Genomic DNA, 72,089 nt, shown 5'->3' on the forward strand with positions numbered 1-72,089 from the left:
CTGCGCCCCTGCCAGGGCGTCCCGGTCGCCTCTGTATTTTCAAGAACACACTATCCACATCGATTTGAATAACTTCTAGAGCATTTACCGCGGCAATATTAAACAACTGATCAAAATTTTCCTTCAATTCCATATCATTCTTCAGCTGTCGCGTAGGTCACCGTCAAAAATTGGTCTTGAATTTTAACAGCTCACTGCACAGTGGCTCTTTACGTATTCCACGTATACGTATATTCCACGTATTTCTTGAATAATTTGAATTCTCGACATAATAGTCCGGAATGGGACCACGGACCTCATCGTCAGTCTCGTATTTGCACACACTCCTCGTTTCAGGGTTAAGTAGTGGTGATAGAACACCTGCAACACTTCGCGAATCAAAGGCAGCTTATTTTTCGCGAAACAAGTGGCTATATTTCCTGGGACGTCGATTAGGAATACTTCACTAGACTTGCGCGCGATGTACGTCATTGTTTTTTCAATAGCGTCTCGACTCCAAAAATTTACTCGACGCCCTTCGAAATCCGACTGCGATAGTGTTTAAAGGAGGTGTGAAACACGCAAACATTGGTAAGAAAACATACACATAGTTGTCTCTAAACGTCGTTATTAATGGTTTCATCCATTATGCTTAACCTTTTAAGGTTCATAAAGATTGCATTACAAAACCGCTAATGCGTAATTTGTGATTGGATTCCAAAAACGTGAAAGCGATATCTCTAATAGTTTCCGATATACAGTCTGGGACAATAAATAATACCAATTCTCGCTCCCTCATGGTCCATTGGGACATTTGTGTCCCATGACATATAAACACTTATCATGTGAAAATTAAAGCACAAATACGGAGTTTTTTGTACTCATTCCACAGGCTAGGTACTCATTGAGGATAAAGCAAAAGTCCTGTTATAATTGACCATCTCATTCATTTGTTATAAAATATCAAATATCCACTTCGCAAACAGAATATCAAGTGAAAGTTCATAACAATGAGGAAACAACGATAGCTAAAGTATATCACAGAAAGAATTTAAAACTATTGGCCTATTCTTCAATAGAACCATTTCTTATAATCATACATCTTATCGTTTATTTCTGAGAGAATTTAAAAAATACGGGACACATATGTCCGTTGGAGCTTAGAGGGTGAAGAGCAAAGAAACATTCTCCTGAATTTAAAACAATGTAGAACAATGATTAAGTTCTTGAATAACCCCTCCCTTCTTCCGCCGACTCTCTCAAGGGAAGGCACGGGGGGGGGGGGGGATGACAGGGAGGGGCGCAGGACCCACCGTGAATGCGGCCTCCGAGCGACCGACGCGACGTCACTGACCAGACGGGCCGGCCATGTCCTACTCTTTAGATCCATAGATACAGTAGATGGCGCTTTCCCCTAGCCCCTTACGGCCGGAGCGCGTAGCCAACATACCGCCCCCCCTTTCGCTCTCGGAGTCACGTGGTTCGGGTCAAAATTAATGGCGGCGTTTGAATTCTCTGCTGTGAATATCGTTCCCGTTCCGGTAAAAGACATGTTACTTTTACTTACAGCGCTAGAGAAGAACGTGTCTATTTTGCTATTTATTTTTATTTACGTTTTGCTGTATTATATGTGAACCTGATAGCAAAATAGAGTTCATTTCAATTCAGTTTTAGGAAGAACTATAGTAAAACTGAATTAATTTCCCCAATTATGCGCAACTGAAGCATCCTTCAGGAATACATGTTTGGTTTCGTTTGTGTCCTTTACAGAGGAACACCTGCGTCCAAAGGCTACGTTTTTATACGTAAATAAAGTTAGCAATAACACAAAGGTAGATTACATGGTTTGAGAAATATGTATACACAACCATAGACTATGAATTTCAACCACCAATCCAGTACATTAATAAGTAATCTTTCAAAAATGATAGGTACTATCTTTTTTTCAATAATACGCCATTAATAGAATGTCATCGTTAAAGGAAAGACACTTCCAATGTTGCATGACTTTCAAAGCCAGAGAAGAACATTAGGAGCTGTAACCAACTGATTATTCCTCCTATCTGGTAATTATCTTTCGTTGCTCGGGGAAAATTGATGAAAATATAATTTAAGATTCCTCAGAATGTTAATTAACAAAAGTACCCACAATAGTCACAGTGTTGCAGCCAGCATTGATTTTATGAAATTGTATACGTGAACATCTCTCGTACGTAATTCAGTTCGCATAAAATGATTAAATATCCTTCAACATGCACTAGTAATAAATCCTTGTTTATTAAAGAAACCTTTAACAATATACTTCCACTGGAGGTGTGATGAAAACATCGCAGATAATAAAGATGTTTTGCCGACAATGGAAAACAAGGTTTAAATACAAAAGTGAAGCTCAATTTTCACTCCATCAAAGAAGACTATAAATTTTACATTCTAAATGACTACAGTGTGTATGTCCATATATTTGGTAGAAAATAGGGGAACCCGGTGCGCAACAGGGTGGCGGGGCGGAACGGGGTAAGCGATTTTTAATTGCGAAATAAAGCAGGAGTAAATATAACTAGTCAAAATTGTTGTTTTTAACATATAAGCAACACCAATCTGGGCTAGATATAGTTATTCCCGCTTGCGCAGAACCTTTTTTCGCGTTAAAAAAAACCGCTTACCTCGTTGCGCCCCGTGTTCCCCCATATATCAATTTCATAGAATTCCAAAATGAGGATAGAGAGCATCCATCAAACAGAATCTACAAGAAAAAAAGGGTTAAGAAATAACATAATAGTAATTAGAAACCATACAGCCTAAACGAGATTCAGTTGGCATAAGGCAATAGAAAAAAAGAGAAACCTGAAGAACTGATTAAGGGCTCAGCCTCAGCTCACACTCAAATAGACATAATGTAGCCTAAAAATAGTCTTTACAGTTACATGCATGGAATTGGATTCCGTAAAATACATTTTGTTCAGGTAGCCGAGTGAGTTGAAAATAGATTGAAAATAAATCTTACTTGATCTCAATCTTGATTGATAAATTAGGTGCTCGAATATTATTTCACGAACTAAGTTATTTGTCTGATTTTCTTCAAAATCTTGCTCCAGAATATGGTCCCTTAAATGTAGAAATAGGGAAGTAATAGCTGTGAATACTTCCATCGTCAATACAAGGAAAATATCCTTGTTCCATAACTTGCCGGATGCCTGAGCTACCCTTTTGATTTGAAAATACTTTTATTTTCTTATTAAATAGCGCATGCATTGCATTACACGTATCGTTACTCAGTAATAAATACATCCATGGCTAAAACGGCTTTAATTTTAGCAGGGAAAAACTTAGCAGTGAAAAGAAAGACAAATTCCTTTCAGGAATCTATCATCGCAACCGAAGGCACTACGCGTATTCACCATAACGCACGCGTATTCACCATAACGCTGACCCGAGTCACGTGATACACGACCACGCTTATGTTGACCACGCTTGCGTGACGTCATGCGCCATCTACCTATATGAAAGATCTATGTTTAGATCAGTGTTTCCCAAACTTTTTCGAGCCACCGCCCCCTTGGATCCATAAACCTATACTCAACGCCCTCCCAATCAGTATCTTTCAAATAATAATCAGAATCATATAGGTACTAATTAACCAAATGAGGAACATTGTCATAATTAAATTAAAAACAATTACTAATTAAATGACTAATAACTAATTAAGTTGTCTGTGTCGTTAAGTTGTACCAACGATAGACCAAATGAAACTAAACCCCTTCAAACGTTTCCCTTGTGCAAGAAAGGCTTGGAAATATTTTTCAACAGTTCTTACTTTAAAATGTAAGAAAACACATGGTTTAAATTACTTCCATATGCGGGAACAAAGTAAACTTTAGAAGTGAAGCTTAAAAACGAAGACTAAATGAAGGTAACGGAACCTTCGCATTTGTCACATTGTCAGGACCCTCCGGCGCCCCCTTTGCACTTTTCGCCCCCGTAGACTACAGCAACGCCCCCCAGGGGCGGTAGCGCCCGCTTTGGGAACCACTGCTTTAGATGTTCGTCCGATGTCCGGGCGGAATGTTTTAGCATCGGAAAACGTCCTCCTTTCTGACCACTGTGATTATAATACGCATGCGTCGTCGTAACTCTGTCGATAGCCATTCAGAACTTCTCAACATTTCCGAATATTTCGTCAGCAGAGCAGGTAACAAAGCAAATGAAGGAAGGGGACTTCCTCTGAGCTTCATCTCAGTGGACTGATGAAGGAAAAAATTATACATTGCCTCAGTAAAGGGACTCATAATTGTCAATTACAATTTCAAAAGTATTCTTTTATGGAATTATATAGTTTTCAGTTACAAGTGCAAATATTGCTTGAAAAAATTATATCCACGGATAAATATCTCAAAGCATAGAGCTAATGAAGTTTCATCGTCCTTAATTATGAAATTGTCGTTATTTTACGAGTGTGCCACTTTCCCCCCTCTGTCATCCTCCTTCATCTCTAATTGTAACCCTAGTTGATCATGGTCGGTAATTTGAAATAATATGAGACAATGTACTCCAAAATTCAGAGGAACGCAAGCTTTTAGAATAGGAAGCAGAGACCGTGCGGTTCGAGGAAGTAGGAGTCGCAGTGATACTAGATAAGAGTGCGTGATCAGGACTACAAGGGTACCCACCTGGAGATGCGAGTGCCCTAACACACGAGATATATATTTGAGATAAGAGCACATCTTAGACAGATTGCAGTTGATCATACTGATGAAAAGGGGTTTTCAGCCCATATGCCCAGAAAAATGTGTGCAAATAAATTTGCTCGCTGCATCAAATGGGATTGAGGGCTAGGAAAACTTATGCTCCACAAAACCTACATCAATAAGGCTATTTGCGGTTAGTATCAATTTTTGTATTTTCATCGAAAATAGAAACTTTCAACTTATTGGTGTTATTTTTTCTTTTGTTCATAGTCGCACAGTGGAAGATTTTCCCACAGGGTAAACTAATTAAGACGAAGGCAAAGATTCAGCAGTGGTTCAACAAAATTGTTCAATTGACTGCAATAGGGTGGTTTCCTATTATTTTTTATTGCCAAGATCGAAAGATTATTACTCCTGTAGTATGCATTTAACACTTTTAGAATTTTAAATGACGATATCTATTTTTCACGATTAAATGAAAGGTGAAAATTTTCAAGCGCGCGAAAACAGAACGGCTAAGTATGAATGCTGGGAAAAGTCCATGTGACGTCATTCTGGTTCCCGCTGCCGCCGTGTGAGGCCACCTTGGTGAGAGGCTATGAGAGCCGCAGCGATGCATGCTGCTAGCAGGTAGCAGAGTACCCTGCTAGCTGGTAGCGCTTGGCTTAAATAAGGATTATTTATACCTTATCATACGAAGAAAACTTTCCGACGTTAGCCAGTTTTAATAGGTGATTATTAAGAAATGATTCCCTGAGCCTTGTGCCGCATGCATGCATTGGTAATCTCAGACGATGTAAAACTCCTATCTACTCTGATAGAAACTAGGTCCCTGTGACGTCACGTGGAGTGGCATCGCATGGGCGCCAATCTGGCCTTTTTCAAATGCGGTTAAAATTGACCATTGCCATTCGTATAAACTGGGATTTCTAAAACCAAATAATTTGTATATTATGAATACATTAATGGTGGGTAACGAATCGCAATCAATGCCTTTCGTTTTCTTTGACGAAGGAAACTACCCTATTGCTTAAGCAACTAAAGGCAACTGGAAGGGAAAGGAAATGCATCAGAATCAACTGAAACGGCCGATGTAGATATTTTTCTCGATTTGTATTTGAAGAAGAAGAAAAGGAACATGAAGAAGTGGATAAGTAAAAAAAAATACTGAGGATTTTCTTCCTGTAAAATTTACCTGTTTTTTGTCGCATTAAATCATAATGAAGGTTGGGTTTCATATCTGAGGTGTTTGATTTATCCCTAAATGGCATTCTAAGTACAGAAATTATGGTATGAATATTCATTAGAAGGACAACTAGGGTTGGTTACAAATAGTCCAAGTGAGGTCAAAATGATAGGTAGTCATTTAAGGTCATATTGACATCATCATGAGTCACGAAGGATGTAAAAATGATTTTTCATTCCCCCTTGGGGGTGAAGTGGAGCAACAATAGGCATCGCGGAACTGAGTGCAAGTTCTAGGACACATACCAAGCGGAAATCATGGTAAACAATTAAAAAGGTATGCTACTTTTTCACAAAATTTATTTAAGACGACCGATTTCGTCGCAGAGGCGACATCTTCAAGAACATAGACTGGACGTTCGTTCCGAGTAAGAACGGAGGAACACAGAAGGCATTTAGGAAACGGGGGAGATAGGAAAATCGCATTTCGCGAAGCACCTGTGTGAGAGTGACCACAGGAGCGATTTCGTCCCGGAAATTCTCCACCTTGAGAAAAAGGGAAGAAGGATGGACTGCTTGGAGGAGTTGGAGATAAGAAAGCACATTAGGAATGGAAATTTATCTAATGAGAATCCTTTTGTCAACCATTCCCCCCTCTTGGTAATTCCCCTGAAGTTGAGTAACGCTCCAACCCCAACGCAACCCTCCCCGAACCAACGCGTAATAGCAACCAAATAAACAAAAAAATAACTATAAAAATAACAAAAATAAAATTTGAAACCCCTAAAAATCTGAAAAGTAATATAATATATAAAATTTCAAGCCTCGATTGTAACACTTGCTATATACGACAAACATCACAATATTTAAAAAAATGTTTAAAAAATTTATTTCACAACACAAGTCATCAGTAAAAGGTGGTATAACACCGTGTGCTCTTGCTAGCCACAGCATAAGCAATGGCCATGGGTGCATCCAGGCTAGCGCTGAGCTAGCGATGCGAACAGCGCTGATGTATTAGCGCTGATGAGGTTAAGGATAGCGCTGATGTATTAGCGCTATGTGAACGCCGTGCTGTTGCCAAGGGAACGACATAACACCGCGCGTATGTTTGAAAACAGTTTCAGGGGTAAAATTGGATAAGATACCAAAATGGATATTGTGCTGAACATTTTATTTAATGAGTTGGACGACGATAATGACGACATTTTAAATGGCATAGTACCGGCAATACGTCAATTAAATGATGCCGCGAATGCTGTAAACATTCTTGAGGTAAGAAGAGGGAATACCGGTCCGGAATGTGAATTATTATGAAACTGTCATTCCCAGATATCCACCTAAAGATTTTTTTGAACATTTTCGAGTGTCGAGAAATACCATGCAGGTATTTAACAATTTTCATGTATATATTTTATTAATCGGGTAAAAATATGGGTTTATTTCACATAGCTTAGATTTGATTGACGCTATTATTTGGCGTTCAAATTTTCAATTTTATAAATTTTTATATAGTAGACCCTCATGAATGGGTTTTTCATCAATGTTTATTATATTTTTCAGATTCTGATCGATGAAATAGGAAATTGAATGGAGAAGCAATCGGTAATACCGGTTGAAAAAAAAGTTCTATTTTCCGTTTGGATGTTGTCAAAACCGGAATCTTTTCTTGCATGCTGTGACCGATTCAATTTAGCCAAGAGTACAGGCCACCAAATATATGTCGATGTGTGCAAAATTTTAAAAATAATGATAAATGATTACATAAAGTGGCCAAATGTAAATGAATCGTATTTAATCGCCGAACACTTCGAACAAAGAACTGGTTTTCCTGGAATAATAGGAGCAATAGACGGGTGCCATGTTCCTATAAAGTATCCTCGAAATAATGCAATTGATTACTTCAATCGAAATCATTTTATTCAATTGTAGATGAATAGATGCAATCAAGCAGTGTGTGATGATAGACTTAAGTTTTTAGATGCTTTTATAGGTATGCCAGGCCGTGTGCATGATGCTCGAGTGTTTCGAGTGAGCCCTTTATACGAGCACATAAATCGTGAGGATAACGCCATGATTTCTCCGCAATAGGGTGGTTTCCTATTATTTTTTTATTGCCTTAATCGAAAGATTATTACTCCTGGAGTACGTATTTCACGCTTTTAGATTTTTAAATGACGATATCTATTTTTCGCGATTAAATGAAAAGTGAAAAATTTCAAGCGCGCGAAAACGCGACGCGTTAGTAGGAATGATGGGAAATCTCTCCGTACGTCGTATTTCTGGTTCCCCCTCCGCCCGGTGAGGTGACCTTGAGGCGAGGCTTAGCGCTGATACGTCGCAGGCTGCCAGCGGGTAGCCTAGTGCCCTGCCGCCTGGTAGCGCTTGGCTTAAATAAGGATTATTAATACCTTATCAAACGAGGAAAACTTTCCGACCTTAGCCAGTTTTAATAAGTGATTATTAAGACATGTTTCCCTGAGCTCTGCGCCTCATGCATGCATTGGTAACCTCAGACGATGTATAACTCCTATCTTCTCCTATAGAAACTAGGTCCCTGTGACGTCACGTGGAGTGGCATCGCATGGGCGCCAATCTGGCCCTTTTCAAATGAGGATAAAAATGGACCATTGCCATTCGTCTAAACCGGCATTTATAAAACGAAATAATTTGTATATTATGAACACACTAATGGTGGGTAACGAATCGCAATTATTGCCTTTTGTTTTCTTTGATGAAGGAAACTACCCTATTCCATCTGATCGGTGGCAGTGCCTATCCTCTCATGATGAATCTCCTTGTGCCATTTAAAGACAATGGACATTTGACAGATGAACTAACATATTTTAACTCTGTTCTCAGTGGAGCCAGGAGCAAAATTGAACAGGCGTTCGGGAGGCAGAAAGGGAAGTTTAGGCGTTTGAAATACCTTGACATGAATCTGGAATATGCTATTTTGACAGTATCGGCAGCATGTGTTTTGCACAATTTTTTGGTTCAACATGAAGTTGATCAAAATTATGAAAACCCACCATCAGGAGGCGAAGAAAACATTGACGATGCTGTACATAGAAATTTAGCGGAGCCCCTGATGAGAAATGCGCCAACTGCAGCCGAAAAGAGTAACAGAATAATGAGGGATGTTTTTTAACGTGCACCCTAATATAATGTTGAATATATTAAATGTTAAATGCTATTGAGAATAGGCAAGAGTTTTAAATACACGGAAAATAAATATGATACTTAAAAATTTAATCAATAAAGTATGTTATTAAATGAAATTTGGCTCCACTCTGGTTAATACGTGTAATGTATTTAAAATATTCTGCAACCAATCATAAATGAATAAGAAAACAGGAAAAAATTAAATATACATTGAAATATTCGTCAACGATTAGCAATGTTATTTTTAAATTCCTTCAGTATTTCCCTGAGCAAATTATTCCTTTCTTCTTGCGGGTGAACACTCTTTTTGTACGTTTCATTCAAATTAACAAGTTCATTAGAAATTTTCTCCTGAACGCCAAGGAATCTTTTTCTAAAGTTTGTCAACTCTGACATTTTTCGACGTTTCACATCACCAATAACTTCCCTCGTATCACTGTTTTGGCTATTGTTAATAGGATCGGTTAATTCACTGGGTGTGGATGGTTTTGACTGTGGAGCACTGGTTGTTTCTGCAGGCTGAACGGGAGGTTGGTTGGAAGGGAAAGAGGAAATGAGGTGTTGTGGGTGGATAGTAGCATCTAGGGAAAATTTTCATCCATCGCTGTAAAATATGGCCAGCTGACTCTTGCACGCCCTGTTTTGTTAGCATTGTCCTTCACTGATTTGTATGTAACTTTTAAATTTATAAGTTTTCGGCCGCAGACTTCTGGGGTGGTTTTGTGGCCAAACAAGTTTATTTCCTTTATTTCCGATATTTTTTGCCAAATATGATTTTTTTAATTTTTGGATCACGAAATTTTGATGCTTATTTGATGTACTTAGAAATTAAGAGTTTGGAGCTGCTATCGTCCCATTTGAATGATAAATCCTCTGCTGAAGTGCTGGTTGTTTCCTGTTCGTTTTTCTTTCATTCCTCTCTTTCTCGCCATCCGAAGATGCTTTCATAATTTGCGTTGAAACGCTATTTCTGAACGAATCGTCTAAAATGATAAAATTAAATAGGGTTTAAAAATAAAATTCAAGATTAATAATACATAAAACCTGGTCCATCCGAGAGCTTCGCCGTAAAACGATAGAGCGAACAGTTAAAATTGATGATTACCGGATTCCATCAATGGAGGCAACGCCGAAGATATTTTGGAATGGTAGGTCTTTCCACCCTGGGTAAATTCAAGAGTTATCACCTCCTCTTCGGCCATATTATTTTTAAAAAGTGTGTCGTTTCCCTTTCAACAACAAAATCCTCAAATCACCTCGTTCGAATAACCTCGTCTGCAGTAAACACGCTATAGTAACCAATCAGGGATCACCGCGAGCATAGGAAAATTTCGCTGTTGAAAATGGCGTCCGCTGGAGGTAGCGAACTCCTCAGCGGAGCGTTCCGAGAAGCGCTGTTCGCTAGCTCAGCGCTAGCCTGGATGAACGCACCCCATGTTTTTGATTTTGACAACGCCGAAATTTTAGATCATGAGGTTAATTTGAGGAGAAGACTTTTCATAAAAATGGTACATATATCTAAATCAATTAATAGTTGTAATAAAAAAACAGACGTGACTACGTAGGTTTCCGCGGTGTTCAGGTTCCAATTTCTCCATGTTTTCAGATGATGACTTATTTCCACCGCGGAAACCTACGTAGTCACATTGTAAGCCTCTACGGGGAGGATGTGGACAGCCTGATCAGAAGACTTGAGAAATTGAGGGGGAAGAAAGAAAGGCTTCTGTCTTCCTTAGCCTTTCTTCTTCGCTGCCGGGACACGGACACGATTCCTGTACGTGTGGAAATAAGTCATCATCTGAAAACGAGTTCTGCCAAAAGGATCTTGCTTCGAGCCAGCAAGGCCCTGCTTAGGGAACGCGTGCATCATACTCGCCTCTCACTCCACCGCTGCTCCGAAGAACTATACAAGATTCACTCACAGTTGAGCAGCTCATTGAATGCAACCGATTGGGACAAGATTGAGAAGATAACTTATTTCACATCTCAAAACGTGGAAATAACTGCCCGGAAGACGCAGATAAAGAAGTTCGACAAGTTACACAACATGCAACACCCTTCAGATCAACATCTACGGGATCGATCTGTGGTTAACCTGACCGAGAGAGTACTAGACGACGCTACCACGTCAGTGCTATCTAAAGGACATAACTTCGCCATAGCTCCCAAGAATTTACCTATGGAGAGGATCATCACGGAAGTTGAGTCTGCCATTAGGAAGCTCCCAAAAGATGACGCCGCTGAAATAAGAGAGGATGTCTCTCACATTCTCCGCACTGCTAGACCACCCAAGCAAAACTTATCCGCTGCAGAGAGGGAAGCTCTGTCAAAACTCAAGAGCGATGAGAGTCTCATCATACTGAGAGCGGATAAAGGCAACAACGCAACCGTTCTCATGACCAGAAAGGACTACAACGAAAGAATCTCCCAACTCCTGGACGATCCTGCATATCAGCAGCTGAAATCGAACCCTACCATCAGGATAGAGCGACAAGTGAAGAAACTCATCAAGAGGTCATCCATCCCTCAGGAGACGCAGCGGAACCTCATACCACGTGCCGCAAAACCACCAAGATTATATAGTTTACCGAAGATCCACAAGGAAGGAGTTCCACTGCGACCTATAGTGAGTCAAATCGGTGCCCCCACTTACCTCTTATCGAAGTATCTCTCTCAATCATTGCAACAGTTTGTGGGGAAGACTGAGTCCCTTGTGAAGAATTCTGTCCATTTCATTGAGATCCTAAACAGCACCACCATTACTAAGAACGACCTCTTAGTCAGTTTTGACGTCGTTTCGCTGTTAACCCGTGTCCCCGTTAAAGACTCAGTAGATATTATCAAAGAACTCACAAAAGTTGGAGTGCCTAAAGATTTCCCGTCATTAGTGCAACACTGTCTTGAGAATTCGAATTTTTTCTGTGGAACAATAATTACTACGAGCAGATATAAGGCGCAGCAATGGGTTTGCCTTTGTCACCAGTGATAGCGAACCTTTGTTTCATTGGAATGACCGCGCCGTAGGCGCGAACTTGTCAGCTGTGCCGGTGAGATATTTCTCACCCTAACCAGCCAGTTAACAAATGAAGACAGTAAATGGCGTGCGTGTATCGTTGTCGGTGTAGTGATTTGTTCGCGAGAAAGAGAAACTTAAAATTAGACTAAATATTGGCGATTACACTATAATCTAAACAATAATATTTGACATGGCATTACATTGAGAAAGCGATGAGCACAATGTTTACATGGATTTTCTTTTTCTTTTCCTGCAGTGGTTTAATTCTTTTATATATATATTTTTAAAGTTTTTTTTATAACTATATATATTTTTTTTACGATTTTTTATAGTACAATATGTACTATCTTTTGTCATTTTTTTTGATTGGATATAATTTTTTATTTATATTGTTAGTTTTTTTAAAATGTTTTTTTGTATAATAGTTTATATATTTTTTTTCAGGATTATTTTTTTACCACTGCGGTATATATATATTTTTTTTTGGACATATGCATACTAGAGTTTTATGAGGAGAGCCAGTTATGGACAGTTGGCTGTGGAACAAATAGATTTAAATGCAGTTACGGAATAAGGTCATAATTAATTAAAGTACTTAAAAGTTAGTAATAGATGTCGGACTAAAGTTATAAGATTTGCAAGAAGATAGGAAAGACTCATAGAAGAGTGATTTGGTGAGGCAGTGTGTACTTTGTCGGGATACTTGGGTCGTAATCCCATATGTCTGTAAGTAGTGTGTTATTCGTGCCCTTCAGCCTGGACTTGAAATTATTTACAAGGGCGGAAATGAAGTCGTTCATAGTGGGAATGTTGTGAGCGGAGAGGACGTCGGACATACGAGTGAGTCGACTGATACGGAGAAGGTGCCGGAGAGACTTATTTTGGAAAGTTTCCAGTTTCTGACGGATGCTCTTATTTTTCGCATAGATCTCGCACGCGTATAGTACAATTGGGCGAACAATTGATTTATACAATCTGGCTATTGACTGATGGGAAAGGGGAGAGGTGGGGGAGCAGAGGCAAGAGATTGCCTGTCGGACTCCGATGGCTTTGGAGATAACGGATCGTAGGTGGTGGGTAAAGGTGAGCTTGCCGTCAAGAATGACGCCGAGAAATTTGTGCGTGGTAGCTCTTGGAATCGTCAGCTTGTTGATGTGTAGTGTGGTTTGCGGGAAGTGTTTTCGTCGACGTGAGAAGTGTAGATGAGTGCTTTTTGTTGCGTTTATGGTGATTTTCCAGGTTTTTGTCCAAGTATGAATAAGGTTTAAGTGTCTGTTATATGGAGCAATTTGAGAGAAAGGCACTGGCCTCTGCGAAGCACAAACCATCCCTTTGGATTCGATATGTGGATGATACCTTTATCATCTGGCCCCACGGCAAGGAAAATCTACAGGAATTCCTACTGCACCCGAATTCCCCACACAAGGATATACAATTCACCATGGAGTTAGAGAAAGACGGCCAGCTACCTTTTTTGGACGTTTTGGTAAAGAAAAGGAGTGACGGTCACCTCGGGCACTCTGTATATCGGAAAGCCACGCATACGGACCGGTATCTAGACTATGCCTCGCACCACCATCCTGTGCAAAAGGCGTCCTTGATAAATACACTTTTTCACCGGGCCCACCGCGTTTCGGATGCTGAGTCGCTGGCAGAAGAAGAGAAACATCTAATTGCAGCATTGAAAAAGAATGGCAACCCGGATTCGGCCCTGAAAAGGACCATTATAAGAAAAGCACTTTCAAGTGAAAAAACGGAAAACGAAAGAGCTTGGGCCGTCATTCCCTACGTCGCAGGGACCACCGAAAGGATTGCGAGGGCCCTGAAAAAGCACGGCGTCACCACCAGGTTTAACTGTATGGAAAAGCATACATCGGTGAGACTTGCCGTTCACTCAAGACGGATGCAAGAGCACCGAAGGGCAACGAAAAACAGGCAATTCCAGCTGTCTGCCATATCGGAGCACGCCTGGACCCCGGGACATAACATTAAGGGCCTTTGCACACTAGGCCACCAAAGTAGCGCCACCATGGAAGCGCCACCACGAAAGGCATTGAGTTAAATGTACAACAGCACACTGGGCCACTCTGGTGGCTTGGTCGCGCTCCTGGAAGCGCGGCCAAAAATGCGGTGGCCCGAGCCCCCGACTTTGCTCGCCACCACGGACGCGCCACCAGCCGAAAAACATTGAATCATATGGAGCACTGCACACTAGAGCTACTTTGTGGTGACACCAGTAGTTTTATGTTTTGTTTTCTCCAGTGTAACTTGTGATCATGGCCAAACTTGACGTGGAACGTTTTATCCTAGAAGTGCAAACCATGCCAGCGTTGTTGAACATGGGTAGTGAAGTGTACTCGGACAGAGATGAAAAGCGAAAGGGTTGGTTGGAGTTGGTAGAATTATTTATAGAGAAGGAGAATTCTACGGAGGAAGAAAAAAATGAATATTGTAGGTGCATTCTAAACATTACATGAATTAATAAAACGCGTGGCACTTTCAATACAATAATAGTTTATTCGGGATTGCAAAAATTTAAAAATACATTACATATATGTGCTATTTTCAATGTTAACCATCGTTTCATATTATACATATATTATACATTAACTGTGCTTTGAAATATTAATTTTTTAAACTATTATCTGTAGACTTAACCTCAAGGCTAGGACAGTATTTCTAGATCACCCGGTATTGCCATTCCAAACTGCCATCTGGACTATCAAAGTATTCAGCAAACTTATCTCGAATACTTAGAGCTTCTTTTGTGCTTTTACTCTCATTGTCAACATTTAGATTTTGAAAGCCAACTGCATTCAAGGTTTCCTCAAACTTAAAACCATCTCTACTTCGCACAAAATTGTGAAGTATGTTGCAAGCTTTCACAATATTTTCCGCAAGCAATACATCTACATTCAGTGCGCGATGAAATATTTGCCACTTATTGCTTAACAGCCCAAAAGAAAATTCTATGAGTCTACGCGCTCGTGAATGGCGGTAATTATAAACTTTTTTCGATTTGTGAGTGATTTCTTTGGGTAAGGACGCATTACATGACTTGACAGGGCAAATGCCTCATCGGCAACAATCAGGTATCGTAACGGTGAAGTAGTATCACCAATTGGTCTTGCTACAGGTAAACTTAACGTATTGCTGTTCAAAGCTGCGTTCAAGGTACTATCTTTGAAAATAGTGCTGTCGCTTTCTTTTCCAAAGCTCCCGACATCGATGAAAGTAAACAAGTAGTTTGCATCGCACAATGCAAGCAGCACAATTGAACAATAATGTTTATAGTTATAGTATCTACATCGAGCCACTATTCCACGGTTTTGTAAGTCGTATATGTTTTCCGTCAAGTGTACCTACACAGTTTGGAAAATTTGTAATTGAGTGAAAGTCTTCTGCAGTACACTTCCACTTTTCGGTACTTATATCAGGAATACATTCGTTCTTCATTGTTGCCCATATTTCTCTTGTCACTTCTCTTACGATTTTTCCCACCGTTGTTTGTCCCAAGCGATAGTAAATATGTAGTTGAGTTATTGTGATCCCACTTCCCAAGTAACTGAAAAAGAATCAAAGAATTAAAATTTAAATTGTTTGACGTATATACATAATTTAACCGTCGAGTGGGCGCGCGTGTTATTTTTACACGACCGGGCGCGTGGCGTACTTTGTCCACAATATATGCATTTATATGATAACACTCGATTTTTGTTGAAATTTATCTTTATTTGTGGAAATTAGTCCAAGCTTGTGCATTTATAGGCGATACAGATATAAAGGCACACAGGTGGATCATGACCAGTCGCGCGGCGTAAATTATACGCCACGGGTTTCTGATTCCTCTTGCCGATTTTGAAAATTTTGCTACAATGCTTTGTGCTTTAAAAAATCACGCTATGGACAGTCAAAATGATATATAATAATATACTAGGCCATTCAAGAAAAGCAAAGCGCGAGGTACACGGCCGGTCGCACGGCGTACTTTGTACGCCACGGGTGTCGGTTGAAACGTTTGCCAGCAACAATTAGCGGCAAGTCCTTCAGGACTGCAGCAAACAACTTCTCAGAGGTTCCAGCCACTTCAGAACCAAATGGACCAGCAAAGAAGTGTACTTTCACCTCAATCAAAAAGTGATTTTTCAAATGAATCAACTTATGAATTTACCACTTTGTATTAAAAATATACCACTGTTAATACCCATATTTCTGATACATTTTATTAAACTATGATTATTTTGATTGTGTATTTTTGTTTTGTTTTTACTTACCTCAACGTTACAAGCAACTTTTGTTCTGGCGGTATACAATCTCGGAATCTGGTTGTGGTTCCTGTAATCTTTTCTTTCAACCTTCTGAATAGTTCGTCATAGCTACCAACAGTCATTCTCGCATATGTGTAAAATTTATCCGGGTTGTTTCTGAGGTCCACATAATGAGTAAAAAACACTCATCTTGAACTTCGTTCGCGTAAAAACGGGTGTATCCAGTATTTTCTCCTGCATTTTTTCCTTTTATTCCGTAAGTAAAAAAACATAAAAGCGAACCCAAAAGCTTCTTCCACATCCATAACGGTCAATAGGAAACCATGAACTGAGTACCTAAGCGTGGTGGCTGATGCAGTGGCTCGCCACTCGAGGTAACTCGCCACCAAACGCGCTTCCAAAGTAGCGCTTCCATGGTGGCGCCACTTTGGTGGCCTAGTGTGCAAAGGCCCTAAGTTTGACGATGCCAAGATAATAGTGAAAGAAGGCAGATATTTTCCCAGACTCATCCGCGAATCCATTGAGATAGAGACCTATAGCCCGGACGGACAATTTTAACAGAGACGACGGCTACCATCTGGATGCCCATTGGAGGAGGCTCATTAGGCGGACCAATAAGAGAGCGGCAGCCACAACTGGCGAGACTGACCCCCTATATAAGGAGGACGAAAATCGTGGACCGGCATCATCTTCGACCTGAAGACGCTGGCAGCAGTGCCAGCGAAACTGTTGTCATCACCAACAAACCCACGCGGTTGCACCGGAAACATGGAGAAATTAAAAAAACAGACATTGAAAACCTTAGTAATATTTATTTTTATTTAATTAATCAAAATTAATGGTAACTAGGTTTGGTAATAGATTGGTAACGTAATATCAATAAATATGCACAAAGCTAAGGTATGTCAAAAATTTGTGTGTATTCTGTTCTTAAATATATAGTTATATAAACTACTTCATTCATTCACACGACGCCTTAAGCGCAAACATACGTATAAATTCATAGGTAAGGAAAGAAAGAGAAAGGAACATGTAATAGAAAAAGGACGAGGACAATGATGCTGTGGTAGATGGAAAAAGCCAGAAAATCAGAGGGTAAAAATGCGGCCTGACTGGGACTCGAACCCAGAACCTCCTGGTTGCCGGCCGTTGTGGGTTGTTATTTTTTTTAAATTGTATTATTGTAAATAAAACTCTATCGTAACATTTATTTATGTTAAAATATTGTATTCATTGTATTTTATATTAATACTAAAACGTTATTGTACTTTTCCACACGCCAGTAACAATCGAGTTTATTGTATTTTATATCGTTCTCATGTTTTCTTTCATAGCCCTGATGATAGTTTAAAATAAACACAAACGTTGGCTGAAACTTTTTTGCATCACATACATTGACCTATACTCCGAGAACTATTTTACCATGTATAAAACTAACGATTTCTGTACCTGAAGATGTCGCCTCAGCGACGAACCCGGTCGTCTTAAATAAATTATGTGAAAAAGTACCATACCTTTTTAATTGTTTACAATGGATTTTCACAAAGTTAAGGCTGAAAAAATCGAGTTCATGGAAATCATGGTGCTCAAGTTATGGAAGAGTGACGATCCATTGTATTCGTTGTTGGAAATTATTGTCAAGATGTGACTACCAGTTAAGAATCTTCGAGTTTAAATTTGATAAATGAATAAATTGGCTTCATTTCTTAATTGTTTTGATGATAAAAAAAAACGTTCGGCGATAACCGATAAGTACCTAAGTCAATACAATTCGATTTCAAGAGAACAGAATTTACCTTTAAATAGGCTGTAAACATTTCTCATCTCCGAAAGTCAAGGATTCGAAGATTCGTCTGATGTAGCTCTCCCCAATCCGCTAGCCTCATCATAGCGACGTTTTTCTTCTCTTTTACATCCTGAATAAATGGTCGACTGAGAATCATTCGGGGCTGTCCTTCGCATTTTTTCCCGTCCAAGTGACCCCTGAAGATTGTCTAAAATGGGTCATCACGTTTCATGAGGAGGCCAATCAAATATATCCGTTTTCTCCTCAGGGTTTTTAGACTTATCGTTTCCCCCACTCTTCTAAGGACCGTCTCCTTACTTACTCGGTCGATCCATTTTTTATCTTCATCATTTCGTCCTTGCAGAATGCTTGTTATTCAACCAAAGGCTTGTTATCAGAGCGAGTGTATTCACTCTGTTGATATAAACCTATAAAAATAGTATGAAATTGTGAAAAATAGGCATTAATATAATTGGATTAGGTACACGAAAACAGAATTTACCATAATTAGGTTAAAATTTACGATAAAATGACTATGAAACATTTTGAAGCATAGAAATGAAATCAAAATAGCCGCTCCAGAAGAAGAGATACATTATACGCTTGTCATTTGTCAGAAAATTGTCACCTCTCAACAGGTGGCGCTGAAATTTTTTTCAAAATGTGTGGAATGCCATCAGTTAATTAATTTCATGTATTGTTATTTTTTTCGTTTACTGGTATATTCGCCGGATTTAGTCTAGGTATTTAACAAGGTATTGTGACTTGTAGATTTACATTATTTCCAAAATTATTTTCTGCTTGAGTTAATTGCCGAAGTTGATTAATTGTGGAAACCCGTGCTTCGAAAGCTAATTCCCTTTCGAGCGTACGAAGATAACTGCTGTGGCCTGCAGTTAGTTCATTAATTAGTTCAAGTTTCACATATTCTTGTAAGGGTTACCGCCATGCGAGTAATACATTTAGTAATATGTGCAGCTCAATTTATGCTGGCTAGTGGTTACATTTTATTGACAGCTTTGAATGAAAACGATATTGGTTTCATCTCAGAAGCTGCGAATTATATTGCAGCAAGAGGCTTAGAATGTTCCGTTTTAATTCCGCTGACAGCCAAAGATTTGATGGACCCTAACGATAAGGTGACTGTCATTACGTTCAAAAATGAAGTCGATCTCTCTGAGTTTTCAGAGGAAGATTACAGTGCACCAGTGCCTCAAACCGAAGTCGAAATGCTTCTGAAAAGCTGCGAAAACTTGGTCAAAGAAAAGTCTGTCGTGGAACTTCTGCTGAAAAATCCACCTACCACGGCCATTTTTCCTTCATTTCTTCAAGACGCTTGCGTTCTCCCCCTCGTTGCTTACTTGAACTCGAGGTTAACGAAGACGACCAACGAGAAAAAAATCACCACTTTCGTTTGGTCCTCCAACTACCTATCCGATTCGTGGGTGTATTATCACTTAACGTCGTCGATAATTCCCGAGAACGAAATGGAGTCTGGCACTTACTCTCGCTTCAAGAGTTTCGTCAATTGGTGGCTTTTCGTGAGAGAAATACACGGGAATTACGTGGATCCCGCCACTAGGATTGTGGAGTCCAACTTGGAGAACTTTGACTCGTACTTGGGTTACGCCCCGCCAAGCCTATCTGAGTTATATGAGAACAGGGTGAACCTCACGTTGGTGAGCACCCATCCCATGTTTACTCCTCCCACACCTCTGGCTTTGGGGATATCCCCGTTAACAGTTAATATCGGCTGCTTTCACTGCAGACCGGCCACGGCTCTTCCTAAGGTCAGTCCTACCTCATCACATTCGTCTGACGGGAAACGCATGGGTTTCAGTTCACGCATGGTACAGTAACTATTCTTCCCATTCTTCTGGCATGATCTCACTAAGGGAAAAGATTCCTAGCATCCCTGACTGGCTGTTAGCATTTGGTTCCTAACAGGATGATTTTGAATGATGTGAAGGAAATGGGTTTTGCATGCTCAGACTTTTGTAACTTCTTGAAATTTTTTGCATGCTACTGTTAAGTTTGGGTTTGCACTACTGATAGAATGCAGATGATCACTCCACACTGAAAAAGAGCATAGTTATAGGAATTTTCGCTGGGAGACAGAATCTGTTCAAACCTCTCTCCTATCATCCAAAACCCTGTGTCACCTAAACTTTTTCTACCTGGCTGTGAAGAGTCGTAGTTTAAAAAGTTTGCTCGTAGTTTAACACTTCTTGATTTCTATTTAAAACAACTGGAAATTTTTTATTTATATTTTTTGGCGGCACCAAGTACTGCCACTGTACAAAAAATTCTTGGCTGTAGGTGACATTTGTTTGGCCTGCTTCATGTGTTGTTTTGAGCACCACACTAAAATATGAAAGGAATTTCAGGCAAACTTCCAAATCACGTCCTCTGCTCAAAAACTTGGGTGTCCCTCAAGGATCTATATTAGGACCCCTTTTGTTTATCCTTTTCATAAATGACTCCCTAAACACTTGCCAACAACATAACTCCTCATACTAGGCAGAAGATAAATCAGCCATCACTTCAGCCTATTTCTTTAATGATTTTCTTAAGCTCATACGCAGTGTCTCATAAGAAATGTATCAGTAGAGCATGTTCAACAAATTACTAATGAACAAATAGAAAAAACAGCTTATTTAGTTTCTTAAAGTGTGCATATATGCGCAACTTGCTATCATGCAAAGACGTTAACTACTTCCTTAACTAATACAACTGCCATAACGCCCCGGGCCTCCAAATAAAATAATAACTGGAATGGTCTTCAAGTGCTCTGGATATTGTTACAATAATATCCATTGGTGTCATGATAAGAAAGCTATTGTAATTGTTATTTTTTGAATGATATACCATGCAAGATTGCTTTCATGTATTGCGTACGGAATTATGATCCTGGGAAATTCTAGCATAGCTTTATCTACCCAGAAAAAAAGAGAAAATAAAACCATGCACAAAGTCCCTATACAGATCCCTGGTAAACCACTCTTCACCACAGAAAACATACTGACATTCCTCTCTATTGTGTGATAGTGTTTGATTTTAAATATTCAATTGGTATGCTCTTTCAGGAATTGGAGGAGCATGTTAACAAATACAAATCTGGGGCAGTGGTCATCGAGTTAGATTTTAAATTTAAAATCCCAGAGGTTGTGAAAAAGGCTGTCATCGAATTGAGCAAGAATCTTCCTTTCTCTGTGTTTTGGCAAAGAGCTAGCAGGAATCCATCCGAAGAAATAAAGGATTCCGGGCTTCCTGAGAATCTGTTCGTTGGAAAAAATTTACCACTCCAGGATTTACTGGGTGAGTAGAGTTGAGTATCCTACTGGTTGTTTTGGGTGTGATAACAGCAAAATTGGGATTGACGGAATAAAATAATAAATTAAAATTTCCACACACAAATTTTCAAGTCAGCTGACACCAATGTGTTGTCAGTCAAATTCAAATGGTATCAGTCACACTCTGCCAAAGTTAGTCTAACATTAATAGACTTACAAATTAAGCCAGTCTGTCATCAGTTAACAACAATAGTGGCAAGGTCTGTAAATTATCTGGGCTTGTACTGACTTGAAATTTTTCAATAAGGACATTATTAGATGAAATAGCATTGGCACTGGCTGCTGACCGTTTGCACATGCTGTTAGCTAGTCTGATTTCAGACATAATGTAAGAGAGATCTTGTCTCAATGATAAAACATCTTCACCTGGTACCAGCAAAGACAGTATGCATATGAAAGTGCACATTTAAAAACATCAGAACTGACTTAGTGCCGCCAGCAATGGCACTACTATGACTATGGTGCCAGATAGTGTGATAGCTCCCACTCCATTGCATCTGACACCAATTCCGGCACATGTAGAAACAACTGAGTTAGGGTCAATAGTTAATGTTAAGTTATTATTCGGACTGGTGCAGATCCCAAAACTTTGCTTCTTGGATGCTTAAGGGGTTGGGGGTTGCCTAAACCATTTGGCTGTCAATTCCCATGCATCAGAAAAACATCCATTTCATTAAATAAGCCGTTTATTTAGTTTTCTTGATGCTGAAATTTATCGCCAATTTCGGTTTTCATTGAAGCCGCCTTGCTTATTATAAAAGGCAAACGCAGAAAATTACTACATAGTTAAATGTAATAATGAAACTATATTGCAGGGTAACTCAACAAACTCTTTTGGCATTCATCTCAGAGCCAACTTCATAAAGGCTACCTCATGAAAGAATGTGCTATCTTGTGAGAACCTTGTACAGTTCTGTTAGTCTTGAGGTAGAGCTAATATTATATCATGTTATCTTCTCCTCACGTATGTCGTACAACATAATACAACAGCAACAACACTCTGGGAGCCTTCAACTCATTCTGTAAATATTTTCAACCACGAAAAGATTGATCAGGATTATCTCGAAAGAATATTGTTCTCCATCCATACCCATCTTTGTAAAACTAAATATCCTTCCATTCCCTCATTTTTATATCATATATGTGCTAGTAATATTCATCTATTCATCATTCTAAAATTTTTAACAAACTTCCCAATCAAATAAAAAACATTCTGTCACTTTGATCATTTTAAAATAAGTTTGTAGTTTATAGCAGGAAAATTTATTCTACTCAATTAAAAGAATATCTTCACGAATAACACTGGGGAACGACCAATTTGTTGTCTTAGATCTGAGACTTGTTTTTGGACTTAGTTTTTGGCATCTGGGTAAGAAAATAACCTCAGTTTTTATCTATCACATCATAGGCGGATCGGACGGCATGGGGGCACCTGCCCCCCCCCTCCCCAGACCCTTAAAAAAATATGCAAGATTTTTAATACTGTCCCATTATCATTGCATTCATTTTGTATTACGGGGTATCCTTGTGCCCCCCCAGCATAAAATCCTGGAAACGGCCTTGCTTGTGCCCCCCACAGAAAGAAATCTGGATCCGTCCCTGTATCCCATTAACTATTTTAGCTACAGGATACTCTCCCCTGTCATAAAACATTTTTACATCAAGGAATTTAAAGAAAATTTTATCTTGTATACTTCCCATACAGAATGATTTAATTTATGCAAGGTTTATTTACAATTACGGCTAGTTAAAATTGTGATCAATAAAATAGTGACTTTTTTATTAAACGATAAATATAAATATTCAGGTTAAAAATTTTAGCTTCTAGCTTTCTTTCTGGAGTGTTTAATCTGTGAACATTAATCAGTAACAATCTATTTGAGATAGATTCAAGTCTCGTACCAAATCATTAGAGTAACGCTAGTCTAATCCCTTACAAACGGAATCATCTTCAATTTCAATATATTCATCATTGGGGTCAATTTGATCTTCACCAGATTTGTATTCCTGTATCTGCAATGAGATGAAATGAGATACTTTGAAAACTGGCTCTGGGATTCAAGCTAGACGAAGAAACGGGCATATAGATGATGATTAACTAGAATACTCTATTTTACATTTGATTTTCTTGTTGTGCACAGACTTTATTTTGGTATAAATAAGCAACAAGAGTGATATTTGGGCTCTCTCCACATCATTAGTTCACCAACTAGTATCATGTTCCCTTTCTCCAAGCCCGTAAACTCTTGACATACTGCTTTTTCACTTTTTCAGGGGCCCATGATTTATTTTGATCACTAATTTCAACCTTAACCCTTTCGAGACGGTGGAGTTGTATCTCGCCTTAGCACGACTGCTGTACTGAGCCCCGAGAGATTCTTCCGTCCCCTCCATACGGAGCATTTCGTTAAGGAGGGTGTCGTGGATAATCACGCACTCTCAGCACCACCATATTCAATCCTTCCTAGCGTGGACTCCGCATTATCTCGGACTCCAAGGGTAGTTGGGTTCCCTCCTTTCGGGGTTTATAACCCTACCAGCGGCATTGGTTTAGGGTCAATCATGCTTCGTTTATATGAATTAGCTATATGGATAATTGTTGCTTGAACGTAAATTGCAGAGTTGGAATGGAATTCCTCGTTTTATTCTGAGAATTGTCAAATTTTGAAATAAGCTCTACCATCAATATTAATGCATATAATACAGCAACAATTTCCATGTTGATGTTTGTACTGAAATTGAGCTATAAGTTAATATTTATCGTATAATTTTGTTTAAAAATTATAAACGCTGCTCAAGAGACAAATAATTCAATTTTTAGTTTATATTTTTTGAGAAAGGAACAAATATTTATTTTGCAAAATGACTGGATAAACAAGACTGCGGTCCGTTACCGCTGAGAGGGGTAATATGAGATGAGGGGTCTGGGTACCTGCTCCCGGATTTTGAGGGTAAAGCCTAAGCCCCACTGTGTTGGGTCCCGAAACAGAGACATTGCACACCCACGACTATCATAAAAGGGGGAGAGCTAGGAAATGTATATATACAGCATTCATTCACTTGCATAGGAAAATCTCCGACGATAATTTGCAGCTTTCGTCTCCCGGGTCAAGAAACATCCAGATGCATATTTTCGTCTTAAGTAGGGAAAAGGTTAAAATAGGCAAAACAGGCTATTAAGGCTTGCCTCACAAGTGCATTGCTGTTTGTCTTTTGTCGCCTACTAGCAGAACGGGTAGACAGAATATTTGAAGATCCAAGCGTTTTTCCATTTTGAAATACTGGAATGCAACACAGGAAATTTCTCAGTTCATACGGATGTAAATAAAAAACTAAACACTGCTAACATTGTAAAATGAAGAGAACTCGCAATTCACGTCAAAATCTAGCTCAGGAGCACCTGTACTCCGACCCTCCACGATTTTTGTTTATTTACATTCCATAATGCCTGCCAAGCAATGCAAGCTAATACAAGCAATGAATTTAACTTTCAGAAACATTGAAACAAAATTTATAGGTGACCTATTACCAGGTATGACTTACCAATGCATGTCAATAGGGTAATTTCCTTCATCAAAGAAAACGAAAGGCATTGATTGCGATTCGTTACCCACCATAAGTGCATTCTTGATATACAAATTATATGGTTTTAGAAATCACAGTTTAGACGAATGTTAACCCTTTCGCTGCTACAAGCGGGAATACCCACAAAAAACATTATGGTTATTGCCTGTGACATGCGGGGATATTCCACGACTTTCAAAAAACTTTTCCTTTCAACACGACATGCGGGTAAATATCTACGTTTTCGAAAAACCCTCCCTTCGGTCGTAGGTGCTGTCATCTGCTCGAAATTCTAGCGGAACTACGTCCACTCGTGCGGCGACATTCAGCGACGTCAAATGAATGATTCAATTCATTTTTTTCTGGATAATAGGCAAAATAATGGAACCGATGAAAAATCTATTGAAGCAGCAAAAGGGTTAAATTGGTGCCCATGCGATGCCACTCGACATGACGTCACAGACGGGGGCTCAGCTAGGAATCAAGGCTAAGGGGAGGGGGGGAGGGTTTAGGTGCAAGTAACACCGGTGTGTGTTGGGGTCTGGAATACCCGCCAGGATAAGCGGTAGGTGTGATTAATAAACTGCGGAATTTTAAGATAAATGGTTCAAAATGGCACAGAGCTCAGGGAAACATTCTCAATAATCACCTATTAAAATTGCTATGGTGGAAAAGTTTCCTTTGTTTGATAGGGTATTAATGATCCTTATTTAAGCCAAGCGCTACCTGCTAGTAGGGTACTCTATGCTACCGCCATGCTCGGCAGCAAGCAGCCTGCATCATAGTGACATTCATAGCCTCGCACCCAGGTGGCTTCACACAGCAGCAGCCAGACGTCACACGGGCTTTTCCCAGCATTCATATGTTTTCATGCACTTGAAAATTTTCACTTTTCATTAAATCGTAAAAAATAGATATCGTAATTTAAAAATCTAAAAGCATGAAATACATATTCCAGGAGTGATAGTCTTTCAATTTAGGCAATAAAAAGATATAGGTAACAACCCTATTGACAACAAACTAGCAGTGTATGCAACCCGCTCAACACTGAAGCTACCTATGGAGCAAATTTTGGACCAAGTGACTGCGTCTCACTGTAATATATCCTGGATAATTAGACAACTACATATACACCTATCGCTTACCTCCTATGGCATCAATCACCCGGCAATAGTCGCATAAGGTTAATGTCAGCCAATTGGGGAGCAATGATGCCTCCTGCGACCAATGATCGATCGTGCTGAGTGTGATCATAATTACCCAGGGAATGATGAAAAAACTTGACATGGCAGAAGAAAACTAACTACAGTTTTGAAATCAATATGCCTATTCAACCCTGAACCAGCTCAAAAATTGAAGTCAAAAGCAAAAAGTTAAAAATTGTTCCCCAGAGTAATTGACCTAATTGTGTAACACTTGCTTTGAGTTTGGTTTCATTCTCTCAGTATCTTAATTGTATACATCTTGACGTGTCTTATATCATGTGCACTTGATATTCGCTCTAATAAGTTATCATTATGTATTATTATATTTCGAAATTACCACATTTATGACAACTATTTAAAACTCATTCTTTTCACAGGTCACCCAAGGAGTCGCATATTTGTGAGCAGGTGTTCAATGGATTCCGTATTAATTGCCACTTATCACGGAGTGCCAATAATTTGCTTGCCAGGTACTCATTTCGATGAGTCTGTAGCGTCTTTTGTGGAGAAACATGGAATCGGAGTGATTTTACCCAGGAAAACTATTACGGGGATGTTACTGTTTAAGGCCATAAGTGAAGTTACCAATGATGTCAGGTAAATAATTAGTTTTTAGTCAATTGATTACATAATACTTTCATGGTCCATTTTCATGATAAATTAATTCTTGGGTGGGTCTATGTTCTTGTGGGTCTGCTATTAACGTTTCCCCTTCAATGTTGGAGGCCTCTTTAGGGTGGAATGAGGACAGTGGAATAACCAACAACAAATTACCTTAGTTTTTTCTATTCAGAGAGCAATTATTTCATGCAGAAATTTTTAGCCTCCCTGCTTGAAAGAAGAAATAAGAATTTGCCAAAGTCCTTCCCAGCTCACTTGCTCACCTGAGATTTTTCTTTAGGAAACCAAATACATATTTGAAACAATTTTTTAGCATTTCATTTGCAATGTCACATTATTGCATTAAATATGCATACAATAATGACTTTGGCGATACTTATCAACACCTTGAGACTGAGCATAGATATATAGCTGAGATAGAGATATGGATAATGTACCAGATTCCACCCAGATGGGAGCATCATCTCTAGGTGATGGCCGACTGCACTTGGCAGCCGTAACCTTGAAAGCTGTTTTGCTTTCCCTTTGCTTATCGGTTTCAGGTCTTTACAAATGTTGGCAGTGGGTTTTCAACTGTTTAAAGTCCAAGTTAGTTCTGGTTTCGACCTTTCCTGTGACAATGCCAATCTTGGAAAGTTTGTGAACTTTTTTCAATTTTCCTGATCATGTGCAATATTTCGGATCACAGCAAAATTACAATTTTTGAAGTGAAAACTTCTTGTGTCGCATTGAGAACTTTTGTAGATGGTTAAAATACATTGGACTCACGTCACCGTCACCACTACTATATATATGTATAATTGTGTATGTTCTACATATACACAGTATACTCGCTATATACACAGTACTTGTGGAGGGGTACGAACCATTGGACTCGCATCATCGTCACCAGTCCATACTCGTGCAGGAGAGTGTACTTGATACCAGAATAGTGAAGGTTAGTGCAATGTAACTCAATTTCTTTTAATACGTTCAATTGGAGTAGCTTATTCGCACGTTGTGCCATAAAATTAATTTATAAATGTGAAGAGTTTACATATATATTGTAGAAATATAAAAAAGGAAACACATGGAGCAAAATTTAAAAACAAATGGAGTCAATGCTGCTGCCTGGGGGGTCAGTAAAGTGGAGAAAAATTTTGCTTTTGGCACGAAAACATCCAAATGGTGAAAGTGAACTTGCAAGCAAACAATGCGAATGGGCAAACACGTCACATCACATTTACGGGAGGGATAAGGACTCTTGACAATCAGGTTGCAAGGGGTAATTAAATTGCTGGCTTTCCACCCTGTGGCTCAGGGTTCAAATCCCCAGCAGTTGCGGAATTTTTCTGAAACTTCCCGATCTCTTCATGAGTGCTGTGTGGAGTGCACCTCAAGTTAACCCTTTCGAGACGGTGGAGTTGTATCTCGCATTAGTACGACTGCTGTACTGAGCCCCAAGAGACTCTTACGTCCCCTCCGTACGGTGCATTGTTGAGGACATTCGTTAAGAAGGCTCTTGCTGATGATCACGCACTCTCAGCGCCAACCTTTTTCGACCCTTCGTCGTGGGGACTTTGCATTACCTGGGAATCCAAGGGTAATTGGCCTCCCTTCTTTCAGGGTTTATAACCCTACCAGTGGCATTGAATCGCGGTCAATCGAGCTTCGTTTATATGATCGTCTTAGCAATATGGATAATTGTCCTTGCACGTAAATTGCAGACTTCAAATTGAATTCATCATTTTCTTCTGACAAGGGGAGACCACGAAACTTGCTCTGCTTTTCAATGCCATATTATTTATGGCCTTCGGAATGGTGAACACATCCCTGAACTAGTAGTGGTTCCAGTGAATGGGCCTTAGTTTGGCTGTAATTAATTAATTTTCATGCGGTACTTTTCACAAGCCGCGTATATTTCCATGATATCGCACCATTCAGCAGATGGGTCAGGTGGGGTAATGGTTTGCGTTTAAGACCACCACCCTGGCGACCAGGGTTCAAGGCTTCGTGATGGTTGTAAATTTTGTTGTCTTCATTGTGATCATACGGCATCAACTTTTTCATTAATTTTAATTGTGACAAGCATAGACATGAGACTATTTTTTTATCATCATAATGGCGTTTAGGTATTTAAGCAGTGTCATTTCAAACACGGAGATACGACGACTACACAAGCAAGGGTTGGTGTGTGCCAAAATGTTAATTTTTTCATTGCTTATACTGATCAACTTCCACATTAAAAATTAAAACCACTCTTGCGAGACCACAACCATTAAAGGCTCGCGGCGATCAACAACATGCGTACAGACATAATTAATAGGAACACAAAACGATTATAAAATGCCATATCTCTCGAACACTTGTAATTCACTTTACTCCAAAGGGAGTTTACTTACACAGTACCTATGTGCTAAAAGAACCTTTCCGAAATATAATTTCCATTAATAAATAGGATGAAATAAAAGTTGACCCTGGACCGGGTGTGCTGGCGTATAAAACATGTCAATCTTCGAAAACCAAGGATTTCAACATCGTACGTACATTCTGGGCTAGAATGGTCTCGTGTATTCCTACAATGTACTTTGACTGTCTATATTGTGAGTTTTCAAAGTGCGAGGTATTGTAGCTAATTTTTTTAGATTGCAAGAGTAACCAGTCACACGTGGCGTATAAATTATGCCGCGCGACCGGCCGTGTACCACCTGTGTACCTTTATATTTGTGTCACCTATAAATGTACAAGATTTTACTAATTTCTACAAATAATGATTAATTTTAACAAAAATCGAGTCTTATCATATAAACACATAACATGGGCAAAGTACGCCATTCGCCCGGTTGTGTAGAAATAACAGTCGCTAGAGGGTTGAAAGCAACAATAGGGTAGTTTCCTATTATTTTTATAGTGCGTAAATCGAAAGATTATTACTCCTGGAGTATGTATTTCACGTTTTTAGATTTTTAAATGATGATATCTATTTTTCGAGATTAAATGAAAAGTGAAAATTTTCAAGCGCACGAAAACGTAACGGGTAGGTATGAATGCTGGGAAAAACTCCTCATGACGTCGTCCCACTGCCGCAAGTGAGGTGACCTTGGGGCGAGACTCTGAGCGCTGATACGACGCAGGATTTTTTCCGCGATCTTTATTTAAAAAAAAAAAAATTCCGATGATTTTGCGATCCATTTTATTTTTTAAAAATAAAGATCGCGGAAAAAATTGAGTAAGAGTGAAAATCATGCACGGATAATTGGGAGTTAGCTGTATCTGATAGGGCATCATGACATGGCTTGGTTTCTAAACACAGGGAAGTCATACTATTTGCCTGAAGAATGACATGATAAATTTTTGAAGTGCGCCTTGTATGGTGAAGAAGACCGACAGCTGAGATCACTTCTGCCATCAGCGAAGGGTAGGGTGGAAAGAGTCCTGGCATCAGCAATAGCCAGCTCATAAAATGTTGCGAACAGATCACAATAATCTCCCTTTCTCCTGAGCACTGCGTTAAGGATGGGTCATACTCATTTTTACTGTTGAATCCTTTATATTTTGCCACTTTAATTTAATGATTCATGTTTTTGTTCATATGTAATGGGCAACTACCATTAATGACACAACTTTGCATAATTTTTGTACTTATTGAATGTCTGCATATATATTTTGTTTAAAAAAAGTCATGTCATCGAAGTTGCTACATTAATGCATTCCCATCATACCAAAAAGGACTACTAACATCAAGCCTGAGAAGATACAAGTGAACTCTATAAAAATTATTTTTTTTAATATATACAATGGCACTTCCGAGAGAAGAGTGCATATTAAAGTCTTCAGGTTTAAATACTTGCCACAACAGAGGGGAACTCGGGATTTAAACACTGAAGCACGCAACATGGTGAAGAAAGGCACCACAGCTTAATGCCCCATCGACACACAGAGTGCTTAACCCTCTCTCTGCTGAAGATGAAAATACACGTGTGGACGTTTCTTGACCCGGGAGACGAAAGCTGCAAATTTTCATCGGAGATTATCCTATGCAAGTGAACAAATGTCGAATAAATACGTTTCCTAGCTCTCCCCCTTTTATGATGGTTGCAGGTTCGCGAAGTCTCAGTTGCAGGACCCAACAAAGCGGGACTTAGGCTTTACCCTCGAAATCCGGGAGCAGGTACCCGGACCCTTCGTCTTATATTACCCCTCTCTGTGGTAAGGAACCACGGTCATTCAATTGTTCATTCTGTCAGTTTTCAAAATAAATATTTGTTCCTTCCTCAAAAAATGTAAACTAAGAACTGAATTCTTTGTCTCTTGAGCAACGTTTACAATTTTTAAACGAAATTCTATCAATGAAAAATTAACTTATATCTCTATTTCAGGGCAAACATCAACACGGAAATTATATGCGTTAATATTGACGGTCGAGCTTCATTCAAAATTTGAAAATACTCACAAGGGGAGACCACGAAACTTGCTCCGCCTTTTTCAATGCTGTATTTTTTATGGCCTTCGGAACGGTGAACACATCCCTGAACTAGTAGTGGTTCTGTTGAATGGGCCTTAGTTTGGCGATGCCACTCCACATGATGTCACAGGGACCTAGTTTCTACACGAGAGGATAGGAGTTTTACATCGTCTGAGGTTACCAATGCATGCATGTAAATCTGACGAGACCGTAGGGGTGGTATGAAGTATGGAGGTTCATGATGCTTTCACTCACTAAACGTTCGCTTTTCTACCTCATTACTTCTATGTTGAACTCACTCCCTTCACACATCGTCCCCTTTGCACTTCCATCGAAATCCTTCATAAGCCTCTCCCTATCCAGTCACCGAAGTAGTCTGTACCTGCAGATTCTTGTTGTCCTTTTGTAAATGTAATTATCGTTTTCTACTTGTTATATTGCATCTTCGTCCTCTAATTTACGTATTGTTACCTGGCCACTATAAAATGGTGACTATATGCTGTATGTGGTTCTCTTTCTTTAAAATAAAAATAAAATAAAAAATAAAATTTTCATTTGCAGTTTCCGAGGAATCGCTCGTCATTTGGCTGAAACTTTGCGGGATCAACCTGAGACTCCTGGCGATCGGTTAATTTTTGCAATTGAGAATTTGGAAAGACACCGAGACCACAGGCACTACTCTCAAGTAAAAAAACAAAATTTCATCAGCACTCACTACTGGGACGTTTGCATAGCACTCACACTGGTGGCGGTTCTCTTCTTCTCCGTCCTGGGTTGTGGGATATGCTTCCTCTTCCAATCGTTCTCTCATCATTCAGAAACTCTTAACACTAGCAGTAAGAAAATAATTTGAGGAGTGATTTTGGGGTGCTCCTTACACACGTGCAATACATTCAAACTGGGTCCGCAAATTTTTCACTGTAAACGATGATTTGTAGGAAAAAAAATTAGCAATATTAGCTGTGGGAAGCAGTAAGATGGAGATGTCTTTTTTCTTATAACTACCACAGGTAAAATTAGCAGAAATCCTGGTTAACGTAATGGTTAATATGCGTGGGGTTCGGTCAATTTTAAATTAGCGTGAAAGATTTGGAACATGCAGGGCTGTATTCATTAGCTTCATGCTCTTTTCACCTCAATTTTATTAAATTCAAACCGTGAATCACGGAAGAAAACAACTTTGGGTTGAAAAATAACATGGATATTACATTTCTTGGTGAAGTATGCTGTGGGGAAAGATATTGAGGCAGCTACAAGACACCTTGAGTGAACATTTCACAGAGAAAAAAATCATCCACCTTGACCAGGATTCGAACCTGGATCCCCCTATTTCTGGTTGAGTTTTGCCATTTTTGCACGTAGTGATGCCTCGGAGGCTTAACTGGTTAAAGCTTCAAAAATCCAGGCTCAATCCTGGTCAAGGCGAATGATTTTTTCCCTGAGGAATTTTCCCACCATTTGTGCATTGTGGGAGACACCGTGAAGTTATCACAGTGGCTAGTCCCAGTGTACTTAAAAAAAAAAAAAACAACTCATTTTCAATACACTGCATGTGTTTCAGTTACTTTTTCAAAAGAATGACACAAGGTGTACAGTATGCATTAATTTTTCAAAATAAATACCTCGGTGACATTGAGCAAATTTTTGGTTGATTTTTAATTTAATATTTTACTAAGTTTTCCTATAAACTGACCTTCACTTATCTTTCAAAAGGAATTAGGTGGTGGTGGTATTCCCTCTTCATTTAAGATTTTATTTGTGCAATATAGCAATATTTTCATACCAAAAATGTTTTTCACCATATTTCATGTTCAGAATGTTTGATCACTGTTAACTATCTTTCCAAATGAACGTGGTGGTGGAACTCTTATCTTCCTCTTGAACTCTTATCTTTCATCAATCTGAACATCTTATACTCATTAATTTTGATGTTCAAGTGTTGTTATATAATTGTGTATTCAGTAACTTTATGCTAGTTGAATGGCTCATCTGCTATTAATACGTAATGTATGAACCAATGCAAATTTTATGAGGATTTTACTATTTTTTGTATGGTATTTTTATACTTCTGAATAAAAAATTATATAAATTTAAATTACCATTGAGTTTTTCATTGATTCCCTTTCAAAGTGATTTCCTATCTGTACATCCAATTTGAATACATACATTCCATTGAATAGTTCTGTGAGGATGAAAGTTGTTTTTAAATATGTAGTAATTTTGTCATAAAAAGTTCATAAATATAATCAGTTGAGTACACTAAAGACCTCACTGATGACCAGTTTCTGAGATTAAAGTTATTAACAGTGCCTTCTGTTCACATATATCACACTGTCAATTTAAAAAACCCCAGATTTTGTAAATAATGAAATCCATTCTTATGATACTAGGATAAAATATGATACACATGAGATGCCATCCTGCTCCACTAAATATCAAAGGAGTCCTGGAAATACATATGTGCATGAAACTTATTAATAATTTACTAGCTGATATAAAACAAGAGGACAGATGCAGTAGGTTTGAGAGAATGTTATTTAACTTCCTGGTTACAAGGCATGTTAACAATGCCAATGAATATCTCACGTTGCAAGTAACGTAAACCCTGCACCTGCATCATTCTTTCTTTTGACCTATCCTAGACACTTACTTTATGCTTATATTTTGTGCTATGTCTTTTGGACAAATAAAACTTATTGTAATTATAATGTGGGTAAAAATATCGCCCACCACCTAATTGGATGGACTCCCCAAGGCATAAGCTGAACATCCATCCCACTGCATTCAGTGGTCTTACACTTCACCACGCCAGGCTATCCTTTGTAGTGGCAGACACTAATACATTGGTATCGTTAGCATACAATATTGGAAGTACTCCTAGTACGTATTTTAACATATCTGGCAGGTTATTTATAAATAAAAGGAACAGAACTAGGCCCAAAACAGAGCCCTGGGTAACACCCAAGACAACTTTTTCACCAATATACAAACACCACCACCTTTAGATATATCCCTGCAATAACAACTTGCCATATTGTAACCCTCTATTCTGACACAACAAACTTCATTGGAGTAAAGCCAATGCTCTGAAATACATATTACATCAGGTTTATAAATGTCTGTAAAAATGTCCAATTGATCAACTTTAGACCGAATACTTTGTATATTAAAATGCTTAACATATAATTCACTCACAACAGATTTTGAATCGCTTGGATCTAGTCATGTCGCTTTGGGTTTTAGAGATCCAGTGACCGATTTCGTTACTCTATCATGGGTTGTAATTTGCGTTTTGCCGCTGTTCTTAGTTGATGGGTCATTACAAGGTATGGATGCAGCGACCGTTACATCTTTAAACCGTTTAGATGGGAAGAATTTCCCCACCTTCACTCCCTGAGGCCAGGTTTCACTTTTAAACATATCTTCCCGAGGGCTATACGGCACGTCAACTTTAAAAGAACGATATTTTTCGCCAACAAACAAGCTCTCACACAGAAAGTCACAATTTGGAATTTTTTTGTGCAGATATTTGGATATATCATCACATGTTGTGATTGATTTAACACGTCCCACATAGATAAGGGACTGCCGTGGGACACCAGAAAAGTTTTGTGTATCGTTAGAACACACACTGCTGCCAAACACAACCTTGTGTTTACGCTTTTTATTTTTTTCCGATCTCACCTATATATTAATGACCTTCCCTCACACTTCAACTCTGGTGACCTCATCATGTATGCAGATGATACCAATCACCTCTTAAAGTTCAATCATGAATCATATACTGGAGTTCAGCATGCCATCAACTCAATGACTAGGTGGTGTGAAATTAATAATGTTCTTCTGAACGAGAAAAAATCTACGTTCATACAATTTCACCCTCACAAAAAAAATACAGCTAAGCCCATTGCTTAAACTAAATGGTAAATTACTATCTGGATCTACATCCACAAAATTTTTAGGAGTGTTGGTGGATGGTTGCTTGCAATGGGATCTGCATATAGACACCATTTGTTCCAAGTTAACCTCAGCAGGGTGCTACCTGCTAAGCAGACTTGTTCCCATCATTACATTCAATTACATTTCTGATGTTGATATTAAATTTAACTCCTTCCTTAACAAATTTTTATTAAATTTTAACCATTCCTTTCCTTTAAAAACAATAAATTCTACCTGTAAAAGGAAAAATGTCAAATTCACTTTGGAGCTGATGGACATGAGTATTAGAGTAAGAGATTTAAATCGTCAATGTAAATTTTCTGATCCATCTCTTTATAATGAGTATAAAGTACTTTTGCACAATTATAAAACTCAAATCAAGGAGTTTAAGAAAAATTATTACAGCCAGTGTATCTCCTTATCTAATAATTCATGCAAAGCAGCATGGAATGTTATTAAGCAGCAGACGAATAATAAACCCACCCAACAGTCGCCACCTTTCATAAAGTTTAAGGATATTACTGTTTCAAAGCCCAAAAACATAGCAAATTGTTTTAATAAACAGTTCTGTCAAGTTAATGATGATAGCATTCCATCTACTATCAAAGCGATGAGTACTTCTGCCTCAATATTTCTTTGTCCCTCAGATCCTGCCGAGGTTGAAGATGTCATAAAATCTCTCGCTAATAAATGGTCTGTCAGAAGTGATGGGGTACCTATGCCCATTATTAAGCTAGCTGCTAAAATTATTTCTACCCCTCTATCGGATATCTTCAATTTATCAATCTGCAATGGTCATTTTCCGACAAATTTAAAATTTTCTGTGTTATGCCCAATTCATAAAAAGGGATCTTTGAGTGACTCAAATAACTATAGACCCATAGCACTACTTTCTGTTTTCTCGAAAATCTTTGAAAAACTCTTTTACAACCGTATCATTGTCTATCTGTGTAAATTTAATTTATTGAATATCTCCCAACATGGCTTTATTAAAGGCAAGTCAACCATGTCTGCTGTTTTTCAGCTTGTTAATGACATTATCTTAGGTCTTGCCAACCAGAAAGCAATTATTGGGATTTTTTATGATTTAACAAAGGCATTTGATACTGTTAACCATTGCATATTGTACAGTAAACTTGTCCAAATCGGAATTAATGGCAATGCTTTAGCTTGGATAAAATCCTATTTAACTAATCGTAAGCAGGTAGTGCAATTAAACACTAATTGTAATGGTGATGTTAATCAGAACTACTCAGATGTCCTTATTTCAAATTGTGGAGTGCCCCAAGGATCTATTCTAGGGCCACTATTATTCATCATTTTTATTAACGACCTACCATCTCATTTGCATCAGAGTAAAGTCATTTTATATGCTGACGATGCTACTACTCTGAGTTTTGGTAATAAGACAGGGGAGGTAATTGATATGGCACGCTCATCAGTAGCACAGATGATTGGCTGGTGTAAAAGTAATAACTTAAAATTGAATGGAAATAAAACATGTTTTTCAAATTTCCATCACAAAATTAGTCCTCCAGAAACGAGTCCTCTACTTAACCTCTTCCCTACGCAGGGCGTGATTTCACGGCCTGTATTTTTTGAAGCAAATGGCCAAAGGCCGTGTTTTCACGGTTTCGCGGTCAAGAATGCCAAGTGGGTCCCAACCGTCATTAGGGTCCCTCGGCGCGAGAGGTCCGACCCTTTCCTATTGTCCGTGTGGGGATTACCTCGGCCCATTCCGGCTCTCAGTGTCCCACTCAAGGAAGGTGCTCATGGTCACTTATTTGTTTATAAGGTGGAATAACTAAAAACGTTCATGTTGCATTTATTGAAAATCAATGCGAGGAATTACATTTTGTATGTTCTGCTGATTGGTTCCAAATTTTAAACGGAATTCTAGCGTTCATATTAACGGAGTTGATCATCACCTAGAACAATTTTTGGAGACGCTAAGGTTAGATGTTTAATTGTTATTTTTATAACTTACTAGCAAGTTTATAGGAGCGATGTTGTAATGATTTACATCTAAAAATATACGTTACTCTGTAATTACATTCTAAGTGTACATTTGCGGTGAAATTCGACAGAATATCCGATTTAACTCCTATGAAAAAAAGCCCTCGTAATGTAATAAAATTTGATTCTCTCAGTTCTTTGTCGTGAGCCAAAATTACAGCGGCTATTTTTAATAACCTCTTACCAACCTTTAAATACAAAGGTATTATAAACGAATTTTGCTATAAATACTGATTAATGCATATCCTAAAAATTCGTAAATTTAAAGTACCAATAGGGAATGTTTTACGTAGACACATGTTGTGAGAAGCATTCCATACCAATGCAGGAATAAGAACTGCTCTACCCAGGTAATTACTCTCATATTGTAAGTACTCTCATTGGTGTAAGTATTGTCCTAGTGAAATATGTACGTGGAAGATGATAACCTCACTCTTCTCGGAAAAGCTCATTTGGCAATGATATAGTGCCGTTTTGCTGAAAACCCTAAAAATAACCGTAGAACTTCGTTGAAAAGTTCTACAGGTATTGCAAAATGAAAGGAATACATTGATGAACTGACTTTTAATGCAACAGTAACAATTAAAAAAATTAAAATTGCCCTGGCAATAATAAACTGACCGCAAAAGTACGCCGGGATTGGCTGCCTTCGGGGAAAAGGGTCGAGGATTATATTTGCCCAGTTGCCGAGGAAAGGGTACCTGGTCAGTCCCAAGCCGAAAAAAAACTCCGTACAGGGCGAAAGCAACTTCCCGCGAAAGAGCTCGGCGCGAAAAGGTTAAGACTAATTCATCAACAGCCATTCAGCAGTCTAGCTCTACAAAATTTTTAGGGTTGAAATTAACTGAAAACCTTGATTGGCAATATCATATTGAGGATTTAGTTAGCAAAATGGCAACGCGAATATATATGATTCGTAAATTGGCTCCAACTATTTCATTAGAAATACTGAAATTGATATATTATGCCAAAATTCATGTAACAGGGAGATTTCAGATCCTAAAGAAGTAGCTGGTATTCTGAACGAGAAGTTTAATGAACTAACTTCTATTACGAACAATTCACCCACTGTGCATAATGCAAACACTCCTCAAAGAGCGCCCTCACCTAGCAACTCATTCTTTCTAGCCCCCACTGACGAAAAAGAAGTTATGTCATACCTGCAGGAACTTATAGGAACAGTCATAGTATAGGCCCTGATGATATCCCTGGGCACATATTAGCAAAATGTTGTTCAGTACCCTAACAACACCGGATATCCTACGGATATCCATTTCAGGTCCGCTATGTCCTATCTAGGTCTGCCGGCAATCAGGATATCCGTCGGATCTCCCACGGATATCCGAAGCCGGATGATCCGATAAATGTCCGAATGGGATGATCATAGGATATTCTGTTACAGAACTATAACATTAATATATAATTGTAATAATTATTGCATTCAGATTTGAAAAATACCAATGCAGATACGCCATATCCATTGATGAAAACTAACTGAATACAAATAGCAACTCTGAATGCAGTCGAAGTTTTCCTGCAAATTTTGGTTTTCGCACATTATTAATATGGGTTTTCTGTCAAATGCAAGCACCTATAGTTTGGAATTGGTGATTATAGCATTTACAAATTTCCTCCACAATGACAATTATTAACTTTTTTGTTGAAACCATTATTTTACGTATCTATCTAAAAATAACAGATTAAAAATCGTATTTCGAAACTTGCGCCATAACCGGCGGCCATCTTATATAACATGTGATTTAGAAGCGAAATAATCCAGAGTTCAGTGAAAACATTGAAGGCCATACGCATGGACTTACATAATTATATATGTTATTATTAGTAAGCATATCTCCATATAAAAAATTAAGGTAATAATTAGTAAATACGACTAAAAATGTTTCCTTCCTTTTCGGTGATTCATTATTAAATTAGATTCTATAAATTAGCGTTACACCCAAAAGGAACTTTCCCAAAAAACAGACAGATTTATTGGGAGCACAGTGGTCATGAAATTATTCCGGGTAACCCATGCAAACCCTTTGACTCAGTGGTGTTAGCAATATAGGCCCATACATTAAATTTAATAGTACAGAATTCACTGACTGAGGTTAGGGACCTCCAAACCAGAAGGAAGAGTGTTGTTGAATATTTTAAAAAGAGCTCTTCAGCCAACATAAAATTTAAAAAAAATCAAGGTCAAGGAAACTACCCAACACTGAAACAAGAAGTTCCTACGAGGTGGAATTCTACATTCCTCATGTTCCAGCCAGTAATAAAAAATAAAGAACCACTACTAGCAGCTCTTGCACTAACACACTGTAAAGTTACCCTTCACGCAATAGATTTTACAGTCATGGAGCAAATATGCAAATTACTTCTGCCATTCTATGAGGAAAACTAAGGAAATTAGCTCAGAGAAGCAAGTAACAGCTTCAAAAATTAGACCTTTTAGTCTAGGTATCAGAAAATATTTTGAAGGTACGTTTAACTGAGAAAGAGGGTCTCAATGATGAGGCTCAGCAGATATTTGGAAACATTCAAAGCGAAATTGAAAAATGATTTTACAAAATTGAGGAAAATTCAATTATCGCAGAAGCAACTTTGCTGGACCCAAGATTTAAGAAAGTTGGATTTGACGATGCTGTTGCTGCAGAAAAACAAAGAAAAATTTGATTGGAAAGGCAGCAGCTCACAACATGCAAGACCACGAAGAAAGTCAACATTAAGGGACTATTCAGCAAGAGGAAGATTCTACTGAGTCACCTTCATCTGGCAGCGTTTGGAAACATTTTGATTCTATGATCAAAACCAGAATATGTGTCCCTTCTCCAACAGATGCAGCCATTATTGAGATGGACAAGTTCTTAGCGGAACCATACCTGGAGAGGCATGGAGATCCTCTCAAGTGGTGGTGGAGGAATCGAGACATTTATCCTCGAATCTTTTCAGTCATGATGAAAATATTGTGTGTTGTTGGTTCATCGGTGCCATGTGAAAGGGCATTTTCGAAGGCAGGGGCAATTTTATCGGAGAGGAGACGGAGCCTTAATCCAAAGAGGTTGACAAAACTGGTTTTTAAAAATTACAATCTTCACAGTTAATTTTTTTTATTTCTGCACTTCTTTGCATTAAATATATTACAGTAAACTCTTGATTTTACGAAGCAGAATTTTACGAAGTTTTTGATTATACGAAGTGATATTGCGGTCCCGGTGAAAAGCCTATGCTAAATACATGGCGCTATTCGATTATACGAAGTTTCGATTATACGAAAGTTTTTGAATTTACGAACCTCGGCTCGGTTCCTAGGAGCAAAATGGCATTCGTTTATACGAACTACGGCGAAAAATTTGTCAACAAAACTAGTTACGCCGGCGTAAGTAGCTAAAAAATCAGCGCTTCCAACTGTGGTCCATCAAAAGTGCGAAATCGTAAATGATAATGCAACTTTGGAGAGAAATGGGTCGCCAAAAACCTCACTGTGGGAATTTAGGGGGAGTAGGAGTTCAGTTAAAATATCGCGGCTGACATTATGCCCCTATTTACGTGCCTGTTCGTAAACATAGCATCGACAATAATTCGTAGTTTAACATGTCAGGAAGGTCGCGCGGAGTATTTCGTACACCCCTAATTAACCCTTTGCACTGCTGTGAACGTACTTCGAAGACTACTTGACTACTTTTCGCCGAAGCACTTCGAAGGGTCCCTAATCCGGGACCCTTTCCTCGACGAGCTCACCCTCGCTGGCCCCTGAAACTGGGCTATTTTTTAATGCATTACCTGACGCAACCCTGGGTTTCAAAGGGCAAAGGTGCCATGGGGGGAAAAAGAGTAAAGTGCGTGTTACTGGGGGGCTGTGCGTCAACCAAACGGGCACGGACAAAATAAGTCCGTTGTCATTGGGAAATTTGAAAGGCCACGGTGCTTAAAACATGTAAAATTGGAAGCCCTCCCCGTTTTTTGCCATGCAAATAAAAACAGCTGGATGACCCGAGAAATTTTCCAGCAAACGGTTATACGTCTACAGAGAAAAATTGCTGGAGAGAACAGCAAAATTGTTTTAATAATGGATAATGCCACCGTTCATAAATACGTGGAAGGTCTAAAATTGGCTAATGTTCGAGTCCTCTTTTTACCCCCGAACTCGACTAGCAAGTCCCAGCCCTTGGACCAAGGCATTATCCAGGATTTTAAAGTCCTATACCGGAAGAAGCTTGAGCGGTATTACTTGCGATGGATCGGTATGTATACATTCATCTATTTTGCTCATGTGCGTTTGGATATCGATTTAGATATTTTTATTCATGATTATCATTCTTTCAAATCTATTTGCTAATTTTATAAATGGGAACAGAAATTAATAACATACCGAAATGGACGTTGATACATGCAATCCGCGCCATAATATCTTTTCGTGTATATATTGGCCTTTGTGAATGAACAACTTAAGTATCTTAAGTACTGGGCTCTATTTACCGCCAATTTATACTTCAAGCTTCTCGTAATGAAGACGCACTTCCAAGTCTAACCATGAACTTTCTTCTCACGCGCTTCCCCGTTCTCCCATGCTGGGGTTCTGTCTTTCCAAAGCCGTCCCTTCCCTCCTGCCGCCTTTGGCTGATCTTGCTGACACCCACCTTACGCATCCCAAACCCCTCCTTCCCCAGCATTTCCCATTCACTCCCTCCCTAAGGAGACTGAGCTTGTGTGCGTCGCAAAAAAAACGGCCCCCAAAAGTAGACTGAGGCAGAGCTGAAGGCCATTTCCCCACCCTTCTTTGTCCTGCCCCCTTCACCAGTCCTTGTGCTGACCACACTTCTTCCCTCAGGCAATCCCCATCCCACTCTTATTCACCCCACCCACTGGGAACGTTCCCCGATTGTGGAGAAGGGCATGGTTCATCTTTACCTGCAACGGGGGGAAGTTATTAACCGGAGAGAGGCGGAAGAAGTATCTTCCACTATCGGGAAAATGGTGCCGCGCTTATAATTGTCTCTCTTCTTCTCAGCTGACTTTTCAATTGAAATTAATTTCTTTGCTCTTTCCACACTATATATAGTAGAAGAATACAGTCCTGATGAAGAATTAAGTCTTTTATGGCAACGTCTGCGAAGAATATGGAACACAGTAGTCGGACGGAGAACTCAAACAGAATTTACTTCAAATATTCGCCAGAAGATAATCACATCCTACATTATTTATGATCGTAATTGAATCTCAGTGAAAATAGAGCACATTCTGCTGAAAATACGAAGTAACTCGAAACATTAACTTACGAAGGTTATTTTGGAAACGGGCTAAGACCCTTGTTTTTCTTCTTTTCCCGTCACTGAGCGATAGAGGGCGACATTAATGGCGGTTAGGCCGGCTGCCGCTAAAATTCCGTGGGTGTCAGAAACAAATATCTATCTTTTGCATACTTAATAGTAGCTATTGGCTCCTAACCACAAATTTATTACTGTTAATTCTTATAATAAACATTGCAATTCATTATTTGATTACGTTTTCTAAACTGGTCGGGAATTTCTTTAGCGATCGTTGATGTTGAAGTATGAACAAGAAATGGGAATTTTATGGTGGTATAATTATTTAACGATTATTCACACCATAAATCGATAGCAAAAAGCCTTTTCTATGAATTATACCGAGAATAACCACCGAAAACATTTAAATAAGACCACTAAAGACAAAAAACGGCGGAAGAAACAAAAGCGAACATTTTTTTCGTGACATATGAAAAAGGTTTGAATTTACGAAACTCGATTTTACGAAGTGCCAATTTTCCGGTCCCACTGACTTCGTAAAATCAAGAGTTTACTGTAATATTATCAGAACCCATCTACAAAAAGGTCATGCTGGTTTCTCGAAGGAGTATATCGGTACTCTGAATTGAATTAAACTTAAATGTTCTGGACAGGCAATTCCGCCATTATATTGTACAAGAAAATCAACTCATAAATAAGATGTGTAAATGGTCATGTTAAAGTCAAGTTCATCAGAAATGCTGTGTAATATTCAAGCTTAAACCTATATTAAAATTTTTTGTTAGACCATCTTTATATATTTACATGTACCGACATCATAATAAGGCTCCTACATACCCAGTGGATTCATTACCCAAATGGGGTCTCACTAATGACTAACACATAATGCCAAAATTTCAATTGACGTAGAATTTAATCAATTGATATTCTGGCTTGAACATACGGAATCTTATAAGTAAAATAAATGAAAATGATGAATTAGTACAGGAAATGGGTAGCAGTTTGAAAAAAAACATGGAGGACGAAGAATGAATTTTAATAGTGTTTGGAAAAATTATTAGCCATAGTTACACCATCAGTTGCTTCCTCAGTTCCCGCAAAACATTTAATAAGGAATATTGTTACTCTTTTCTCAAAGAATTTAAGTAATTCCTGAATGATTTCAAATTCATCAACTGTCGGAGGAAGAAGACCCTGATAAAAATAAACTCCTCCATTGAGGAGAGGTCTACCCTCCATTGAGGGTAAGGGAAGGATAGGTGTACCCTTCCTATACCCTTCAGCAAGGGTACACGAAGGGTATTTTAGAACATTGGTGGGTACACTCTCTCCTTCCTGGAGTGTACGGGAAGGGTTTGGCCAGCCTCAATGAAGGGTACAGGAAGGATAAGTGTACCCTTCCTATACCCTTCAGCAAGGGTACACGAAGGGTATTTTAGAACATTGGTGGGTAGGCCCTCTCCTTCCTGGAGTGTACGGGAAGGGTACAGGAAGGGTAGGACTGATATAAATACTAAATATCCATAAATTAACATAAAAAGTTTAAAAATCGCTAATAAACTAAATTAAACGAATGGGGATGAGTTGCAACAGTGATTTCTAAAGTTATAGGGGAGAAAAAAAATTTGCCTTCATATGGTCTTCAACCCAGGACCTACATATTGGAAGATCATGAACTAGTGATTTAACAACCTCAGCTATCGGGATACTTTAAAGGAATAGCTTCTCAACAGAACTTATACTAGAAAATCTTAAGATGAGATTCGCACCTGGGACTATGTGGAAGAAAGCTGTGACTTTCTTCTACCACACCTATTTCGTTTCAGAAAATAAGATCGGTATTCAAATACCAAACATCACTCTCGCAATGTCTCATTGTCAGCCACACAAATAGGTTACATCCTAAAACGTGAATGAAAGAACTTCTAAATGAGCTTTTTTCACACAATTATAGAAACTATTGTGTACAGTGGCGTAGTCAGGAATTTCGTTTGGGGGGGGGGGTCCAAAACCAGGTGGGGAAAGTTTTGAAAAACAGGATAGTAAGTATTGGGTTTCAACTTATTCAAACACTTTTCATAATCGAAAAAACTTCAATAGTCAAAGAAATATTTTTTAAATTCATTATTTTTCAATATTTTGATTTCTTTTATGAAGGAAAATGATTGTGTTTTTATATTTCGGGGGGGGGGGGGGGGGGGGCGGAGGGTCCGAACCCCCCAGAACCCACCCCTGGCTACGCTACTGAATATGTATATGATTGTTTTCCTTAACACTAGGAGGACGGGAGTTTCGCGCTACCTAGAAGGACGGCTAGGGGTCATTTGACCCCTAAAATGTATTTTGAAATAAAACGCCTAATTTTCAACCAATATTCAGTTTAATCGTATTACTTGTTGAATCAGTTCATTGAAAACACTATTTAACATTATTAAATATTATTTCAATCGTCAAAAGTTAATAACAATTATTTTAAAGAATCATGAATTAAACCGTATGTAGTAGTCGATTGCAAATCAAATAATGAAAATACATACACTCAATACAAAAGTTGTGTTACATGTTTAAACAATAGGGGTACTGGGTTTACAAAATTTGCATTAAAATTTTTAAACTTATTACTTTGTTGTAAATCTCAGACAGGCAGTATTTTTTCAGCGCTGTTTCCACAAAATATTTTTTTGCCCTGGATGCGTTCATTGGACGATTTATTCATCTACATCTAAATCTACACACTAACCCCCAAGCCGCCTAAAAGCGTGTGGCAGGGGGTGTTAGGACACCAACCATTTGCACACGAAAAGGAATTCGGGAAATGGAAAGGAAATTGGTGCAATGATTCAATTTGATGGTATTTGGCACCTTTTTCTTTTTTGTGCCCGTGGAGATATGCCTGTTGGATTTGGAGATGAGTAAATAAAATGATACATGCTATCCATCATATCTACTCCCGCTAGTTGTACATGGGTAAAAGTACATTATTGTTCTAGTTTGCCTGATTCTACGTAAGAGTATGGCCTGAGGTATTTTTGAACACTCGCGTTGAATGGATTACATGGATATTTTAGGGGTCATGGATATTTGTGCGTCACGCCTGTTTTTTTCAGATCGTTCATGCAAGAGAAGTTTTCCATTTTTTTATTACTTCCTACCAGCTGGATGGATGGAAAATAATTGTTACCAGTTACATTTATTCCTGAATTCTTGTATGTTACGGTCACTGTAGTAGCTATTTATTTCCCCAACGCATGGTTTGATGGCCAATCATCATCTTTGCTACAAAATGGAAATTCATTTAGGCTGTATTTTCATTTCACATCTGTCAAAACCCAGTACTCCAAATTTGTCTGGTTTATTTGGAATTTACCTCATAAAAGGACAGCTTCATTTTGTTGGATAGAGCTGTGTATTTGCTATCACGCCAAAGTCGCCATCGGATTCACTATCTTGAACTTCGTCGCTTCCATCACACGCAGATGTTGATGGATTGGTCAGAATGTCGTTGAACTGATGTTTACAATTCACTTCCAGACTGATCTTCAATATTCTCTACAGCTATTTGAATCGCGACGATTCTCTTCTCTTGATATATTTATCGACTTCTTACTTTCTTCCTCAACTCACTACTGATATGCATGCAAAAAAATCTACAAACGGAAGCGCATTATGGTAGAATCTTCTCCAGTTGCATTGGAGGTATAGAGAGCTGGAGAGCATTAGAAATTCATACAAAAGGACAAAATTTTCAGAAGTAACGCTAATTGCCATTCGAAAGGCAGGGACTCAACCGCCAACCGTTTCCTGATTCGTATCTTCCAGGAAATTGCAGTAATGCTTCTTTTTCGACCTACGTGCGGATTGCAAGGGTAGAATTTACAGTAGAATTTTAGTCCACCCAATTCCTCCGCTCTCTCAGAAAGAGGCAGGATTTTTCCCCAAGACACAGCGTGCGGTCGACCCGCCCCAAACCCCGACGGGGTCAGGCGGCACTAATGCTGGACACACGGCAAAGGGGCTAGGTCAAGTGACAGTGCCGTCAGGCCAGAAAAATGAGAGTTATGCGTAAACCTGATGAGTCGATATTGAAAATAATGTCTCTAAGAGCTCTGAATCTTGGACGACGGAAAAAAAATTCTTGGGATACGTGACGATTTTCCAGTGTGGGTAATACAATAATCATTGAACAATGAATAAAACAAAATTAAAATATCATAATTACATGAATTTATGCAAATCAAGGATTGAAAAGGTTTTATTTCCCTTTGCTGCCCAAAAAATATCGGAAGATTGTGCACAACAAGTCGCTATGCCTAAGTTTTCGAATACCGATAGGAGCCCTCGGGACGAAACTGGCATTGAACCGGGTACTTCCATATTCAAAATGAAGTAAGTCATCTACTACACTAGCCTCTTGCTGATTATATTATATACATGGCACTAAAGTGCCCACGGGCAAGAAAATAGCGCGAAAACCAGTTGTGGGTCAAATGACCCCTAGCCGTCCTTCTAGGTATAACACGTCATAAAAATTTAATACAAAACATTATTGTTGAATTTTCACTGATTTATCAAAATATAGACCAAAATGAACAAAGTCAAAAAGTTTCAAAATTTAAAAAAATATTTTAATAAGAGAAATATAAAATTGAATTCTGAAAATGGGTCAAATGACCCCTGCCGTCCTTCTAGTGTTAAGGAAATTTTAAAGATTAGTTGTGTAGCCCGTCTATCTTTGCATTCAAAGACTGCTTACGTTCTTGTACAGAACTCAATACTCTTCAGCAGGTGAAAGTAGCTAAGGAGACACTTTCAGGATATGTTTTCCTCAGTTATAAATGCTAAGTCCCAAGGAAGGGTAGACGAAGGATTTTTCTACCCTTCCTTTACCCTTAATGGTGGGTAGAGGAAGGGTAGATGGATGGTAAGGGAATGAGTTCCAAGGAAGGGTACACGAAGGATTTTTCTCTCCTTCCCCTACCCTTAATGGTGGGTAGAGGAAGGGTAGACGGATGGTAAGGGAAGGAGTTCCAAGGAAGGGTACACGAAGGATTTTTCTCTCCTTCCCTTACCCTTAATGGTGGGTAGAGGAAGGGTACACGGATGGTAAGGGAAGGAGTTCCAAGGAAGGGTACACGAAGGATTTTCCTCTCCTTCCCTTACCCTTAATGGTGGGTAGAGGAAGGGTACACGGATGGTAAGGGAAGGAGTTCCAAGGAAGGGTACACGAAGTATTTTTCTCTCCTTCCCTTACCCTTAATGGTGGGTAGAGGAAGGGTACACGGATGGTAAGGGAAGGAGTTCCAAGGAAGGGTACACTAAGTATTTTTCTCTCCTTCCCTTACCCTTAATGGTGGGTAGAGGAAGGGTACACGGATGGTAAGGGAAGGAGTTCCAAGGAAGGGTACACGAAGTATTTTTCTCTCCTTCCCTTACCCTTAATGGTGGGTAGAGGAAGGGTACACGGATGGTAAGGGAAGGAGTTCCAAGGAAGGGTACACGAAGTATTTTTCTCTCCTTCCCTTACCCTTAATGGTGGGTAGAGGAAGGGTACACGGATGGTAAGGGAAGGAGTTCCAAGGAAGGGTACACGAAGTATTTTTCTCTCCTTCCCTTACCCTTAATGGTGGGTAGAGGAAGGGTACACGGATGGTAAGGGAAGGAGTTCCAAGGAAGGGTACACGAAGGATTTTTCTCTCCTTCCCTTACCCTTAATGGTGGGTAGGGCGTGGGTTGTGCAAGGGTAACTACCCACCATGAAGGATGCCACCCTTCCTGTACCCACCATGGTGGAGTTTATTTTTGTCAGGGTAAGGACGGCCAATTGAATTACTCAATCCTCTGTCAACAATAGGGTGGTTTCCTTCATCAAAGAAAACGAAATAAAGGCATTGATTGCGATTCGTTACCCACCATTAGTGCATTCATTATATATTAATCATTTGGTTTTAGAAATCCCAGTTTAAACGAATGGCAATGGTAAATTTTAACCTTATTTGAAAAAGGCCAGATTGGCGCCCTTGCGATGCCACTCCACGTAACGTCACAGGGACCTAGATTCTATACGAGTAGATAGGAGTTTTACATCGTCTGAGATTACAAATGCATGCATGAGGCACAGAGCTCAGGGAAACGTCTTACTAATCACCTATGAAAACTGCCTAAGGTCGGAAAGTTTCCTTCGTTTGATAAGGTATTAATAATCCTTATTTAAGTCAAGCGCTACATGGTAGCTGGGTACTCTGCTACCTGCTAGCATCCTGCTTCGTATCAGCGCTCAAAGTCTCGCCCCAAGGTCACCTCACTTCAGGGGCGCCGACTTATAAAAAATATTGGGGGGCCCATATCGGAGGTCTTGCCCCAGGAAGAGGTTAAATTGAAAGTGTGTCGCAGCACCGAAACTATCATGATTCACACCACTTGATTCAGTTAACCTGCTTAACCTTATAATTATTTGTTTCAACACTCATTGTTGAATTTATTTTAAAAGGTAACTATCGTCAAGCATGGGAAATAAAAATCACCAATATATTTTTGTGATTTCACAAAGCATAATATAACTTAATTATTTTCATGAATTATTGAGGGGGCTCCGCCCCCCCAAACGAATCATTGAGGGGGCTCGGGCCCCCTCAGGCCCCATGGAGTCGGCGCCACTGCCTCACTTGCGGCAGCGGGAACCAGAATGACGTCCACGGGCTTTTCCCAGCATTCATACTTTGCCGTCGCGTTTTCGCGCGCTTGAAAATTTTCACTTTTCATTTAATCGCGAAAAATAGATATCGTCGTTTAAAAATCTAAAAGCGTGGTCCAGGAGTAATAATCTTTCGATTTGGGCAATAAAAAAATAATGGGAAACCACCCTATTGCATCAGTATCATTAGGCAACCACGATTGTTGTATATGTAATAGATTTTTTAAATTCAAAATATTATTATTAATTATGTAAATAAATAAATAGGCGTAAAATATGCCTCTGGTTAAAAATGGTTAATAGCAGCCGTATACAATGGAATTAAAACCAAAAGGTAATAAAAATATACTTGGGAACATGTGCTCAGCGATGGTGGGTTTTTGAGGGGATAAATACTCCGTTATCGAGATCACAGAAATTTTTAAATTTAATCGATTTCACTTAATTTCATAAATACTATTTATTCAACTTTTAATGAAAGTTACAAAGAGGAATAATTATTTACCGAATTAAAAAAAAACGATAAAATTTGTAAACATAATCGAATTTTTCTTGACTACAGCTTCCGCGGCTCATGGGGATTAAGGAGAGACAGACGCCGCCTGTGAATGTCACGTAATGTCACGGAAATAGGGTGGTTCCCTATCATTTTTTTATTGCCCAAATCGAAAGATTATTACTCCTAGAGTACGCATTTAGATTTTTAATTGACGATATCTATTTTTCGCAATTAAATGAAAAGTGAAAAATTTCAGGCGCACGAAAACGCGACGGCAAAGTATGAATGCTGGGAAAATCCCGTGTGACGTATTCCCACACAGCACACGGACACCTTTCGGACATCCGGTGATTGTCCGCCAAGTGGCCTATGGACATCCTACGGACAGCCGAATTCATACAAAATGATGTCCGCTGCAAGTCCGCATGTCAGTAAAAAAGGTGGCCTATGGACGACCTGAAATTGTCCGCTCTGGACACCTTGAGGACACGTTTAGGTTAGGATTGCATTTTGTTCGATACAAATAAATAATAGGTCCAGACAAGAATTTAAATAAATAAGGCATCAATTCCATGCACAATATTTATTTGGCTTCTTAAAATAATACAATGCAAGAAACTACATACATATTATTAAATTTTCTTCTTCCCCTGCAACCGCTCCTTGGCGTGCCTTAGCCAGTTTTGGATGGCAACCTCCACATCTTTTTCAGCGGTCATGCTCTCCTGCACTGCTCCTGTAATAATGAAGTATATAAACATTTCATTGTAGCAAGAAATTGTATCTTGTACGTAACAAGCAGATTACATAAGACAGGACGCTACAGTCTTATTAGTCACGTGTTTAACATTCTTAAGGTTTCAAAATTAGGAAACCTGTCCATTAGAGGCTGAATACATTTTACAAACTTTTCTTTAACTTTTTCTTGTTCTTAAATAAGAAAAGATTTTGAGTAAAAATATTAATATGTTAGTAATGTATACATTATGATTAAGAACATTTTTCATAGAACAATTGTTGAACTAGATTTTAATCCCAAATATGAGAAGACTGTTTGCCTGTTAGACCCTGGTGCACCATCTAGAAAAAAATTCTTTGATCCATCCTTGCCAGACAGCTAAGTAGAGGTCTCGAAAAAGATATTGGAAAAAGCATTCAAATGGAGGATAATATTTCTGAACAATTGGTCTCTGCTTGAAGATTATGACTACACTAGAGTGAATTGTGTTACATAAGCTGGAGCTAAGGAAGACTAATGCAGAGGAGCTGAATATGATATAGGAGTAAAGGAAACTAGAAAATTTAAAGGAGGAAGTTTAAGTGGACTAGATCTCTTGGGATTAGTGTGAAAACAGCCACACTGATTTGGCACACAAACCACTTAGCTGCATTGGCCGAGATGCAACTTAAAAAAATAGAAACTTTGAAAAACTTGCTGTAGTTAAGGCCATTCCATGATTTAGATCTCCGAATTCTTCCAATCTTAATAATTAAAATAGATCTTCTAATGTAGTCTGGTATCGAGGCAAAAGTGAAAACCTAGCTCACTGGCAATATTCACATTTCGACAGAGACATAACAGGTGAATAGCAGCTAAAGCCTGCTGTGAGCTACTGAAATTTCTATAGCTCCTACAACAACACCTACTTCAAAACATCTTAGTTAGCTAGAGCTACTAGAAAATAGTAGCTTCTGTAGTACTGTGCAACTACCATCCCTGTTGAATAAGTTATCCCATTCTTAAGTTCTACAGGTGTTATACATCGAACTTTTATAGAGCATGAGATCCTTTTCAACCATGTTTTTGGTAATTATACCTCCCATATGCAGAACAAAAATTGTTTTCAAATGTTTGAATTACTTGGTAGTGGAATCTGCATCTGAAAATAATACATAACAATACTATTTTCTCTACCTTTAGCATGGAAGGGTGAACCTTGTATTACAAGATGTTCAATAATTATTTAAATTTACTTTATATGAGCTCCCTTAACAGGAGCAACTTGCGAAAAAAGTATCCAGACCAAAATTATTCCTCCTTGCCCAAACCTATATAATAATCAAACGAATACTTACACCTCTCTCTCATGCCTTGCTTTAGCATGTTCCAGCCAACTCTTCACTGTAACTTCCACACTAGAATTGGTGGCTGTATCGTCCTGGTTCAGAGCAACATCTGTAAAGAATGAAGACAAATAAGTATACAGACAATTATAAGAAGAGAGACATACAAACTTATAAATAGAGATAGGAACTAAATAAAAATACAGATAAGGTATTTTTATTCAACTCCACTACATGGAAGCTATAGTCAGTAAATGCCTCCAGGTAAATATATCAGGTTCACGATACTCTACACCAAAATGTGTACCGATGGCTGTACGAAAAGATGCACAAGTTCTATTTTCTGGGTATAAGATTTCATGCAGCAGTTTGAGCAAATAAATGAACCATGAAACATAGCCGTAAGGTTTGTTTACACAATATATCACTTATAATTAGACCTTGTTTAGATTCATCCCAAGTTTCTTACAGTCGTCCTATAGTTTCCACTAAATTAAATGCATGGATGACTAATAGCATAGTTACTTAGTTTGTAGTTAAATTAGTTTATAATTTAGTAGGTTAGCAAAGTTGGGCAGAAAAAATATATTAAACGCTATAAAAGTTACGTCGGCATTGTAATTTTTTAATCCCTAAGCCTTATCTTTACTGACATAATAGATCATTTATTTATTTAGGACCTAAAATTTTTAATTATTAACCTAGTTCCATCAAACAGATAAAGAGTATAAAAACTTTTTGTAAAAAGGCTAAACATTGGTGGTTATCCTATCATAACCTTAATCACCACATCCTATCATAACCCTTCGACCTGAAGACGCTGGCAGGATAGCCAGCGAAACTGTTGTCAACCAACAATCTGACGCGGAAGAAAACCCTGGAGAAATGCAGAGATCAAACCATCGCCGCGGAAACCTACGCTCTAACATCCTATCATAACATTAATGTTCTTTTTCGATGCGTGCGTGAATATACATATCGAAAGAAATCACACGGCGTACTCCGATTTCAAAGAATTAATAATTTACGTGAAACCTATTAATCATATATGCGTGTTGCAAAATCCCCCGGTTACACGTAAGTACAATTCCTAGTTATATATATATTTTTTTAATATCACGAGATGTGGGTCAATTCCTAGTTATATTTATTGCCAAGAACCCTACTTGATTTGATTTAGGAACGGAACCAAACGGACCGATCGGACAACAAATTCAGCCGTAGCCTACGTTATCAAAACAACAGGTTCTATTTTATACGCTAGCACTTACATTATTTCCTATACGTTCTCGCGTACAGATACTATAGTACAAGAACTTCCACTTTAAATTATATCATGTAAACAAGGAACAAAAGCGAAAATTTCACCATGAACAACGGAAAAAGACGCTACCTTTAGTTGCCAAGTAACGGTTTTACTAAGACGGTCATGTTGTTCCAAGCAGAGCCATATTTTTCCTCGAGATGTTACAGGCTGAGTTATAAGAAATATAAGCAGCATGCGGAAACACTATACTGCCGACAGTGAACGCCAAGAAAAAATTATTTGGATGTCACATCAAACTTACTTGGAATACATGTAGCTGCATCTTTGTAACCGCCAAACCACCATGCTGTCTCCGGTGTTCCATTCCGGTTCCTCTGTTGGAAAGGAGGAACGGAGGAATGTGGAGAATCTGTATCGCGGAGTAGCGGTAGATTCAAAATTCGTTCGCCACCAAAAAATCTAGAATTTCAATATAAAGTAAAGGTACGGCAGTACTTACCTTCTATTGCCTATCCTTAAATTGGACAATTACAATGTCTAATCTGAGAATGAGGCCATCGATGCCGTGATAATTTTAGGAGAATTCTTACCATTAAAAATTAAAATGAATTTAAAGCGTTATGTTTCATTAAAATACTTTCCAATCAATCGCCTCTGAGATTTTTTAATCCCTAGAGAGTAAATATTAATTAATCAATAAGTTGAAAGAGTTCATTTAACCTGTAGGAATGGAATGTCCCCGAGACGGCTACGCGACGTCCGCAGGACATTGGTACATAATATAAAATTTCAGTAAAAATCGATAAATTCCATTATTCCTGTTGTTAATTTTTGTAAAAGTTGCTAAATTTGTTTAAATTTAAGTAATTTTTATAATCATGAAAGAGTACGGGTTTATTGTTCATCCAACGCTTCTCAACCGTACAACATGCGGAAATTTTTAATTTTTTTAAAATTGCTAAAATTGTTGCTAAATTTGTTAAAACTTTAAAAATTGTTATAAATAATGTAGAGAGTCATAAGTTCGTTCAATTGTTGTTGTTTAACCCGTAAGGCATGTAGAAATTTTTAACGCTCGTAAATGTTACTTAAATTGTTGCTAACTTTGTTTAAACTTAATTAATTGTTATAAACAATGTAAAACTTAAAAATAGCGTACATTTGTTGTTCTTAAACTATAGAAGCGGTAAAAATGTCAAATTTTTTTTTTTCGTTAAATAGTTTATAATTTCCTCCCAGAGTCCACACTCCAACAAGAGGATTACACTTGGTTACCTAAAATAATCCTCAAAATATCTCTTCCTCCACGAAAAATTTCCTCTTCCTCGATCGGGAGGAAGTATTCTGGCTTCAGAAACGAGAGAGAGTTTTTTTTCTTTCTCCCTTCTCCTATACTCCCTACTCGGAGGAGGATCTCGAGACTTTCTCTCGGAGTTCCTCCTTGAGGAGGTGAGTGTTTTAAGAGGAAACCAAAACTCCGAAACCCTGCATAATGGGACACTAGCTGGACGTCCGCTGGACATCCAAGATAGGACAGTGTGCGGACGGATGGCCAGGACAGCCGGCGGATGTCCTCTGGCTGTCCTGAAAATCCGCGGACACTGAGAGGACGCGACGGACGCGCAGCGGACGTCCTCTGGCAACGATGTGCTGTGTGGGTTTCTGGTTCCGGCTTCCGCCGCATGAGGTCACTTGAGTGAGGCTATGATCACCGCTACGATGTACGTTGCTAGCAGGTAGCATAGTACCCTGATAGCATGGGTATCGCTTGGCTTAAATAAGAATTGTTAATACCCTATTAAACGAAGGAAACTTTCCGAACTTAGGTAATTTTAATGGGTGATTATTATACAGATGCTTTCCTGAGATCTGTACCTCATGCATGCATTGGTAATCACAGGCGATGTTAAACTCCTATCTACTCGCATATAAACTAGGTCCCTGTGACGTCACATGGACTGGCATCGCATGAGCGCCAATATAGCCAAATGAGGCTAAAATTGACCAGTGCCATTCGTCTAAACCGGGATTTATAAAACCAAATAATTTGTATATTATGAACACACTAATGGTGGATTACGAATCGCAACCAATACCTTTCGTTTTCTTTGATGAAGGAAACTACCCTACTCAAAACCCTAAAGGGATTCATTGTACCAAATTAAGTATTAACAACTATTACGAGAAAAAAAATCATATTTTACTGAGCCAAGGCAGAAAAAAACAAGAAATGCCAATGATAAGAAATCTCCCAAAACAATGTTTTAACCCTTTTTTCCATCGTTGAGCACGTAAATTTTAAAAAATCCAAGGCCCATAAAATGGTGAGATCCATATACAAAACATCCTTTTTACCTGACCGGTACTCTAGCACTATTATCGATTATTTTCTATTGATAGTCACTCTTTGAAACAGCATTAAAATATAATAAGACAAAATTCGCGGTGTACACAGTTCCCTGTCTAGCTTCCTCCATCATTTTAATTGCCTACCTCATCACTTCGAAGTCGTCTTTTTCATTTTCCTAAGCAAAATACTTACTTTTAAAACAAATTAATCCACTTTCGTATTGCTTCTTCGCCTTAAACGAAAATTCTCATGTTATATTCACGAATCTCGATAAAAACTTTTCAAATATACTCCACGAAACACGGGTCTTACGAGAGACAACGTGTTTCCACGGTAAGAAATGGTAAAAACAGGGACTGTGCGATGGTGTAGATTATTCTCATTTCATCAATTAACGTTACATTAAGTATGAGTTAGAAATTACCAAAATCGAGGAATAGGAACATGAAATAATCAAATTTTGCCATTCGAATGACAGCCCAGACAAGACGACCGGTGGCGCCGGTTGGGAATAAACAATTGACTAACAAAATTAGCAAAGCAGAAAATTTTCAGCTTGGATATTTCGAAGTTCGGATTTTTGCCTCGTTTTATTGGCATTTATGCTAGTCGCCCGGTTAAACATTATCGATTATTATGCCGCCAATATGGCACCAAAATTTTATACATATTTAGTATTTTTGGGTATGTTAAAATAATTTTTAACTCCAAAACTAAATTTCTTTTTATTTATACTAAAATTGTTTGAATTTCCCCTCTTAAATTACTGTTACAGCTTTTTGCTTTTATTAAAAAATAAAATGCGGAACAGTGAGGACATCTTTATTTCGTGAACTGGTGGAGGGCAATTGGGAAGCTGCTTCCTAGCAAAATCGGCTATGTATTCCTTCCTCAATTGGTAAAGCAACGTGGTTTCATGTTGACAAGTCGCATTAAATGATTTTACGTTCAGTCTCGCCCTTTACCCTCGCCCCGAGGAAGGGTACACTTATCCTTCCTGTACCCTTCATTGAGGCTGGCCAAACCCTTCCCGTACACTGCAGGAAGGAGAGGGCGTACCCACCAATGTTCTAAAATACCCTTCGTGTACCCTTGCTGAAGGGTATAGGAAGGGTACACATATCCTTCCCTTACCCTCAATGGAGGGTAGACCTCTCCTCAATGGAGGAGTTTATTTTTATCAGGGGAACGTTAAGTTCCATATAATAAGCGAGAAATTCATGGAATATTCACTCTTAACCAGTGCAGGCGGGTCCAAGATTGTGACAAGTATGGGGGCTAGGTGGAGGGGATTGGGAGTAAACCTTCCCCGACAACTGAATAAAATTACCATTTTCTTTAACTCTAAATATAAAGGTGTATTTAAAAAACTCTAGATATAATGGTAATAAATGTAATATGGTTATAAATAAAGGCTCTCTGGATCCGCCACTGCTCTTAATTGACTAGAAAACCAACTGTCATCCGCGGCCTGTGAAGTAATTCAAGACCTTGGGGCCGATTGTGTAACTTTACGTTCGAACGTAACGATCCGGTTCCCGTGGATTTTAGATCAACAACTCGAAAACAATTGAAGGAGCGATTGTGTAACTTTACGTTCGAAAGTATTCCGGCTCTCGATCGAAAGCATCTCTTCGTCAACACATCACTTGACGATAAGGCTATCGAATCGTTCACAGGTGAGGTTTGGGATGGAATTTAAATGTTTATTACCTTTCATGGCCACGTTGTATGTCCTTTTTTTTTTTGGATTAAGTGAATTATGCAATCAATTATATTCATAAATCGCAGTGTTATGTTGTTGATTACGTGAATTTGTAGTGAATTGACATAAATAATTGCAATTTGTGCGTATTAGTTCACTATGGTTTAAAGATGAGCAAGTTTACATTTGCTTCGCTGTGTAATGTGTGTGCATTTGAAATGAAATTAACTCATGTGGAATTAAGTGAATTAAACATTCTATTTAATTTATACATCATTCTGTTATGTTTTTAATAACGTGAATAAGTAGTGAAATTACATCGATAAATACAATTTGTACGTGTTAGTTTACTATACGATACAAAGATGAGGACGTTTACAATTGCTTCGCTATGTAATGTGTGTGCAATTCAAATGAAATTATCCTTTTTGTATGCTTGATTTAAACGTGGTTCCACTATAGTATATTAGGTAAATTATAGTTGTGCTATAATACATTGCCAAAATTATATTCTCTACAATGTTTAATTTAATTCGGATCATCGGGCAGTTATTGACAAGTAAATGATTTAATTTATGTACTCAAATAGTTTATTTTAACTTCTCAATGACGTCTTAAATTAAGTTGAATTTATATGGTTTATGTACTTCAATTAATGTCTCTGATGCGATATGGTTTCCTCAGAAAGGGTAAATTTTTTGAAGTGATATTCGGGTGTTTGAGACGAGAGGAGATATCAAAGATGACTCTGCATATTTGCTTTTTCTTTCAAGTAATAGGTGAAAGGTTTGTGATGATGAGAATGTTTTTGATTGAGAATATTAACGTACTTATTTATTTCATGAGTTACGTGCTTTTTTAACTGTTTACCTTACGACTATTATTAAGACGTCGTACTAATTCTTACTCGTCAGTTTTTATTTCTTGCAAATATTCAATATTCTGCGGCATTGCTCCTTGCAGACACACAAAGGCGAAGACGAGAGCCTATCACTATCTAATATCCGTTCATATATTTGATCTAAATGACTTTAGTCAATTACAAATGATACAAGTTATTATTTAGCGAATTGCAAAAGTAACGAAACGGAGACTTACCGCGGCATTTCTAAATAGTCAGCGATATCTAAGTAAAAACTACTTATCCCAAATATCAGCTACGCTCCAACGAAAAGGAGGAAAGGAAATACTGAATTGAAAGAGATTGATTTATACGCAAAGTTAAATTCTTTCATTAATATAAACTTAATTGGCCAATTGTCTCTGAAACCAATATTGTTAAGTTAGTTTCGCTATTCAAAACAACCACAAGCACTTTCAGCCTTACTGCGCATGAGCAGAAAGAAAACAATCGCGTAACGTATTCCCAATTCCAATTAAATATGACAACGTCGTAACTTTCGATTGCTTGTTGACGATCGTCCATACACAATCGCACATACGGCTTACGTTCGAATACCGGGAACTCAATCGAGAGTGAACGGATCTCTAACGATCGTTCGAACGTAAAGTTACACAATCGGCCCCCTTACTTCTACTACTCCGACGATTGTTGAAATGACTCTTCGATTATTACACGATTCTTCAATTCTTAAATGATTCTTCGGTTCTTAAATGATTCTTCGATTCTCAAACGAATCTGCGATTCTTAAATGATTCTTCGATTCTAAATGATTCTTCTATTCTTCATGAACCACACGAACGGAATGAACCACACGGATCGACTTGATTCATACTGAACCGTTTGAACGAGGAGCGTATTTCGATTCATTCGGTTCATGCCAACGAACCGTTCAAAATGAACGGTTCATTCATGAACGACACAGCTCTAGCCCACAGCCATCGCCACTAAAGTTTTGTATACATTCGTTTAGGTATGTATTTTTGACTTTGTGAATTTAGCTTCGATGTAAAATCTTATTTTACAAGCAAATTTACGTTGACGTACGCCATGGAAGAGGAAAATTATCCCTTTTTCGCAGTGGAGACTGGCAAAAAGGGATTTGAGGAAGATGCCTTTGTTAGCATTGACCCATCTACTGTTTACTGACCATTTAAATGTAAGTAAACGGAAATATTTTCTCTATTCGATAATAAACCACCAAACTTTTGTGTATCTAGCCTTTCAGGTCTAATTTATTTCTCAGTGTAATTAACATTTTGTATGATCTTTGCGTGATAAAAATACAATCCATTCAGACCGAGGAAGTTTAAATATCAGTTCTCGCAGTAGAATCCATTTTTTAGCTGTTCATTATGGCATTAAAGTATTATTCTCTATCTCAATGAACTGGTATATGAAGGGTTTTTCTTACAAATGAATAACTATTGAGAATATGTCGAAGAATTATAGTTATTAATGAGCAGTTCAGGACATAGCCATCAATTAACTCTCTCCAATCATTATCATTTAGGTATTGATTTGTGTCTTTAGTAAAATATTCACTAATGCCTTACAGTTGGAAGAGGATGCAGAAAAATACATGTACTGGAAAATGACGTGAGGCCCTTCGAGGATAAAAACAACAGTATGAATGCCAGGATTAGAACATTCCAGTCTCTCCAGACCATAACTAACTAAGTAACTAGGAAGATAAAAATTCTAGAGCTCCATCAGGAGCATGAAGAGTGCAAGACTCTCTCTCAAGATCTTAACAACAAATGACTGGATTTAAATAGGTCTGTAATTAGTGGTGCGAGTCTTATCACCGTATTTATGGGTTGGGACTACATAACTACTTCTTAGGTTGGAGTGAGGGAGGATATGCTAAAATCTCTTGACAATATTTAAGTACAAAAGGTGAAATACCACCTGGGCCTGGTCTCTTTGTTATGCATGATGAATTCAGTTTCTAAAGCACTCATGTGAATGTGTGGTGTTGTCGTAAATAAGTGTGTAATATTTAGTTAAATATAATTGTTTTATCATTACAGCAAACTGTATCTGGTTTTCATTTCCTTTGTAGACCCTGTAAGACCTGAATCTCACTGATTTATTCTTTATTAAATTTATTCACAGCAAGAGTTCATAAACACACCGGCAAGTGTTCCCATAGCGTTCAAGAACTATGCAAAACACATTAGCATGTTACATTATGTTCATGAACACTCTCGATAGCCTAGACAGGGTGTTCTCAAATGTATGTAAATGCTCCAAAATGATGAAGATGGTAACTCACAGGGCGTTCATGAACGTTTGGAAACATTGACAAACAGTCGCAAACATAGCTAAATGCTCGGTGAAACGCTCTGTAGTGTTTGAGAACACTCCAAGGCATTCACATTTCCGCTCGATAACGCACTGGGATAGTGTTCTTTGAGTGTTCTTCGCTGTTCATGATCACCTCCATGGTGCATTCTTAAACAATCTGAAAACGCTCTCATTATTGCCCTGGTCGATAAACGACATCAATGGTTACTAAGCAGACACCCATGAAACTTTTGAATGAAGAATCCTTCCACCTTGTTAAGGTTGTCTAACATGTGAAGGGATCTATTTGGTGTAAATTCTTGCAACAATATGCAAAAAATGGTATTAATATCCGGAAGGGGACGTCCTATGGATATCGGATTTTAGGACTTATGGATATCCGACGGATGTCCGAGGGATATCGCCGGATTTTCATCGGATATCCATGGCCCATCCGCAACGTCCGCATTGGATACCCATCGGACATCCGTTGGATGTTCATGTGTTGTTAGGGTAATAACTTCACCTCTTACCCATATTATAAATGAATCCTTAAAAAATAGGTGTGTTCCCCTCAGGTCTAAAAATAGCCAAAGTGATCCCAATACACAAGAAAAACTCCACTCAGGATTCCAACAATTACAGACCCATCACAATAACATCATCCTTCTCAAAAATATTTGAGAAAATAATTTACAGCCGTGTAACTTCGTACTTGATAAAATATAATATTTTGAGCCCAGTACAACATGGCTTCCAAAAGGGTAAATCCACATCCACAGCTCTTTTTGATTTACTCCAATCAATTTATAATTCAATTAACAATGAGGAAATCGTTATTGGTCTTTTTTATGACCTTTCAAAGGCTTTTGATTCAGTTGACCATCAGATACTCCAGAGAAAACTGATGGAAATTGGACTAAATGGAGTAGTATCTCAGCGGATAATGTCTTTTACCTCCAACAGGTAGCAATATGTAGAACTAAAATACCACTCAAAAGATGGTAATCTAAGCATATACAAGTCCCAACCTCAAAACATCAGCAAGGGTGTTCCACAGGGATCCATTCTTGGCCCTCTGTTATTCCTACTATAAACCAATGACTTGCCAAGCATGATGAATATAGGCAAGCTAGTTTGTTGTGATTGTTTTTTGAATAAGTGGTAATCTCCCAACTGTCGTATTTCTGTATTCACTTGTTTTGTTCTTCACCGGAAGTTGGTTCTTTTAATAAACAGCAGTTTCGCCATGTTATTCAACACGTGTGGTCGTGTTCATTTATCACTCCTTGTGAATCTATAACCATCGTCCCCCCAGTAACTATTTACAACAGGTTATGGGCCCAACGCACTTTCCACTGCGCTGCTGAATTCAGATTCCTTTATTTTTGTGGTAAACCGTGTGGTAGCAAAGATGCAAGAATATCAGGTCACTTCGCAGGCGTATGGTTTCGAAAAACTCGTTGGGCGGGAAAACTATTATGACTTGTCATTCGCGATGACGAACTATTTACGTCGTAATGGATTGTGGAGTTGTGTCCAGGGAAGTGATAATGGCGAAGGTAAAGAACGTAGGGACGAGAAAGCTTCAGCAGACATTTGCCTTATGGTGCAGCCCGTGGTATATCCCCATGTAAGGCCAGCTAAAACGGCAAAGGATGCCTGGAATGCTTTATCCAAGGCATATGAGGATAAAGGCAAGTGGCGGTATGTATCCCTGTTTGGTTCTATGTGCCAAATGAGACTCGAAAAGTTTAAAACCATGGATTTTTATATCAGCGAGGTGATAATGTTGGCACACAAGCTCGAGGGTATCGGTGAGCCGATGGCGGAAAACTTTGTTGCAGCAATGTTGCTTCAGGGGCTGCCAAATTCGTATGACAATCTTGTCATGGCCATCACGAGTGGGAAGAATGTCTTTAATTTGGATCGTGTGAAAACGATTTTGCTAGACGAAAGCTACCGGAAGAGCGTGAGTGCCGGTCAAAATGCGAGTGTTCCCGAAACCACTGCCCTGTATTCCAAGGGCAAGAAGTACAACTCTTCGACCATGGCTGGGAGTTCATCAGTTGTGAAGGCGTGGAAGTGCTGGAACTGTGGTGAAAAGGGGCATCTTAAAACACAATGCCAGCAGTTGCAGAAGAAGAGGGATCCGAACGAGAACAGAGCCGAGGTTAAGGGAGAGAAGAAAGGAGAAAATAGGAAACCGCTGAGAAGTCTTCTGTGTGGACATTCCCTGGAAAAATTCCTCCCCTCAAATCCTGTCTCGTCTTACAATAGGCAAGCCTCTTCTGCTCGTGGCCTGGTCGCAGACGCATGTCTAGTGAGACATGGCAAATTTAGAGCAATTATTCTGCTGGTATTTAGCTGGTAATGTTTCCTCAGGGATCATGAATTACTATCATTGTTTTCTGTAATACTTCTGATTTTTGAATACTCTACTTTGAATAGATATCGAACGGTAATAACTCGTAAATTATTTTTGGCTACCTTTTTCTTGTGAGCTGATTTTCTTGTTTGTGGAGTCTTTCCCTGATCCAGCTTGTGACCGACGGTTGGATTTTTCCCTTGTCTGGGCCTACGTGAAAAATCAACTAGATTTACGACGTAACGTCACAGTGTAATGTCAGTGATGATGTTCATTGTCAGAGTGAAACAAATGCCAATGTCAATCACATTCATGGAGCAGAGAATGATATTGAAAATCTGTTCTTTTGCGGATGCAAATGAGGTGCAAATAAATCCTGGAAATAATGTCGATGAAGGTGAAAGGAGGTATCCTATGAGGAAGGAATTTCCTGGTTTTGAGTCATATTTAGCATGTGATGAAAAGGTAGAACCTACATCAGTTACCGAGGCTTTAAACGGTACAGATAAAATTCATTGGAAAGAAGCTATGGAAAGAGAGATCAGTTCTTTTCAGGAAAACGATGTGTGGGATCTTGTAGACAGACCTAACGGTGGAAATATAGTGCAATGAAAATGGGTCTTTAAATTGAAGCGGAATGGGGAGGGAGAAGTGGACAAGTTTAAGGCTCGCCTGGTTGCTAAGGGTTTCTCTCAGCGTTATGGTGTTGATTATCTTGACACTTTTGCTCCTGTGGTGAGACATGATACCTTAAGATTGTGTTTTTCAATTGCTGTTGCTCATGGTTTGCATGTACATCACTTGGATGTTTCCACAGCCTTTTTGAATGGTTCACTAAGTGAAGATATTTTTATGTACCAACCGGAAGGTTTTGTTTCAGATACAAGTAAAGTGTATAAGTTAAAGAAGGTTATTTATGGCCTGAAACAGGCTTCTCGTTCCTGGTATGAGAGAATGGATGAAGTCGTATTAAGTGTTGGTTTTAAGAAATCTCAACATGAGCCTTGTGTTTATTTTTGGAGAGATGGTACATCCATGGTTATAATATGTGTTTATGTTGATGACTTTTTTTGTCTTCTTTAATGATGAAGTTCAAGCTGAGAAACTGAAACAAAAGCTCCACTCTTGTTTTAAGGTAAAAGACTTAGGATCAGTTCTGGATTGCCTGGGAATGAGGGTAGAAATGGGTAATGGTAAAGTAAAGTTGAACCAAAAACAGGTAATTTTGAACTTGCTGAGTAAGGTGGGGATGGCAGAATGTAAGTCTGTGGCAACCCCTATGGTTCCTGGTACTCGACTGACCAAGGGTGAATCGATAACGTGTGATAGTGTACCTTACCAACAAGTGATTGGAAGTTTACTGTATTTATCAGTGTGTACCAGGCCTGATATATCCTATGCTACCAATTACCTCAGCCAGTTCAACAACTACGGAGCTAAGGAGCAAACTGACTTTGCTAAAAGAATCAATTACCTCTAGTATTTATGACATCATTATACTCACTGAAACAAACTTTTCTTCTGAAATTCTTACTTCCGAACTTGGTCTAAGTAACTATAATATTTTCCGCAAAGACAGATCTAATGAAACTAGTGCCAAGATGTCTGGGGGTGGTGTTCTTGTGGCTGTCCATAAAAGTCACTTATCTTCAATGGTCACGTCTTCAGTCACCAATGTTGAATCAGTTTTCGTATCTGCCTGCATCTATGGCGAGCCCATCTTGATCAGAGGAGTCTACATTCCCCCGCAATCCTCTAGTCAAATCGTTGCCAGCTTTTGTGACTCTGTGGAGATCTACGCTTCTTGTGAACCAAATACCAAAATTGTCATTGCCGGGGACTTCAATCAACCCGATAATGATTGGACTGGTTCTTCCCGTGTCGCTCCTAATAGTGCATCTGCTGTACACATTTGGAATTTGGCTAACTACATAAATGTGTTCCAGCTCAACTCTGTTCTCAATACTCGTGGAGTCCTCCTCGATCTCGTGTTTGCCTCTGATGCTGGTATTTGTGTTGTTGCCGCATCTGATCCCCTTCTAGCTCAGGAACCCTTTCACCCCGCTCTTGAATTCACTATACCGTTTGTCAGCTCACAAGTACCTAATCAAGATGTATTTATCCACGACTTTAGAAAGTGTAACGTTGCTGAAGTTCGGCGGTGGATTGAGTCATTGCAGTATCCTGATCCTGGGAGTCAAACAATTGAGGAGTTGTTTTCGCAATTCTGCTTGGAGCTTGGAAACTGTATCTGAACTAACTCCCCTCTGATGAGAGAATCTAGATCTAACTTCCATCATTGGTTTTCACGTGATCTGAAGTCTCACATATTCCATAAGAAAATCCTACACAAGAAATTCAAAAAAAGCATGACAGATGTTGATTATCATGCCTTCAAGACTGCTAGAAGCCACTGCAAAGATCTTACTAGGGCATGCCTCAATAATTACCTGAGAAGAATTGACCTTGGAGTGAAGGACAACCCTAAGAGCTTTTGGGGTCATATGAAGACCTTTTGTCAGACCAACCCGATTCCTGGCAGACTCTACTTCGATGGGGTCTCGGTGGATGAGCCAATGCTGATGAGTGAGCTGTTCTCCGACTACTTCTCGACTGTTTATGCACCTCAATCATCCAACCCTACTGAATATGAATATGAAACTAATGTTAATATCTCAACTCTGCTCGTGTCTGCCCTTGAGGTAGAAGAAAAGCTTCTCTGTCTTGACTGTAATAAGGGTGATGGGCCAGATAATATAACGCCTGCAATTCTGAAATCATGCAGCTCTGTCATCGCCCCTCATCTCTCTACCTACTTTAATCATTTCATGAAAAAAGGAATATTCCCCGATGTACTCAAACCAGGGTTTCTGGTGCCTGTTCACAAGTCTGGTAATGCGTGTGACGTGAAGAATTATAGACCTATTGTTATCCAATCTGCTGTCGCTAAAGTCTTCGAGAGTTTGGTGCTTGATGTACTGTCCTTCGCATTCAAGAATGTTGTCATACCTGAGCAGCATGGATTCCGCGTTGGAAGATCTACAGTTACCAATCTTTGCGTCTTCACTAATTATGTGTACTCTGCCTTTTCTCAGTATCACCAGGTCAATTGTATTTACTTGGACTTCGCATTAAACAGCCGTATTAACTGCTTCTGCCCACAATGTTTTAGGCAAATTCTTTGCTAATAGCATAGTGCGAGCGAGTTCAACCACAGTCCTGTTACTACGCTCTGCACAACCATTTTGCTCTGGCGTATATGGATTGCAGACACAGAAATCCACACCCATAGACTTTAACAGTTTTTCTACCTCATGATTGACAAACTCTCGACCACCATCGCATTGAAATACACGCACAGGTCGTCTGCATTGATTCCTCACGATCTGCAACACTTCTGTGCAGTTTCGGACTTCTCCTTCAGAAAGTAGACCATGCGAAACCTCGAGTAATCGCATGTAAAGCATAGAAAGTAACGTGCTCCACCCAGAGACTCACACTCCATCGGCCCACAGATGTCAGCGTGTATCAACTCCCCAGGTTCTTTGGCTCGCTGACTTCTTGAATGAAAGCTACTCCTGTGCTGCTTACCTTGAACGCAAGCGGCACAAAAACTTTCACCTTCAGTAGCTTCGATTCCCCGTTGTTTGAGAAACTTCAGGACATGTCTTTTATTTTGATGACCAAGACGCTCATGCCAAATTTGTAGTGTGTCTTTCGATGCTACATTCATATCTTTGGCACCCGTTACATCTAACTTCAGCACACGGATGTGGAGTCTGAATAAATGTCCATACCGGACGCCACAAGCTTTCACTACACCGTCTTTAAGAAATTCACACTTAGTTTTCGACGACTTAAAAGACAAGCCTTTATCAAGGGCGGAAACAACAGAGAACAAATTTCTCCGGGCAGTGGGTACATATAGTACATTCTCCATGCGACACGGTAGCAATTTACCGTTAACACAGGATTCAAACTTGATTGTCCCTTTACCTAGTGCATCCATTGTGGATTTGTCGCCAATATGTATTTTCAATGGCGTTGAAAACTGTTCAAAAGAAGAGAAACATTCTTTCTGGTTAGATATATGATCGGTGGCACCGGTGTCTACAACCCACATATCACCAACAGTCTCTGCATTCAAAAGTTCACTAATGAAAGCCTGATCAGCCTCATCATTACGGTCTGGCGCACTATATTTATTTTGTACCCTCTTCTGTTTCCAACTAGGACAATCCTTTTTCATGTGCCCTTGTCCACCACAACCATAGCACTTGATTTTCCTTTTATCTTTTACTTTCTCTCGTGAAGATTCCCCTTTCTTTCTACTTGAACCTGCGGCATAAGTGGAAAAATTGCTATTTCCCTGAATTTTAGATTTTACAGTCATCAGTGCTACTGCCTCTTCCTTTCTTTCAGCTCGTTTCAAACGACGTATTTCATCAGAAGTCAGCACTGCCACCAAATTTGCGAAGGTCTGATGATCTTCAGGTCTCGCCCACCATGCCTGTTTCAGACTCTCGTACTCGTCGGGCAATGTGTCCAGTAACTTAACCATCAACGATGACTCATCCGGCTTCACGTTTAAATGCTGCATTCGTAAGACTAACCCTTCAAACTTCGCGATATGAGTGACCATATCGTCGGCGAGGCTCATATTGAAGCCAAAAAATTCCGCTTGAACAGTGTGAGCAGCTTGTTTAGTCTGTTGTTCGAATACAGCATGCAATTTGCACCACATGTCTCTCGCCGAGTCACACGCGACGAGAAGAGCAGCCACTTTAGATTCAATAGACCTTACCAAGACTTGGCATGCCGCTCGATCCGCCTTGTCCCAAACTCTATACGCTGCATCATAGGAAGTGCGCTCATTAGAGGATGAATTGCTTCCCACAACCTCTGGTTTTGAGACCTCTCCAGTGCAGACCTCGTATGCATTTTCAATACCTCGTAGTACATTTTTCACCGAGAATTTCCAAATTGTCCAGTTCTCACTACCGCATAACTTCTCGATTCCATGGAGCTCCATGCTTTACACTTAACAGCAAACAGTTCGTTCACAAGTGCAACCAAGCAAATGTCCAAACGAGAACGTGGCGCGAAAACGTTATTTAACTCGCGAAAAAACACGATTGAAAGCAACGAAGACTATTTAAGCAACCAAGGAACGCAAGGAGCCACGCTCTGCTACCATGTTGAGGTTCCGTAATGAAAGATCGACTTATCTCAACATGAATTTATTTGTTGGTTCTTCGCAGCGCAGAACAAGACTAGACTCATACAGGGAATAATCACGATAAAAACCCAGTCAGCCAAAAAAAAACAAAAGAGCAATGAAAAACGTAAAACAAGTCAAATCAGCAATTGAAAACTTTTACATTTTCTACAACAAAAATAATCTTATTCTTTGTTTTTAAGGTATTAATGGTGTGTCTTCATTTATTTTTTGTTTGTCTTTACAGGGTAATGGCTGAAAAGATGTTTTTGGTGGGAGAATTTGATGACAACACTGTCGAAGTATTTCCCCGCGAATGGATATGGAAGTGTGGGAAGAAGGTGTTTTGGCCCAGAAATATGAGCATGAGGAAGATTGAGAAGGCGATAATGTCCTCAGCTCCACCTGAAGACCACTGGAAAGTTTGCCCCCTCAAAAGGGTTCTTGCCCAATCAGGTAATTATTCTTTCCTTCCATTGCTTGCAATTATTTCTTATTTGTCAGTCTGGCCCTATGGGATGTAATGAATATTCAATATATGTAGTTAGTCTTGAGGGATATTTCACAAAACCATAGATGTATAACTTAGGTGGCATCCAAGTGCAGTAAACAAATCGATGAGGTCATGTTTGTTGGCATAAATGTTTTGGGGTAAGCACTCTTCAGCAAACAGAAGGAACTAGTAATTATACCAATCTTGGGAGCGGGAAACTATTGAAAGAATTTAGCTGTTTCCTCCTTGGTTTACTGTGCTAATATTGATGAATGTTTGTGACTACTTAGACCTTAAAGGTATTTGCCCAAATATTATAAATTGTAATTTTTTGTGTATAGGTATGTATATTATATAACATGTTATTTACCAACTCATAGATACTTTTAGCAATGCTAAAAGGAAAGCAGCAAGGGCCGAATATACTTCGTCGATATCTGACACGGAGCCGGAGGGGGAGAGGAGGAGCGTTAAGCGACCCACCCGCTTTCTCTCGGTAAGTGAAGTAGAAGTTCCGAGGAGGAGGACTCCCAGTGTTTCAAGTGTGGAAGAAAGCGAAGAGGAGCCACAAGGAGAAGCTCCAACGATGAGCCAGGTCCCTGTGCCCGAATTTCCCCTGGAATTCGGGCAACAGGATCTGGAAATTGATGGCGCCGGTGGAGAGAAAACTAGTGTGTATTTTATTATTTCTTTACTTTTAGGTATTGTATATGTTTGGATTCATTTTCTATTAATTCCTTTTGCTTTTTTAAAGTTACATTGAAGGAAGTGATGAAAGTTCTGCACTCTATTAACTACCAGATGAAGTCAATGAGGGCCACCCTGTTGAAGCAGGGGCAGTGCAAGTGCACTTGCAGGCATGGGGAGACTGAGCAGCTGCCAAAGAGCACTTTCTCAACAATTTTGCCGATTAACGATGAAGAGGCAATGAATACATTGTGCTTAGAGTTAAGGAATGAATCTGCTAGGGAGAATCTGGTAAGAGGAGTAAAATTTCCATTTATTGACAAATATTTCTTACTTATTTTTTTGTTATTGATTGTTAACATTTTCCCAGGTGAGGGAGTTATCATATGCGGCAGGATCTACAGAGGTACACACAGCACGCAACATGATGAAGAAATTATTCACTAAATATCTGTGCAAACAGTACAGCTGCTGCGGGAAGAAGGGGAAGAAGAATTTATCTTCCCTACCAGTATACGGCTGCATTGAAAATAAGTTTTGGTTCTTGTCATTGTATTGGATAAAAGTAAAACATGGTTTGGGTTATGCATATTAGTGATACGGAATAAGTTTCTGTTCCTACTTGGTCATTTCATTCAAATTTTAGCAGTAGTAGCTTCACTGGTTCATTGAGTATTGTGTTTTCATTATTTATCATTCTTCCTCAAACAATGTTGTTAACGCTCATTGCTCGTAATTTTCTTTGGAAAAGTTCTTTGAATTGTATTTTCAAATGAAAACAACCTAATTAACTATTGGGAAGTCACAATAATAATTATTTTCATTAGTATTATCTCAACAGGAGCAGTGCGGAAAATTTTTCCAAATGTTGCTGATGCAAGCCTCAGATTCCTAATTGGGCGCTATCTGACTGGTGCCATTGACCGGGAAGGAGGGAGGAAGGCCAGGGAGAATGGCAACAAATTGTAATTTGTATGAGAAAGATCTTTCTTATTTTCTTTTCCATTTTCGTTCAACCGGTTCGTCGATCCTATACAGATGATCAGACGTCCATTTTCTTGACAGAAAAGGTTTTGTTTATGTATTTGTTATTCCTTTGAACAATTGTTCAATAATAGTTTGTGTGTTTTATTGTATCCTTTGCGTATTAATTTAAATTGATTACTGATGACTATTTCCTTTTGTTGAAAGTTTTATATTGAATTTGTAATGTGTCAATTGTAATAAATTGTACTATTTGTCTTATTACTAAATTATTTTCCTTATTATTGATAAAATTCTATTTTAAGGTTTTAACTTAAGGTAATGAAAAGTGGGCATGGTTACTTGGATTTTGAAATTCTTTTTGGCTTAAGCCTATGCCGAGCTGATGCTGGATTGCTACCTGGGTAGTTACTTGGACTCTGATATGCATATGAGTCTCTGATATCCTTTTGGATATCAATTTCAGATAGAGATAACTTCCGTCTTGGCTTATCGTCTTACCTACTCTTTATTCTCTTATGCTATTTGTTAGTCGAAATAATTTAATTTCATCTAATTCCATACATATGATAATGCTTCTAGTAATTCAGGGTGCTCCAAATTTCTTTTGCATAACGGAATTATTGTAATGATTGTATGTTGCTTTCTAGTTTCTTTTATTATTTCTACAAAAGCACAGAGGTTATTTCAATCCTAAGCTAATGGTGACTTATTTTCAGATAAATATGTCACATACAATAATAGATTGGGGTATCTCTCCTCGATACTGTTTCTAGTGCTGGGCCTGTGTCGCCTTCATGTCGAGTCTATGTCGGACTAAAGTTGTTTTCATGTCGGGCCACTTTAAGTAGTAGTAGGTTTGGGGTTACGGGTGCGTCGACAGCTAAGGTCATTAGCACCACGCGCAATCAAATTGCGACATAAGCATGTACTATAATTTCAGTTTAGTGCCGCATTGTTGACAATATTGATGTAAACATCGAGCCAATCAAATCGAATTCACAAGACCAGTTTTCTTAACGAATTCTATGACGCGGCATAAGCGGCCAGGGTCATCGCCCAGAATACATTCTAGGTTGCCCCTGACGCCTGTCCGGTCTCGCGTAATATGATGCTCATCACACTCCGTCAAGAGGTGTCCGACAGTCAGGGGACAGCCACAAAGCCACATCGAGGTGGGATCTTCTCTTCGATGAAGAGATAGGAATGTGTCAGGGCGCAATGACCGATTCTCAGTCTAGCAATGGTGACTTCCTCCCTACGATTCCTCCCAAAAGAAGAGGGCCACTTTGACGTAACGGGTTTGATCATTCTTAGTTTGTTATTCGTTACGTTCATCCATACCTCACTCCACTGCCGTAGAACTATTCTGCGCATGGCAGTCTGTAAGTCTTGATACGTTACAGAAGCCGTAGCCTGCGCCGGCAGCGTGAGTGCCGCCTTTGCCGCTGCATCCGCTTTTTCATTTCCTGTTATTCCTATGTGCCCGGGAACCCATAGGAACGACACTTTGCGTCCTCGTTTACAGATATTATATAGGGCGATTTGAATGTCTTGCACAATAGGGTGCGTCGGGAAGATAGTGGCGATAGATTGAAGCGAGCTCTTTGAGTCGGTGCATATGATGGTGGTAGGGTTGCAATCGTCGACGACCATCCCCAACGCCTTCTTAATGGCGATGAGCTCCGCTGTGTAAATGCTACACAACGGGCTGAGTCTCGTCTGCATGATGCCGTGGTATGCCGAGGACACTGCGCAGGCACAGGCGGCTTCCGACTTGGATCCGTCTGTATACATGAGTCGACTGCCCTTATGGCGACTGACGAATTCTTTAAAATGACACTGATACTCTGAGGTAGTGGAGTATTCTTTCTGGAGTCCTTTAAAAGCATCATACATTTTGGGATATGGAGTTATCCATGGTGGGATGTCGGGGAAAACGATTGGAGCTACATCCGGGAGTTGTATTCCGGATGCTTCGATGAACTCTTTCAATCGTATACATAGTGGCTTAGTGGCTCTCGTTCTTAAAATAAAAATTCTTAAAAAATTTGGATTAAAAACAATGTTAAAACAAGGG

General features: G+C 38.9%; 2 protein-coding genes across 2 annotated transcripts; both read left to right on the forward strand.

The window, feature by feature from the left end:
* Window positions 1-18,740: 18,740 nt before the first annotated feature.
* On the forward strand, window positions 18,741-33,366 carry LOC124169417 (UDP-glucuronosyltransferase 2C1-like). The gene is made up of 4 exons (XM_046548012.1): window positions 18,741-19,874; window positions 21,171-21,402; window positions 26,584-26,803; window positions 31,833-33,366. The coding sequence occupies exons 1-4, from the start codon at window positions 19,032-19,034 to the stop codon at window positions 32,122-32,124; spliced, it is 1,587 nt and encodes a 528-aa protein (XP_046403968.1). The 5' UTR covers window positions 18,741-19,031; the 3' UTR covers window positions 32,125-33,366.
* Window positions 33,367-68,036: 34,670 nt separating this feature from the next.
* Window positions 68,037-70,322, forward strand: LOC124169335. Its single transcript, XM_046547917.1, has 4 exons — window positions 68,037-68,301; window positions 68,719-69,009; window positions 69,093-69,316; window positions 69,396-70,322. Exons 1-4 carry the CDS (start codon window positions 68,055-68,057, stop codon window positions 69,618-69,620), a joined length of 987 nt encoding a protein of 328 aa, XP_046403873.1. The 5' UTR covers window positions 68,037-68,054; the 3' UTR covers window positions 69,621-70,322.
* Window positions 70,323-72,089: the final 1,767 nt, after the last annotated feature.

This window comes from Ischnura elegans, chromosome 12, assembly GCF_921293095.1.
Source record: "Ischnura elegans chromosome 12, ioIscEleg1.1, whole genome shotgun sequence".
NCBI lineage: Eukaryota > Metazoa > Arthropoda > Insecta > Odonata > Coenagrionidae > Ischnura > Ischnura elegans.

Bases quoted from the DNA above. Each gene is read 5' to 3' on its own strand.
- LOC124169417 (XM_046548012.1), top strand. From the start codon at position 19,032: ATGCGAGTAATACATTTAGTAATATGTGCAGCTCAATTTATGCTGGCT. The intron at 19,875-21,170 runs GTCAGTCCTACC...ATGCTCTTTCAG, and splicing joins CGGCCACGGCTCTTCCTAAG to GAATTGGAGGAGCATGTTAA. The intron at 21,403-26,583 runs GTGAGTAGAGTT...TTCTTTTCACAG, and splicing joins ACCACTCCAGGATTTACTGG to GTCACCCAAGGAGTCGCATA.
- LOC124169335 (XM_046547917.1), top strand. From the start codon at position 68,055: ATGGTGTGTCTTCATTTATTTTTTGTTTGTCTTTACAGGGTAATGGCT. The intron at 68,302-68,718 runs GTAATTATTCTT...ACCAACTCATAG, and splicing joins AAGGGTTCTTGCCCAATCAG to ATACTTTTAGCAATGCTAAA. The intron at 69,010-69,092 runs GTGTGTATTTTA...GCTTTTTTAAAG, and splicing joins CGCCGGTGGAGAGAAAACTA to TTACATTGAAGGAAGTGATG.